This window comes from Esox lucius, chromosome 10, assembly GCF_011004845.1.
Source record: "Esox lucius isolate fEsoLuc1 chromosome 10, fEsoLuc1.pri, whole genome shotgun sequence".
Lineage (NCBI taxonomy): Eukaryota > Metazoa > Chordata > Actinopteri > Esociformes > Esocidae > Esox > Esox lucius.
In genome coordinates, this window is record NC_047578.1 from 4227912 (window position 1) to 4299664 (window position 71753).

The window sequence follows — 71753 nt, forward strand, 5'->3', positions numbered from 1 at the left end:
CGCGTTTTTTTTCTTCCTCGGAAGGTCTGTGCACGGTACAGTACACGGGTGATCTCTGGGCTCTGGATCCACTGTATCGGGCAATCAACGTCCAGGAGTGGAAAACAAAGGATGACTGTCAAGCAGAACAGTTCTAGGTCGAAGTTCTGAACTACAAGGACAGCAGTGGGGGGAGCAGTGCTTTAAAGGTTTTTAACCCCGAGCAATGCCGACACTAAAATGTTTTTTTCACAAATGGACTTGTGAAATCCAAACTGCGGAACATAACGGGCCCGCAGCCTCTCAGTAGTATACTGTGCGTTCACTACGGCCTAAGAAGACTTGGGATTTGCTGCAAGGACTTTGTCCCAAGCCAGGAGATGTTGCAGTGCTTCAATTCTTGGATGTACACAGATGGAGAGGAGACAGGGGAGATGATGGATGAGGTATGGGAGACAAGGGATGGAGAGGAGACAGGGGAGACAATGGATGAGGTATGGGAGAAGAGGGATGGAAAGGAGACAGGGGAGACGATGGATGAGGTAAAGGAGGAGAGGAATGGAAAGGAGAGGAGACAGGGGAGACCATGGATCAGGCATGGGAGGAGAGGGATGACTTTCTAAGCTTAACACAATAAACATTTTAAAAAATGATATCTTTATAATATATTAATATAATGTATTAATCTATTATTATTATTATTCTCCTCTAAGTGCTCCTGTGCTTTTATCCTTTTCCATCTCTCCTCTTATATTCTGCTCGCAGGTGATCAGAGATGAGTGGAGAGTGCCTGTTGTCAGGGAAATTTCTTGAACTGATGTATTCTTATTGATTAAAGTATTGTGTTCCCGTGTTTAGATAAGAAAATAAATGTCACTTGTTGTGTTGTGAGAAAGGAAGTATGTGGTGCTGAGGTAAACGTAAACTTTAGCAGGATGGGGGTAGATGCAGATCAATGTGATTTAGGACAGGATAGAGGAAGATACACAACAGTGGGTAGGATGGATAAGGCACATGTGTTGTTTATGTGGTATGACCATGCACATTCTTATCTCCACCCATTCCTCTATCTATTCCTCTAAGTATTGAATGTTTGTTGTGCAGTTGAGTTTTCCTCTGTCTTACCAACCATTTTCGTAAATTGTTTTAGCTTTAGAAATTGCCATCACACCTTGGGGGCTTGTCTGGGATCCTAATCCTGCTTGGTTCGAGTCTTTTTCCACAACAGGCTTACCATGCACAGAGTGAGGTCTCTGGAGCTCAAGCCTCCCCCGAAAGAGGGCTATCCTTTGAGGGGTTGAAAAGGAGTGCCTGACTGGAGCTGTGACTCGTGCCTGATCAGTACAGGTTTTCAGAGGAAATTGAATTTTGGAGATAAGAGCACAATACAGTCGGGAATAGGCCATTGGGATATGTGTCAGGGCCCGTTTTAAATGTGCAGTTATAATATCTCACTTATGGGCCGACGGGTCTATTAACAGGTGTTAGGGCACGTTAATTGAGATAAGAGTGTTAGGCACCTTAGTGTGCGTTAGGGCGTAAGTATAAGAGTGTTAGGCATCTTAGTGTGTGTTAGGGCGTAAGTATAAGAGTGTTAAGGCACCTTTTTGTATTAGGGCGCAAGTATATGTGTTAGGGCACATTATTTAGACTAAAATAGATCTTGCTTTTCACCACGTTAACATTTTTTACCAGGTTTTCTGAACATGGGTAAGTGCGGCAGTAAACCACTGATCGTCCCCTTGTATTTACGTTGGGCCAGCAGAGATAATGAAAGATAAGTATGGTGTTTGGACTTTTTGGGATTTCCAAAGAATGTCAGCTTTAGCCAAAGACAGTTGCATGTGTTGAAAGAGATGTTGGAGGAATACGAGCAGGGGAAAATTAAGAAAATACGGAAAGTCGATTGGAAAGCTTATGGTATGTGGAAAGTATATTTAGGCATAGTAGTGTAGGGACTACTGATCAATGTGTTCTGGCTTCTCCTACTAGAGTGGATGTGGACCTAGATTGCCCTGCTTCTGGCCGACCTCCCTCTTATACTGCTGGCCCACTGTGAAAATCTGCAGCAGTTCCTGAACCACGGGCAGAAATACCGCCGAAGCTGTCTCAAGATAGTCCCCCTCCTGCCCGGAATATTTATCCTTGGCTCGCGACCGACCTTGGTGCGAAGTCCCCAATTGATCAATCGTTGTGGTTCGATTGAACACGGGGTTCGCGATTGTCCTGAAAAGGACACAAGAGAAGATGGACAAAGTAATAGACACAATTTTAATTCCGGTGGATTTGCAGTGAATAATACAAGAGGAACACGTAGGAACGAGAACTACCAAGAGGAGAGGTTTTGACAGTCAGAGGGGGCAGGACAGGACACATCTACTGATGAGATCAATCCATCACATGACCCTGCATATATTGATGTCATGCAGACACTTAATGCGATTTACTACCCCTCTGTCGGTTGTAGATGACGAGGGTCAGCGTTACCCAAAACATTTATTTCTGTTTTCCAATTGTTTTCCAGTTAATTTGTTAGCTGAGGACACAGTTAGGGATCATGCTAGACTGTTCAGACAAAGGCATGCGAATTAAACGTAATGGCTTACAAGCAGTTCAAAAAAGTGTGCAGCCTGTTGATTATTGTTATTCATGGTTTTTAGAAAGAACAGGGCCTAGAGCTGTTTCACATAATTTGGTAACTAAGGCTATGAATAGAGTAGAAACGGGTTTGGCCCAGTTTATGGATATGAGCGACTTGCGTTGCTCGGCGAAGGTTTCAGAAAGTCAGGAGGTTGGTTTTGAGAAAGCGTGGTTTGAAGATGGTAGAAGTGATTTTGTGATTTTTACATCCCCCGTCTCAGTTTCCGTCTCAGTTTCCAAGGTGTTACGTTGCTATATTATTGTGCTGGGGGACATGAGGGATGTACTACTAACTTTTCTCAGTTTCCTCCAATTTTAAATTTTAGAAGGAGATGAGGTCCTGGTCCACACCTGCGGATTACCTGGTTTGGGGGGACCGTTGCTGTTCCTGTCCTTGTCCACCTGGTCATACTTCTGACCTAGTCTAAAATCGAATATACTCTGGATTTAGCCAAGAGAAATTTATTTATTATTCCAATTGGACTCTTAATATCTCACCCGGCACAGCCAGAAGAGGACTGGTCACCCCTCTGAGCCTGGGTCCTCTCTAGGTTTCTTCCTAAAATTCGACCTTCTTAGGGAGTTTTTCCTAGCCACTGAAATTCAACACTGCTGTTGTTTGCTCCTTGGGGTTTAAGGCCGGGTGTCTCTGTAAAGCACTTTGTGACAACTGCTGTTGTAAAAAGCGCTTTATAAATAAATTTTGATTGATTGAAATATATTTTGATTGTGCCTGTTGTCAGGGAAATTTCTTCTTATTGATTAAAGTATTGTGTTCCCCTGTTTAAATAAGAAAAGGAATGTCACTTTGTTGTGTTGTGAGAAAGTAAGTATGAGGGGCTGAGGTAAATGTAAATCTTTAGCAGGATGTGGGTAGATACAGAACAATGGGTAGGATGGTTAAGGAACATGTTGTTTATGTGGTAGGACTATGCAGATTCCTACCCCCACCCATTCCTCCGTACGTATTGAATGTACTTCCAAATGCTTTAGAGATTATTCACCGTTACATGGTAACCTGTGTACTCTCTCCTTTCAAGAATAAAACAGTTTTATTGTGCAACTGAGTCTTCCTCTATCTTACCTACCATTTTGGTAAATTGTTTGAACTTTAGAAATTGCCAGCACAAAGCCTTCCCTATATACTTTGTTCGATAATTTTTTGTGAAATAATTGATTTTGCTTGATGACGTTAAAATAAATGTTTTTGCTTTTCAAACTCTGAGTGGTTTCAGTTAAATATGTTGCAGGCTCTTTTATTTACCGTTACAGGCTATAATACGTAACTGTTTTATGGGACATCACAACTATATTGCATGTCGGCAAAATGTAGTAGCTCACACACAAAATTGAATGAATGCTTCAAAACCTAGTTATTGTCTCGGGAAATTGGCCAATGCCACCAAAATAAAACATTTTTTTCATTCTGTGAGCCTGGTCAAAACTAGCTAAAGATCCATGATGCACTTGTCACTTGCAAGCAGGCAAGATCCATTTATTTTTTAGCTTCATATACACTATGTTGTCGATGAGGAGGACTCCTTTCGGGAGTTGGGGGTGTCGGCTGAGAAGACCGGCCTGGTGATGGCTCCGCCTACCCCTGGGACTGCGGCGGCGTTCCAGCTCTTCTTCCTCGTCCTGCTCGGAGGAGGACGTCGCCACCCCTGTGGACAGTTCCTCCTTCACTGCCGACCCCCTGGCAGCGAAGGAGGACTTCTGCGCTGCCATCTCTGCCGCTGCACGGCGCCTGCGCATCCCCATGCCGGTGCCAGAGGAAGGGGATGACCTTTTCGAGGCTGCCAGATGGACGCGGGCCCGCCGCAAATACGCAGAGGAGGCGTGGGGCGCACCTTTTACGGCCAGGGAGGGAAGGTTGGAGTCCCTGAGTAAGGGCATTCCGCCTCTGGAAACCTCTCTGGCGTCCTCGCTGGTTCCGGGCCTGAGCACCTGGTCCGACAAGTGCCCCGCTCTGCCTTCAGTGAGGGACCGTCTCTCCGCCAGCCTGGAGGAGAAACAGTACGCCCTTTCCGTGCAGTCCCTTGTGGCCTGCAATAATGTGGGCCTTCTGGCTGCGGCTGTGGCCAGGATGACGGCGGGCCGCACCTCTCTGTCTCCGGCGGAGATCCTGAAGCTGACCCAGGCCAACTCCCTGTCGGCTGGCAGGGTTATGGCGACGTCGGTGGTTCAGGTCCGGCACCTGTGGTTGGCACTGACGTGCCTGAAGGAGCCGGAGAAGGTTCCCTTCTTGAATGCTCCGCTTCAGGAGGACGCCCTGTTTGGTGCAACGGTCACTGAGGCCCTGGTGCGCCAGAAGAGGGAAAGGGAGGAGTGTCTCTGTTTGGGGCCCCTCTTGCCTGTCCCCTCCTCCTCGACAGCGTCCTCTGCTCCTGCTGAGGCCTCACGGAAGCCAGGGGGTCGCCTACGACGCCGGGCTCAGCATTGCCGTGCTAAAGCGGCGGGGTTGACAGAACAAGACGCGGCGCGTCCTGCAGAACGGGAGGTGAGGGAACCTCGCCCCCAGAGGGTGTCCCCTCCTCCTCCTCCACGCCGACGAGGGTCATAAGGCTCCGCCTTTTAAGAAGCGGCGTGCCTGACTTTTTGAGGGGAAGTGTCCCTCGGATGCTTCCCCACACTGTGTGCGTTTGGTGGGGTGCTCCTCTGATGGTCTAAATAAAGCTGTGTGTTCACCTTATTTACCTTTGAGTGAGCCCTCATTACAGACGGCCGCTGTCGGCCTGGGTATGTTTAGTGAGCGGGCGTCCCGTCCTCAGTCTCTGCCTGAGGTCGGGGATATCCGACTCCATAAGTCTGTGACTTCCTTCCTGGTCGACCCTGAAGGGGCGGGCCGGGATGGGGGGCCGGGCAGTTTTCCACTGGACAGGGCAGGTTTCTTTGCCCGTCCCTCTGTGGGAGAGGGTCAGCTAGGCTCAGATGCACTTTCTGCCGGGGCCTCTGTCTCCTTGGTTACGGCTGTAACCAGTGGGGAGGCGGACGGCTCGACTCAGGTGTCACGTGCGTCGTCCTATCCCTTTCGGGGGTGCCCCGGCTTGGCTGTTTATGGACAGCTCTCCCGCGGCGGTCGGGGCAGAGGACGCATACAATCAATGGCTGACCACAGCCCCTCAGCTGCGTGCTCACCCACTCTCTCTGTTCTACTCAGAGTGGCGTCGGCTGTGCACTCTGCCGGGGTGGCTGGACGTGACGCTGAGAAAGGGGTACGCGCTGCAGTTTCACTACCAGCCCCCCCCCGTTCTCGGGGGTCGTGGAGACCGTCATGACGTCTCCGGTGAAGGTCGCGGCCCTACAGGGGGAAATTGCAGACCTTCTGGAAAAGGAGGCGGTGTCCCTGGTCCCCAAAAAGACGGGGGGCATGCGACAAATTCTGGACCTGCGCGTTCTGAACAAATGCGTGTCAAAGCGACCGTTTCGCATTGTCACGACAAAGCATCTCCTGGAATGTGTGCATCCCGGGGATTTTTGCGTCAGCATCGATCTGAAGGATGCTTACTTTCATGTTCCTGTTCTACCGCGCCACAGGAAGTTCCTGCGGTTTGCCTTTCAGGGCCAGGCATACGAGTACACGAGGATTCCGTTCGGGTACGCGTTGGCTCCCCGCACTTTCACCAAGTGCGTAGAGGCTGCACTGGGACCATTGAGAGGTCAGGGGGTCAGGGTTCTGGCCTAACTGGAAGACCTGTTGGTCCTGGCGCACTCGGCAGAGCAGGCCAGGGTCCACACGTTCCGGTTAGTGACTCAGCTCACTCGCCTGGGATTTGCGGTGAACTGGAAGAAGAGTGTTCCTCAGCCCAGCCGACTGGTGGTGTTTCTGGGGCTCCATTTATCCACAGTCTCTATGAGGGCTCGGGTGTCCAAGACGCAGAGAGAGGCCACTCTGCGGGCCCTGGCACAAGTCTAGCCGTCATGCATGGTGTCGGTGTACGCCATCATGTCTCTCCTGGGTTTGATGTCTTCAGCTCACGCGGTGGTACCGCTGGGTTTGCCTCACATGAGGGGCTTCAACGTTGGTTCGCCCGCCTCCGTTTGGACCCGGTGCGTCACCGGCGTCAGTTGGACCTGGCTTTTTGAAGGGACCCGCGCACTCTGCTTCGGGGGGTTCCCATGGGCAGAGTGTCAGTACGGGTGTCGGTCTTCACAAACGCTTCCCTGACGGGCTGGGGCGGGACGTGCCCGTCTGGCTCGGTCAGGGGCGTGTGGCCTTCTTCGGGGCACCACATCAACTGGCTAGAGTTAGACCCGATCCGGCGTGTGTTGCTGCACTTCACACCGGCCCTACTGGGCCAGGACGTGCTAGTGTGGTCAGACAAACGCACGGCGGTTGCCTACGTGAACAGGCAGGGCGGGGTCAGGTCTCTGCCCCTCCACCTGTTGGCGGTGCAGATTTGGGAATGGGCTCACGTGCACCTCAGGTCACTGAGGGCTCTGCACATTCCCGGAGAACTCAATGTGGGCGCAGACCTGTTGTCCCGGGGGGGTACCCGGGACGACGAGTGGCATCTTCACTACGACATTGTGGCCGAGCTCTGGAGGCGCTTCGGGAGGGCGCAGGTGGACTTGTTCGCGTCCCGGGAGGACACGCACTGCCCCCTGTGGTACTCTCTGCGTGTGCAGGACAGGCCCCCGCTTGGCGTGGACGCGTTGGCTCATCGGCCGTGGCCGAGAGTGCTGCTGTACACTTTTCCCCCTCTGCAGTGCATTCTCCCTGTCATGTCTCGGGTGCGAACGGAAGGGCTGTCGCTCATCCTGATTGGCCCTTTTCGCCTGAGTGCCCTGTGGTTTGCGGAGGTGGTCCAGATGGCGGTGGGGACGCCGTGGCTGATCCCTTACTGCCACAGGCCGTTGTCGCAGGCGAACGGCTCGATAGGGGCGTTCCCTGTGCTGGGCCAGCCACTGCGGGCTTTGCTCCTGAAAGGGCCAGGCTGTGGCGTCAGGGCCTGACTGCGGAAGTGGTCGCGACCATTCAGGGCGCAAGGGCAGCCTCAACGTTGGCTAGTTACTCTAGCCGCTGGGGTGTCTTTGCCCGCTGGTGTGAGGACAGGGGTGTTGACCCCCTCTGTTGTAACATCGGCAGTGTCCTGTTGTTCCTGCAGACTCTCTTTGAGCAGCAAAGGTCCCCTGGCACACTGAAGGTGTATGCTTGTGCTATTTCGGCATGTCATGAGGGTTTCAAAGGCGTGTCTGTGTTTAGTCACCATGGTCGACGTCCGCGATCCCGCGGACAGTGCTCATTTGCATAAATATTTCGAAAAATAGATTCGCCATAATCGTCCGATTCCAATGGTATATTATTTGTAGCCACTTTCCTGAAGTGTTCCGTGTATAATTGGGGTTTTCCGTGTATAATATGGGTTGTATAGTTGTATAGTTTGGGTTGCTATGAGAACCTTTCACCAGGCAACGACATTGCCAATGTATGTTAGAAAGGCTCATTTGTACACTACTATGAATATTACATGCGTGTACATCACTATATATGATGTTTTGAACCATAATACATCGTTTGTATTATATATAAGATATAAAAAATAATATTTAGTCAAAATAGTATGGGGATGTTCTTGACTTTTTGGGAAGAAGTTGGTAATTTTTCTGAGTTTATAAAATATATAAGTCCAAACGTAACTAGCGATCTAGTGCTAGTGGCCGTTTTGAGTCATTACACCCATTACATGGGTTTTTTACATTCACTCTTATTTATTTATTTCATAATGTTTTATTTCTAGGTAGAAGAACCAAATTTTTTGGGGGTGCCTATATTTTTTACCTTCTATTATATAATTATTTCATTATTTTCAACCCAATTACAGTGTAATTTGATAGTAAAGGCATGAAAGTATGAGGAAATACCATTGACACAAAATCTCATAATGCTTTCAAAAAAAAATCTTGACGCTGAATGGCAGAAATGTTTTCCGAAAAAATTGTTTTGCCTTTCAAACAGATGAGTTTTATAAATAGTGACCCAGAAGTCTGTTTTTATGTGTTTTTATTGTAGCCAGAGGGGTTGCTATTAAAAGGATACATCATAATAGGTTGTATCTGTTACAGAAATGAATCTAGGACCCAAAATGTCCCACTAGTGAAACCCGGCCGAAAGCCCCATAGGCTACCAAGGGTTAAACGGTTTCTGGCCGGGTCCCGCCGTCTCTGACCGGTGGCCCGGCGGACGTTGCCTCAGTGGGATTTGGCGTTGGTTCTGGAGGCACTGTGTGACGCGGCGTTTGAACCTATTGACCAGATACCGTTGAAGATGCTGTCCCTTAAGACGGCCCTTTTGTTGGCCCTGACCTCTACTAAGAGGGTCAGTGACCTATGTGCGCTGACAACGCAGCCTGGTTGTCACACCATTAATGGTGATGGCAGCAGGGCAGTGTTGCTCCCTAACCCGGCATTTCTGCCCAAGGTGATCAAGGCGTTGTTTCGTTCCATGAAGATGGTGTTGTGGGCGTTTTCTCCCCCTCCCCATGCGGGTGCGAGGGAGGAGAGGTTGCATCGTCTGTGCCCGGTCCGCGCTTTGGCACAGTATGTGCTGCGCACGGCCGTGGTGCAGTCCGCACCCCAACTCTTTGTGTATCACGGTGGCCCTAAGATGGTCTCTTTGGTTGTGTGAGGCGATTGCTTTTGCCTACACGTCACGTGGTGTCCCTACGCCTGGTGGGTTCGGGGCCTGTTTAAGGGCGTGGGGGTGGAGGACATCTGTGCTGCCGCGTCCTAGTCCGATTCTACTTGCGTAACATGGCCACAGGCACGTTGGCCCACTCTGTGCTCAGCGTGGCTGAGTCGGGGGTGTGAGTTGGGTCCGTTGAACTACTGGGACGGCTCATTGGTATGGGTCCGTTCACAGCTCCGTTATGCCTGTGCACTTGTGTGTGGGACGCTCGCCTTTGATGTGCTTGAGCGTCTACTTGGGCGCAGAGTCCGGGTCTCGGCGTGTTCTCTGGGCTGGCCTCGGACGCTCCGATTCAGTTGAGACTGATTGAGGAGGTACCGGATTGGTTGGTGTTGTGGGTACATTCGTTTGGGGGCTGTGGTCAGCGCGCAACCGGATGTGCTTGGTGTGAGCCGGATGGAAGCAGCTGGGTGGTGTGGTTATTCCACGCCCGAGCCATCCTGTGGGCACATATCTCTTTTTGTGAGGTGGGTGACAGGTAGGGAGTACGTCTTGGGCTCGCTCGCTTTGCCCTAAACCAATAGGAGCCAAGGCCCTATGGGCAAAGCTTCACGATATAGAAAGATGGTTACTTTCGTAACCCCAGTTCTATGAGTGGAGCATCGCCCATAGGGTTCATACCCTGACCTGTCACTGACTGTTTTTCTCGTGGAGAAAGGTATGTCGGGAGGCAGATTGTGGTGTGTGCACTGCTTTTATAGCCATGGGGCAGATGGCCTAGAGCAATGCTATTTGCATATTAAAATGTTCAGTGACTGCCGATTGGCAGAGAGGGTAAACCAAAAGGAGCGAAGCCCCTATGTGCGACGCTCCACTCACAGAAATGGGGTTAGTAACCATCGTTTCAGTTTGATTTAGATTTTCGTCCAGATTGATAATCGTTGTCAAAACAACCTGTCAAAATAGACGTTCGTTCGCCTCAAAACTGCACTTAAAAGTTTGAGATGTTTAACTGGATATATATTCTGCTTTTTGTCGCTCTGATAACCGGTAAGTTTTGACTTGCTAAACACGTTTACATAAGATGTACGCACATTAAGATGCGCAATAAATGTAGAATACCGTGTTGTCGATGTTCCTTGTGTATTTAAATTCAGTTTTCTCCCCTTAACGTTTGTAAACATGTTAAGGAATAGTTGTGTATTTCATCTATAGGGAGAGAGAGAATGTGTCGGATTATCTGACAACTACACTCGTTTGATGGTGTTTTGCATTTACTGCCACAACACCATGCAGATCTGCAACCTGCAACCTGTCATATCAAAATGTGTTAGCAGTAGCTTATTATTATCTTATTCTGTTATACAGTAAAGAGTGTGACGTTACATTCAATGCTTTGTAAAGTTTCAAGGTCTACAGTATTTATCAAATGCGCAGAGCAGAGTATCAGGGACAGGTTTCAGCGGGGCGAGTGAACTAAAATTAAAGTAGCCTATACCTCGCTGGACTTTTCCTCGCTGGACTGGGACTGGTGTTTAAAATATTGTGAGCTAGTATGCTAGTATTGGGAATGATACGGACATACTACCTGGTCATCAAATTGCGTATCAACATAATATCATGTGTCGTGCATTAACATCACGCCAAGTTTAAATGTTTATCCAGACACCACATTCTGTTAAACTACTGACTACGTTTCTGATTAAGTTTACTGGCTTTTGCAACTGGCCGTTTAAATGGCATATTGAGTAATTATAGTGTCTTATACTTGGAATTATCATAAGGATTGAGCAATTGGTAGCGAGACTAAAAACTATCTTTACACTGCCAAATATATTTAATTTCCTGGCACAACAACAATCGTTTTTCTTTCATACCTGAATAATATTGATGCAACTAACAATATAGGTGACGATAACTGACTTTTCGTCAAGTTAAAAGACGAGAAATCATCTTGATTTATCTTTATCATTACAATCAAAAATCAAATACTACATTATTTAGTGTAGCCTATGCGTCCACGTATCTGTTGCAAACATGTATTTACAATGCTATTTTCTAGATCAACTTTTTTGGGACCACGTCAAACTAACAGAGAGTAGGCTACTGAGCAGTCGGGGTACGCCTCCGCTAGCAGACGTTCAATTGAACCAAACAACCGCCCAGCTAACAGCTGAGGTAACCACGACCAACCGTGACGTTATGGATTGGTAATGGATTGTTCTCACAGCGTTGTGTCAATCCGAAGGTAAATGCATGACCACATAATTGGTCATCTTCCTCACCTCCCCAGCACGTCGCAGGAGCGTAATTACACGTACTGACAATGTAACTACTTACGTACCTGTTTGGTAACGATCCTACGTAACCCCAACGTTATCGGAAGGAAATTAATATGTTTTAATAATGTTTCTTGTTTGTAAATGTGTATACTTTTTTGCTACATTTACTTTTTTGCTACATATGGGGCTCTTGTATATTACAGGTTATGTCATGTACTTTGCTAGGAGAAAATGTCTTGACTCATGATCTAACAGCATGCCATAATTATATGTGGGAAGCGGTTGTTTAAATAAATGTATAATTAATACCTGACTTTAAAACTAAACATCAGTGTAGAACCCTTTTGAAATGCACATTTAGTTTTTCTCAGTCGCTTTGGCAAATCCTCTCTAAAACTCTCTACAGGGTATGTTGTGTGACCCTATAAGGGGAATATGGGTTAGGACAACATGTTCCAAAATAGCAGCAGACATGGTGATATTTCCTCCCTGTTGGCCTGGCAAATCCACATTAGCTCTGTGACCAATGATATTCCGCACCACGCCTTCTGCATTTGGTCAGGTTGAAGCCAGCCTCATCCATGTATACAAAGTTGTGAGAGGGTTCACTTGATTCCAACTCCATTATACGCTATATCCCAGAACACACAGTTGAATTTGGTTTGGTAAGGAAGAGTGACATAAAATGTACATATATTGCTTGTTCCTTCCACAGCAATGGAAATGTGTGCAGTTTATGCTTACTGTACTATGTATCACTATAACATGTTGCTGTAAAGTGGTTACATATATATACAGGTGCTGGTCATAAAATTAGAATATCATCAAAAAGTTGATTAATTTCAGTAATTCCATTCAAAAAGTGAAACTTGTATATTATATTAATTCATTACACACGGACTGATATATTTAAAATGTGTATTTCTTTTAATTGTGATGATTATAACTAACAACTAATGAAAATCCCAAATTCAGTATCTCCGAAAATTTGAATATTACTTAAGACCAATACAAAAGTGTACAGCACTCGATACTTCGTTGGGGCTCCTTGCGGCGTGGCATGAAGTCGATCAGTCTGTGGCACTGCTCAAGTGTTATGAGAGCCCAGGTTGCTCTGATAGTGGCCTTCAGCTCTTCTGCATTGTTGGGTTTGGCGAATCGCATCTTCTTCACAATACCCCATAGATTTTCTATAGGGTTAAGGTCAAGCGAGTTTGCTGGCCAATTAAGAACAGGGATACCATGGTCCTTAAACCAGGTACTGGTAGCTTTGGCACTGTGTGCAGGTGCCAAGTCCTGTTGGAAAATGAAATCTGAATCTCCATAAAGTTGGTCAGCAGCAGGAAGCATGAAGTGCTCTAAAACTTCCTGGTAGACGGCTGCGTTGACCTTGGACCTCAGACCACAGTGGACCAACACCAGTAGATGACATGGCACCCCAAACCATCACTGACTGTGGAAACTTTACACTGGACTTCAAGCAGTGCAGTCCACTCACACTTGGGAATCTCCCTCACAATTTTGAATGGGTTTTGTTTCACAATCCTCTCCAGGGTGCGGTTATCCTTGTTGCGTGTACACTTTTTTCTACCACATATTTTCCTTCCCTTCGCCTCTCTATTAATGTGCTTGGACACAGAGCTCTGTGAACAGCCAGCCTCTTTAGCTATGACCTTTTGTGTCTTGTCCTCCTTGTGCATGGTGTCAATGGTTGTCTTTTGGACAGCTGTCAAGTCAGCAGTCCTCCCTGTGATTGTGTTGCCTACAGAACTAGACTGAGAGACCATTTAAAGGCCTTTGCAGGTGTTTTGGGTTAATTAGCGGATTAGAGTGTGGCACCAGGTGTCTTTTCACAATATTCAATTTTTTTGAGATACTGAATTTGGGGTTTTCATCAGTTGTCAGTTCATTCATTCATTCATTCATCTTCTTCCGCTTCATCCGGGGCCGGGTCGCGGGGGCAGCAGTCTAAGCAGAGATGCCCAGACTTCCCTCTCCCCAGACACTTCCTCCAGCTCTTCCGGGGGGACACCGAGGCGTTCCCAGGCCAGCCGGGTGACATAGTCCCTCCAGCGTGTCCTAGGTCCAGTTGTCAGTTATAATCATCAAAATTAAAAGAAATAAACACTTGAAATATATCAGTCTGTGTGGAATGAATGTATAAATTATAGAAGTTTCCCCTTTTGAATGGAATTACTGAAATAAATAAACTTTTTGATGATATTCTAATTTTATGACCAGCACCTGTATATATGTTTTACCTGTACATACTGGTACCGTAGCTCCTTAACTCTGTCCTCGTTCCTTTGGAATGGTACACGGTGCAGCTGTTTCATACTCATCTGGTTTCTATGCAGCACCATGTCGATGGTTGAGATGCTAACCGTATGGATGTTCTCAAAGACATCGTTGTCTTCTATAATGGTCCTTTGTATTTCCATGAGTCTTATGGCACTGTTTGCTCGGACCATGGTGCAAATAGCCTCCTCCTGTCGAGGTGTGAAAAGGCGTCCTCTGCCACCAGTTTGAGATAATCTTGCAGTCCTATGTGGGGAAAAAATGCAGTGAGTATTTTTTGAGACGGTCACCCAGCCCCAGAGCCTAATGACTGGATCAGCAACATGGTGATAGTTAAAAGCCGGGGAAGCTGTGATTATGCCTTGACCCTAAGTCTCTCAGTCAGGTTTTGAAGACATCCCATTACATAATGCTTGATTGATGTCACCAGTTAGCTGCTCACCCAAAGGAAGCAGCACACACAGAGCAGGATCAATGTCTGCCAGCTCTCAAAGCTGTCATAGTAAGGGGCAAGATGGAATGGAATGCATTCCAAAAGCACTATCCCCTGAGATGTTGATGTGTGTTCACTCTAGCTACAGGCATGCCAGAGACTGACATTTATTTGGCCAAACTTTGTGAGTCTGTGTTCAGCGCTTAATAATGGAAAGAAACAATGATGTCACACCCTCACACAATATATATAGTGACACAGTGAGTCTATTGAGCGGTTGTCATAGGGTTTGAGAGCCATATATATTAACTACCGGCATAGCTGCGGTAGTTAATGTTATTGTTCTGTAGAATTTGGCCTTGAGGTGGCATTAAGAGATTGAACAGAAGCGGTCCAAGAACCGATCCCTGTAGAACTCCGCATGTCATAGCCATCCTATCAGATTCATGATTACCAATGGTGACAAAGTAACTTTGGCCATCTAGATGAGATTTTAATCAATTGTTATGTCTTGGTGGTCGTGGTGACGGTACAGTGTTCTTGTTAGACTGTGTAGTTCTGATTGTCTGTCTAATAATTAGAATTTTTTTCACTAAAGAAACACGGAAATTCAGTACATTTCACAGTGGACATGAGTTCTGCTATCTGCTTTATGGGGTTTGTAAGCTTGTTGATGATAATAGAGTGCGGGTATTGTAGACATTCTTGTTGATCATTCCTGATAACTTTTGCTGCCTGGCCCTGTTTAGTTTTCCTCCACTTACGTTCCTCTTTCCTACATTCTCTTTTCAGGGCGCTTACCATCATGGTGGTTCTCCATATAGTTTTCTGTTTACTCATAGTTTTCTTTACCTTTACTGGTGCAACATGATCCATGACACTGAGAGGAAATGAGCATGAGAAACTTAACACAACACATAACTTAACTTAATTTGGGGTGATCAGTGAATAAAAAAAGACACCGAAATGATCAGACAGGGCAAAGTTTTAACCATGACAGAGGAAATATCGAGACCTTTAGAAATAACCGGATCTAGAATGTGACCTTGAGTGTGTGTACGCTCTTTCACATGTTGAGTGAGATCAAAAGTGTTAAGTAGGTCAAAATGTTATTTGGCATTATTGTCCATATTATTATCTATGTGGATGTTAAAATCCCCTGTAATAATAAACAAGTTATAATCAACTGATATAACAGAGAGTAGTTCAGCAAAATCATCAATAACATTTGCAGAATATCATGGAGGTCTTTAAAAGTTAAAAACGTTTTGGGGATACCCTTCAATGTAAAACAGGTATTCAAAAGAAAAAAAAAATACCAAGTGTATTTTCTTTGCACTGGAATGTATCTTTGAACACTCCTCCTCCTTTCCTACCATTTCGACACATTTTCATATAACCACATTTTTCGGGTGCTGTCTTGTTAACAACAGCAGCACTACAATCTTCTGTTGGCCACGTTTCAGTGAGAAACATAAAATCTAGGTTGTAAGATATTATAATGTCATTTACCAATAATTATTTGTTGGTGAGAGATCTGATATTAAGTAAAGCCATCTTAATAGATGTAATAGGGGTTCCTGGACTAGTAGGTTGACGTGTTACAGTTGACGTGTTACAGACGTGTAGACAAGTTTACTTTATAAGTTGGATGCACTCAATTCCTTTTATTTCTAATCAACACAGGAATAGAGATACTGGGTCTTAGCTTGTACTCTATTTTTTTATCAAAACACATCACAGAGTACAAACAAATAAAAACTGTATTATTAAACCAAACCCATTTAGAATCTAAAACAAGATGTTTCTAATTTAACCTGCTTTTTTTCCTGGCTGGTTTTCTCTATTTTATAGGCCAGAACTCTATTGGATTTAAATGCAGTCCTCATATGACACAATGTTTTGTTCATAATGTTAGCTTCTGTCCACTTTTGATCCATTAAACAGAGTCATTGATTTAACCAAAGTCAGGGGAGAATCTTTATTTAGCATGAGTCCTTTGATGTTGATCATCCATAGTTCTTACATGTTCTCCAATAATTACAAAGTTTACAGTCTTTCATGCCAAACACAAAGGGAGCGTTCAGTTATCGTAGCCAACCATTACACAGTATATTATCCTCCAATAAGAAATGTTTGTCCTACATGGTACGCTTACATGCTATGTTCCTCCACTATGGTTCATGGGTCTATGACAGCCACACGAACAGTTCCTGGCATGAAGTGTGTGGGGCCTATCAGTAACTACCACCACGTCTTATCAGTTGTCCAGTGTTATTCAGCACTTTTGCATTGGGTTAAGTTTCTCATGCCCATAATTTATCAGTAACCTTGAATGTAATTTCCACGTGGACCCTCCCTTCCACCACTCATCCTTGCCAGGAAAGAGAAAAAAAACAATATTTCAACATTTGTAAGAAAACCAGTGGATTATATTTTACCAGTGTAGATAATCAGTGTACACATTTCTAATTTATCATGCAGCTATGTTCAATTGTGCCAGCTAACAACTCAACATGTGATAGCAAATTTCAATTGGGTGGAGCCCTCCCTCCTTCAACAGAGGGGCTCAACTGAGCCTGTCTTATCCATAGTTCTCCAATCTGCCCAGTAGGCTATGCATCCGTCACCGAACAAAAGCTCCCTTCTCTGGAAAACCTAACAACTCCCAGAGACACAAGTGTCCACTTGTCCACACACCACAAGAATCTTGCATAATTCTTGCCGGTCCATCCTGGGTACATGTGCAGGTGCAGGGTTAACCTGTTTAGGAGGACAGCAAGAGACAATCAGGATAAGGATCCAGGACTACAAGCCCCAAATTGTCATAGACATTTAATGTCAGAACCCTTTAAGGCAGGTAAGACAGAGATCAAAATGCTCTTCAACACCAATACAGTTTATTAATATTTGCAAATAGAGACAGAAAAACACTAACTCAAGATCAGTGACAGTCTGTCTGCCGTACAGTTCAGAAACACCTCCTTTTGTATGGGCAAGAAGGTGTGACAACATCTCACAAAATAACCTTTGAGCAACACAAAATGAGTCTATGGTCTCCGTCAGCCTAGTCTTGTTCCTTTGATTAGTTTAGCTCAGTATTAAGACATGAACTCAGTACTTTACTATCAACACAGAGGTGGCTAGTGATTTTTCACTCTCCTTTAAAATGGTATAATTAATCAATACATCAGTTCAGTAAATTTCTATAATAGACCTCTATAATAGGATTTCATATTGAAAATCTTGCCTCTAGAAAGCCTATACCCCCTTGAATTGTATTCCCCACGTACCTATAGACCATACTCCAATTATATATTTATACAAAGGGCTTTCTTTAATTATTATTGTCAAAAGAAATAGGCACAGTGCCTGGCAAAGATATTGTTACCCCTGGCCAATTCTCAGATTTTACCAACATACTGTGTGGATACAATTACATTTAAACTTTTTTTATATTTGAAACTGTGACACTTAATTGATAAATTCTAGTAATATGACCTCGGTTTCATGTTGGGAAAATGCAGAATAATAAAACTCAGCTGAAATGTTTTACTGCAACATGAGAAGTATTAAGTGTAATAAAGAACCCCAACAGTAATGACGAACCCAAACAGTGACGACAAACCCAAACAGTAACGACGAACCCCAACAGTAACGACGAACCCCAACAGTAACGACGAACCCAAACAGTAACGACGAACCCAAACAGTAACGACGAACCCCAACAGTAACGACGAACCCCAACAGTAACGACAAACCCAAACAGTAACGACGAACCCAAACAGTAACGACGAACTTTTACAACCAGTGCCCTGGGGCCTTCAGTGGCCTCATAGAGTCAGGTGTTTAACTTTCCGTCAGAAAAGACGCACGGACAAACACTGCCTTACACACACTCTCTTCTCTCTCCCTGCAGCCGCGTTCAAAGTACGGACCCCGCAGCCTGTAGTGTTAGCCATCTATGGACAGCCAGCTATCTTGAAATGTCTGTTCCCTGCCAGCTCTGACCGTGTCGACCCGAGCCTGGTGGTGACGTGGCAGAGGGTTGAGGACTCCCAGGTGGTACACAGCTTCTACTACGGAACGGACCAGCTTGACCGCCAGAGTGTGAGGTACCACAACCGCACTAAACTGTTCCACTCCCAGCTTGCGGATGGCAACGCATCCCTCAGACTGGACCGTGTCGGGCCAGAGGACCAGGGGAGATATCTCTGCTCAGCCACCAACACAAATGGTTCCGGAAAGATTGTGGTCCAGCTGAAATATGCAGGTGTGCTCAGATTGAAACGTCTCTCCTTGTAAACTCCAGAATACATATTTTTTCAATCTGCAGCTCTCAGATCTTTTCCCTTCTTTTTTCGGCCCCTTCTCTGCTCCTGTCTTCTGCTATTCCCTCTCATTTTCTCTGTCCACCACTCCCCTCTCGCGGGTCAGCCCTACTCTGTAACTCCCCTCTCCCCACCTGTAATCTGCTTTATTTTCCTTCACCTCTTCTTTTGATCTCCACATGACACAACAGAAAAATGAATGGGTGTGTTTCCCTGTCAGTCAAATCCTGTTGTCAACCAAGCAAAGCACATAATCCAGTTAAGACTAGGAAAAAGCTGCAGTCTGAACCTCGGCCTCAGTTGCTCTACTTGCTAATCCATCATTTGAATATTCTCTTAAAGGTCAAAATTACTGGTTTGGAATCAGGCTGCCTAGGCAAATGTTTTAATAAAAAAATGCAACCTGTTTTAATATTCAATCAATCTTTTAAATCACCAACACTTCTTAAGAAGAATATTTTATAATATATAGAATTGAATCAATCATTTATAGTATTTGCTATAATAATGTACATCATTTTTCTGTGTTTAGCAATATATTGTTTTGCCTCAGTTTGATTTGAGATCAGAAATGTTTTTACCTTCTCAGTTGTGCACCCTTTTCCCGATACAGAGTAATGGCGTAATTTTTGTTATGTGTCTTTTTTTATTTGTTTATATCCACTACTGATCCAACGCTACTGAATATGACAGCTCCTTTGCTGTTCACTTCCTGCAACAGAACCTCCACTTCAGAACTACTGTTTTTCTTTTTTTACATTTGGAGTCCAGTGCTCCGCAGTCTTTAGATTTTGGTTTGGGCATTCTTGACTTTTCTTTTGAATTTCTGTCTGAATCTCAAATCTCATACAATTTACTGCAAGTACATACTTGGCGGGTGATGATGAAGTACATACAGTTTAGTATATAGTAAGCTAGTAAGAAGGCATTGGGACCTTTTGCGACATACTACTTTATCATAAAATTGCGTCTCAACATTAAATAATTTTTTCGCGCATTAACATCATGCCAAGTTAGAATATTTATCTGGACACCATATAGCATTGTGTTAAACTCACTAATGTTTCTTATGAAGTTTACATAGCATCTATGAACTGTATGGCTTTTGCCCCTGGTCGTTTTAACTGCTTACAAGCCAGTAATACTTGTATGTTAGTACTTGGAATAGTCATATGAATTGAGACCATGCTTGAAAGTAGGAAGACATCATACATGAATGACAATAATGCAATAACTATCAATACACAGTATCTCACAAAAGTGAGTACACCCCTCACATTTTTGCAAATATTTGATTATATCTGATCATGTGACAACACTGAAGAAATTACTCTTTGCTACAATGTAATGAGTGTACAGCTTGTGTAACAGTGTCAATTTGCTGTCCCCTCAAAAGAACACAACACACAGCCATTCATGTCTAAACCGCTGGCAACAAAAGTGAGTACACCCCTAAGTGAAAATGTCCAAATTGGGCCCAATTAGCCATGTTGAGTTATTTTGAGGGGACAGCAAATTTACAATGTTATACAAGCTGTACACTCACTACTTTACTACTAAAATATATAATCAAATATTTGCCAAAATGTGAGGGGTGTACTCACTTCTGTGAGATACTGTATCTTAGGATCTTTCTCAATAACAAATTTAAGAAAAAACCTAGGAAGATATTGGTGAATGAGGTCAATTGGCCCTACAACAGCATTTCTTTGTCACCCTCATTGCCTCATGCTATATTTTGTTTTAACTGAACATTGTTTTCCGGATGTTCTCAATAAATCCCATGTATTCTTCTTAACAGGACTACTAAGGATTTTCTCTGTTCTTGTCACTGTCCTCCCCAAACTTATGTTTTCCTGACAGTATTGGATAGATTTTTTTACCCAAACTGTTTTTGTTGATTAGCAACAGGAATGCAACTAAGGGAATGTTCTTTCTAAAATTGATTGGTTTCCCAGAACTATTTTAAGTCCATGGCTCTTGGCTGTAGCCATGTAATTCCTGTGAAGGCATAGCCTTTCTTTCCCCAGAGAAATATAATTTCTTATTTAGTGTATTTTTGGAAATGTGAACTCTAAAAATTTTGAAATATTAAACATAGAAATATATTGATGTTCAAAAACCGTTCAAAAGTTTGGGGTCACTTTTGGAAATACAGTGTAGAAATTGTTAAAGTTATAAATTGCTATTGTAGCCAGCAATGGCTGATTTTCATAGGCCTACAGAGGCCCGTTATCAGTAACCATCAGTCCTGTCTTCCAATGTTTGCTAATCTAAGTTTATCAATTAAAAACAATAATTGATCATTAGAAAACCCAAATGCGATTTTGTTAGCACAGCTGAAAATGGTTGTACTGATAAAGAATCAATAAAACTGGCCTTCTTTTGACTAGTTGAGAATATGGTTTGTTTACAGGCTCAAAATTGCCGGAAACAAAGACGTTTCTACTGAAACTCCTCAGTATTCTTGTTCTGAGAAGTGCATCCCCACGAGAGGAATTGTTAAGAAAATTAAGATCTCATACAAAGCTGTGTAATGCTTCTTTCCCAGAACAGCACAAACTGTCTCTAACCAGAATAGAAAAGGGTGTGGAAGGCTAAGGGAGAGGACATATATATTACTACTTGGTTTGAGAAACAGATGCTTCAGCTGGCAGCTCCATTAAGCGGTGTCTGCAAAACACCAGTCTCCATGTCATCAGTGAGAGAGGCAATTGGGATGCTGGCCTTGTAGGTAGAGTTTTTCCTTTGTCCAGTGTCTGTATTCTTTTGCCCATCTTAATACTTTCTTTGTATTGGCCAGTCTGAGATATGGCTCTTTCTCTGCAACTCTGCCGTGCCAGGACGTGACAGTTCCATAATTCTATACTATGTTTAAATGAGAAATCAAATCACGATTAAGTTTGAAGTGAGGGAATTGTGCTCACTCACAGAGCTATGGCCAACTCTGCCTTAAAAGGTCGAGCTTGTGAGGTTCCATCCTGTTAGGAATATGCACTGACAGTGTGGAACATGGCTCTAACAGTGTGGAAATGTCAGAAAAGATATCAAATGAATGACTGTCAGTATTGACATAATATATGCATGTATTTTGATGCATATGTTATGTTTAATTACAAGGTGTTATTGCTTTTCACCTTGTTATGCTTCATTCCACCCTAATAGGTTTCAGCGGCGACTGGTCATTAGGGGCAGGTGGGGCACAGCCCCACTTGTTGTCAACAGAAAGAACTGCAACAAAATTGTGATATTTTTATTTCTCGAAGATTACGTTCTATAATGTATTATCTATGAATATAGCAACTTCCTAAAATGCATATAATTTGTGTAAGGATTTCATTTCATTGTCATTGGTCCCTGCCTTGCTGCTTCAGACTGCGTTCTGCCGATTCGAGTCCGCAGTAGTAGGCCATAGGCTAAGTGTGAATGAGGGGCTAGCCCCACTCTCACAATGCAATGTATATTGTACATGTGAAAATATGAATACGCTTGCAGTGCATGCAGGCTCTCCATTGAGCAGAATAACAAACAGGTGGAGGAAAACAGGTACGTTCTCAATCAGATCATAACATGTATTAAACTGTGTGGAAAATGTGAAACCGCACTGCGGGGGCACGACGAGTCGGTGTACTCCCCAGATGCATTTTCGAGAATGTGAGGTTTGTGGAAGTCGAAGATAAAACTAAACTTGGCCTCTCTAATAACATCAAGGGTGTGCTGGAACCACTGAAGCTGAGAGAAAAGGTGATCGCTCAGACTGAAAGAGACATACCCACATGCCCAGTTTGTTCACTGCTATGCTCACCAGCTGAACCTGACCTTGCAGCAACTTTGTTCAGCAAGGATGAGCAATCCTGAAGGTGTTTTTTGCAGATTTAACTGCTCTTGCCACCTTTTTCTCTGGCGCTCCAAAACGTGTTGTGGCACTTGCTGTGGCAACACAGAGACTCATTCCAAGGCCACCCGCTGTACGGTGGAACTTTAAAAGTAGAACTGTCAATACAGTTTGGGAAAACCGCACTGCGCTGCTCCTGTGTATGGAGGACATACGCACACAACCAGAATGGGATGAGGCCACTATAAGTGAGGCATACGGCCTGTCAAAAAACTCTGGGATCGAGCCTTTCTGCAGCTGCTGGAATTCTTTTTCTTCCTTATGCCAGAAGTTGATGTTTTATACAACAAAAAATGGAGCATTGACGCATCTGGGATTAGAAGTGCGCTCATCGGTTTCAAGGAGAATGTCCAGAATATATGGAAGCACCGTTCACGATGGAACAGACGAGCCAGGCCGACGAGTAACCAACACAGCGCCGGTAATGAAGGAGGCATGCGACACAGTCATCTCCCAGGTGGAGCAGAGGTTTTCACAAAGTGACCACCTGATCGCTGCCAAGTTGGTTGACAGCTCGCTCTTCCCACAATTATGGCCTCTAGGAAACGAGGAAAAGTTGAAGTCTGAGCTGACCACTCTGTCCCACCACACTGAGCTTCACACTGGTAAGACGGCCCTGTCTCTGTTAAGATCCATCCATGAGAACAACCTAGAGGAGGCTTTTGCTGAGACCGTCATTCTGCTGAAAATTATCATAACACCTATGACGACATCCGAGTCAGAGAGGAACTTTTCCACCTTGAAGAGAGTAAAAACCTTCACTCACAATACCATGGGACAGCCTCAACGCATTGGCCATGTTGTCCATCGAAAGCCAGCTGATTCAGCAGCTACATGACTTCCTTCCCAAAGTCATCGAAAAGTTTGCCCAGAGGAAGAACCGCTGTGCCACCTTCCTCTTCAAGTGAGCCCTCAGCCTTGGTGAGTGAAAGCATATTTTATCATCCTGCCTTTGTGGTGCTGGTCCGTGCATTGGTCATATTTTTGTGCTTGATCTATTGCTATAGATGGTGACGAGTGTCAGTGTGTCCATGCTTATCTATTAAGGTTGTTGTCATAGAATGGATCTGTATCCCTAAAAAGTTGTCTTTCCACTTCGTTGTGGCCTTCAGTGGTGTTGAGCTCATTGCTGTTCGCGTATGGCCCTGTAGGCACATTGGTTCTGAGCTTGGTTGCATTCCTAATTTAGTTTTGTAAATGTTACAGTGTTAATTTTACATGTGTGTGAGAGAGAAGGAGAGCAATTACCCAAGGTTTCTCCCTCTTTCGCCAGTATATGTACTACAACGTCTGGTAGAAGCAAGCCTCTCGTTAAAAATGTTTTGTGGTGCCACGCTGTTTGTTGATGTGTTAAACAGTCCTATAGACTACCATGGCCTTGTCAGATCCTTTAATTTAGTTAATGAAGAGGGTGAAGTGCTCTGAAGCAGTCCTCTGCAACTGACTTCCTCTCCCAATCCCACACCCCTGTCCCTCAAACTCACTCCCCTCCCCCCATTCAGTGTTGTAATAAAGTTCATTTTTAACCCATTTAGGCCTAAAACGCCTGCTAAAAAAGGCCTTTTTATGCCTAAGTACTTTTCTGTAAACACCCTCCCATAACCTAAGGAAATATTTGTCAAAATGTGTCAACGCCTACTAAAATCTTATTTTCTCAGGCTCTATAGCAGATAAAAACATGGAATAAAAAGCATTTGAGAGATACTTCTTTGGCTTTCAACTTCACTAACTTGCTTGGCCATAATCTTCAACTGCAATATTTTTTTTTTATCTATAAACAACAAAAACATCTAGAATATTTTGAAAATAAGTACAGATCCATTTTTATTTCATTATTTCATATTTTTGAGGTACCAAAGTGACAAGTGAACATCACTGATAGAAAGTTATAGGGAAAAAGCGTGTTTGTTTTATGTATTATCAGTCATCAGACATCACAAGCTAGCATTGTCTATTGCATCCTATTAATTTTGTATTGTTGTTATCCATAATCATCATCTTTAGACATTTATACATTTATTGTCATTACTCTCACGAAAGTGAAAGTTTTCGGTCTTCCATTCTTCTTGGAAGCCAAAGAAATCGCGCATATCCTCTTCTTTCTCACGAAACATCGCTAAGATCCACTGCTCTGTAACTACACGATCGGCTGGTACATCTAAATAATCTGGGATATCATTTGAATCTGGTCCTGTGTCATCCTCCATAACTTGAGTCAGCCATGACGGATCGCTAGCGCGGTGTTTAAAAATGTCGACCAAAACCATAGACAGTAAAAGAAAACTTACTGTATGTGTAGGCTTACTTCGACCAATCACAAAGCATTTTACCAGTCAAACATGAGTTAAAAAAAAATCCCTAAGCATTTCTGTCACTCACCCCAAGAATATTTCAGCCAATCACAGTGCATTTAATTGGCCATGTGCCTTGTAAAAGACGACACCGCTCAAATTGACACATACGCGTTTGCCGGGCTTAATGGTGTCTACCATAGACATCATATATAAAGGCTAGATACCTTGTCCGCGCTGTTGGCTAATGGAGGTCGACGTCCGCACATGGCGGCCATCTTGCCACAGGCCGCTCGCTCACTCGTAACATTGTGTTTTATGGTGCATGTACTTTTTAAATAACCATAACTTGCAAATTTTTCTACCGATTTTCAAACGGTTTGGTTTGTTATAAACGTCAGAGATAAAGTTATGACACTGCATACATATGAACCATTAAAACCATGGACTTCCATATGAAAATATCCTTGAACAGAACCAGATAGGTGTAATGAATATACAAACAAGGTATGTATGTTAAATCAATAAATAGGCTACAGAATGGCAACAAGACATATACATACCTTTGTACTATTATAATAAAATTACTATTATAAAATAATTTTAATTACTACATATTTTTTCTTTATGCCGGATAACAAGCATCTCTGAACTGACCACATTTCAGCCCTCTAGGTCACTTGATATGACTTTAGAAACAACTGAGCCCTAGCACCAGGTCTTGTGAAGCTGTGTGCAAAAGCAGATCAATATAGAATGAAATTGAGTACTTTAGACCATTATTTGCCAAGGTATGGTCATGCGTATTGTAAAATGCCCTATGGAAACTCCCCATAGGACTTTGTCAGACAAAATGCTGACAATAAAATGCTTACTGTGGGGCAACCTCTTCGTGTAGAAGCATAATGATATCAAATCAAATGAAAGGTAACACTGATGTTACTTGTAGACTATTTGGATTGTATGTCAGGGGTTCTGATATGGAATGACTACAAAAAATATGGAATAATTACACAAGTCTCTATTTTTAAACTATAAGAGTGACATTTATTTGCACACAAAAAATAGGTACATGATTCCCCTTTACAAATATCCAAAAAAAGAAATGCTGTAGAGAGCACTACACTACTGTTGAAGTAAAAGAGGACAGTACCTTGAAAACACATACCTTGGGCTAATGCCCTTTGAAAAGGACAGTTTTATAAAGTTTCTGTCGCATGTTGTTGCTCTGTAAGCTGTGGATTGTAATTCTGGCAATGTGGTGCAGCCTTAACGTAAAAAACAGGGACAGAATTATTTTTAACAGCCTATGGTGGTGGCTGTCTATTCCATACTGTCTATCCCAACACAAACACATCCTCTGAACCGATCCTTTCTCAGACAATGTAAAAAACCTCAAGCAGTTTGATGGGCTGTGATCGTCTGGTACTGCCTGATGACTGCCGAATGACCCACTCTGCTGCCCTGACGACCCTCACGGTTCCCTCTGATGGAATCACCAGACCTCAATTGTTTTTTAAATTCAGCAGGTGGTAGCTCTGGTCCTTGATGGCAGATGCAGCATGTCACCAGGCTGGCACGGCAGACATCACACGACAGCTTCTTCAGAGCCTGTCGCACAACAAATCCTGAAATTTGAGTTAGTAATATCATAACTTATAACAATAATCATTAATAAGCATGGGGAAATTAAGCCTTCCCTTTTTGGACAATCGTTAGATTGTTTTTCCCCAGATTGTGACTAATGGCACTTTTGGTTATAGGGAAAATCGACTTTCAGTTAGCCTTCACCTGAAATGTACATGAGAGCATTGTCCACAAGACCATCGAAGTGGACGGGAAGGTAGCTGTGATCATGTACTAGGGCAGGAATGTCAGCAAACGGGGATGGAAGATCTTCTCCTCCTGCTGCAGAGGACACATCTACAGCTGACAGGCTTGTAGAGGTGTCGATGACAGCTGGTAGGGACTCTGTGTCATCCTGTGCCGTCACATTGCCTCTGCATGGTTTAGCAACCCCACACTGGGCCATCAGCTTTACATCCTAAAGATGTACTTGAACTGGCTGGCATTAGGGTTGTTATTCGTTTAAGGAAAAAAAAAAGATATACAAGTATAGTACACAGATATTCAATACATGCTTTAAAATGTTTTATGCTTAAAATTTTTTTACAAAAAAAGAGTAATTAGAACTAGCCACCCCTGAATGATCTTTCCACATAAAATAGGTTGAATGACATTATCATACAATTCAGACTGTATCAGTGATGATAAGTTCTGCAAACAGTCAAACACAGGCATTTTTCTAAATACTCAAAATGGTTTGCAACACTTCCAGGTATTGTGTATGTCTTAGGGTTAGGGTGTATGTCTGCAGAAAACATGTTACCAAAAGTAAAAAAACATATGGACCGACAAACTGAAAACAATACAAGTCACTTAGAGTTGCGGCTGGTAAATATAAATTATGAACCCTACCAGATGCTCTGATGGAGTTGAAGAGAAGCTCCAAGTGGTCCTGGCTGAACCTGTAGGTCAGGACATATTGCTGTCCTTCAAGCAACACAGGAACCAACGGATTGAAAAGCATGTGCAACTTTGCTGGTTAGCTGCTAAACTGTAACGTTAGCTGCCATAGGTCTCACTCAAAGCTTATTGTTATTAGCCAGCAAATAACTACAACCACATCCACAAATATTGTAATTTAGACAAAAGATTAGTTGTCATAAAATCGTTATTGGTGTCAGTAAAACCTTTATAATCGAACAGCTTGTTTGTGATATCTGCCTTGATAACTTGCGCAAGTAGCCGTGATCCAACTATGCTGCACGATTTAGACGTTTTTAGTGTGTGGACCAATCATGCTTACTGTCGTGCATAGTCACTTCCCAAAGGCCCATTCTGTGCCAGTAAAAACCCTGCATGATGATTTATTATTAAAAAAGAATAATAAAAAGTATGTTTCAAGTCTGTATAAACAAAAGGGCTGCACAATTAATCAAAATGTAATTGCGATATTGACATGTGCAATATCCAAATCGCCAACTTAGGTGATTTTCAGCTCCAAAGAATTTGAATGATATGCCCTTCACCCGAGGTTGCAGCCATGCACCGTAAATCCGTCATTGTTTTTATGCTTAGGGTTGCGGTTTGGGTTAGGGTGCTGTGGGTATTTGCGGGTGCTGTGGGTATTTGCAGGTGCTGTAGGTATTTGTAGGTGTTGTAGGTATTTTTGTAGATTACTTAAATTCCTGGACTAATTTTTCAATGTCAGTTTGAGTTAACACTGCAACTGCTAGCGAAGATGTCTGCTTCAAGTTAGAAAGTGGCACCAAGATATTGGCCCACATATACAAAAGCATGGTTATTAAATGTTTGGGCTTCAATGTTGGTGCCTACCAACAAACTTAATATGGGAGAAAATATATGTTAAGTGTTGAGAAATGTTGCCTCACCAACTATGACAACGGCACAAACACTGCAAACACCACTGAATTAAATGTGCAGTTAAACGAATAGTTTCACTCAGGCTGCACAGGTTGGTAATAAGTGTAAAATAGAAAACAATGAACGTATTCATTCAATTTATATTTATTCACTTTAATAGCACATAATGTAGGCTGGCATCTGTATTTTTAAGTTAGATTATCTATGCAGTTTATGCCCATCCATCCATCTTCCATCCATCTTCTTCCGCTTATCCGGGGCCGGGTCGCGGGGGCAGCAGTCTAAGCAGGGATGCCCAGACTTCCCTCTCCCCAGACACTTCCTCTAGCTCTTCCGAGGGGACACCGAGGCGTTCCCAGGCCAGCCGGGAGACATAGTCCCTCCAGCGTGTCCTAGGTCTTCCCCGGGGTCTCTTCCCGGTGGGACGGGACCGGAACACCTTCCCAGGAAGGCGTTCCGGAGGCATCTGAAAAAGATGCCCAAGCCACCTCAGCTGACCCCTCTCGATGTGGAGGAGCAGCGGCTCTACTCTGAGCTCCTCCCGGGTGACCGAGCTTCTCACCCTATCTCTAAGGGATCGCCCGGCCACCCTGCGGAGAAAGCTCATTTCGGCCGCCTGTATCCGGGATCTTGTCCTTTCGGTCATGACCCAAAGCTCATGACCATAGGTGAGAGTAGGAACGTAGATTGACTGGTAAATCGAGAGCTTCGCCTTGCGGCTCAGCTCTTTCTTCACCACGACAGACCGATACATCGACTGCATTACTGCAGAAGCTGCACCGATCCGTCTGTCAATCTCCCGTTCCATCCTTCCCTCGCTCGTGAACAAGACCCCTAGATACTTAAACTCCTCCACTTGAGGCAGGCACTCTCCACCAACCTGAAGTGGGCAAGCCACCCTTTTCCGACTGAGTTTATGCCCATGTTTATGCCCATGTTTGAAAATTGCAAATCATAACTGTAATTGCAATATTTGTCAATATTTATCCAAATCGTGCAGCCCTAATAAACCACGTCATGAGACCACTTTGCTTTGAGTTTTTGCAGTGTTCCTCTTTAAATAAATAATGTGTGTAAGTTGTGGGTGGGTGGGGGGAAGCATTCATTAGTATTTATTTTTTGGTTCTAGGGGAATGGTTAGGAGATTCACATGTAAGGTATTTACATTCTTACTAGGAGAAGGAAAATCAGCAAAACAATTGTTTTGCTGTGGCCCTTGCTTGTAGCTTGTTATGATCATCAGAGAAACGTGTGCCAGTTCTAGAATCTCAGGAAGGACAATCCTTCCAGGCTTTTCACAAGTACAGGAAACATTCCATCACCTTCCTGTTGGCCCTGAACAGACTGCGATGGGAAGTGTTCTAGAATAAATGGAATGAACGAAGCTTTCCAGCAATGGGGCCACAAACAAGGTGGATTGAAACAGGGATGTGAAAAACTGTGTTCTTGGCCCTTGTCATGGACTGCAATTTTGAATAGGTTCAGAGGCATGTCAGTGGTGAGATTCAGAGTGCTGTTTGGAGAACATTGGGAAAATGTTGTAAACAGAGGAGCACACCAAGATCAGACCACCTAGATGATTGACCTGTCAGAGTAAGGTATTGAGGGCATCGATGAACAACCAAAAGTCCACTCAATTATTGTTATTATTCTCAATGTATAAAAGCAGGATTAGAGGCTAGATTTGACAGTTATTTTTTCCACAAACCCTTTTTAGTTCATTTGCAGAGGTCTACAGAAATGCTGCAAATCAATCCCCCTCCCCATTTTGTTTTTTTCATTCTAATTCATTTAGTCCAAATAGCTAGAAACAATCCTTTCTTTTCCGACCCTTTTCAAATGTCGGAAACCCTCCATTGGGGTGAAGTTCCTATGAAAGGCCTGTGGATATCCACTTCCACTCCAACCATCCTGGTTCTATACAAACCTTTTAATTATTTGAGCGTGAAACCCAGAAATGTTTCGGCCCTCCGAGGATAGAGTTGAATAACCTTGAGGTGTCACATATTCAGCTTCCTGGCATGTAGAATAATATCCTAACAACGATGCCTGCAGTGTTTAACACGGGGAGACAACATGTCGCTTGTCCCGTACGAGCCACAATAATTTTTCATGATTCACTTGAAGTTGATTTGAACTAGTGCAACAATCGATAGTGTTGTCTTGGTCTGCACTTAGAGCCTGCGAACATGGTCTGCACTGACCGAAGAATGGCTCTTTGTCCCATTGTTTTCCTGTCCCGTCTCTTCTGCCTACAGTCCTCACTGGCATTTGTTTTTGTCTACCACAGTGTTTCCCAGTCCTGGTCCTGGGTACACATACATACCTAGTTGCACATTTTTGTTTTTGCCCTAGCACTCACACATGGAACACACCAGGAACAGGATTGGGAAAACAGTGGTCTACCATGACCTATGCTCGCGCAGTCACAAAGACGCACGCGCACGCTCACACACACGCACTACTCGCAGTTTCAAACCCTGACCAAACAGTTGTCTTTCTCCGTCTCTCCTCGCAGCGTTCTACACGGAGCCACGCCTTACGGTCTGTGGCCGCACCTCCAACGTCACCTTCCTCTACGAGACCGAGGGTTATCCAGAACCAGAGGTTCACTGGTTGGACCCGCAGGGCTTCAAACTCGACTACAATCTGTCGGTGACCCAGTCGGCCAGGGCGCCGGGCCTCCTGCTCTCCCTGCGCGCTCAGCTTGTGGTGCAGGCAGGCCTGCCCATCAACTACACCTTCTCCCTGAAGAATCAGGTCCTGGAGCAGGTGATAGAGAGGCCACTGAGCTACGGTGAGCAGACGTCCACGATGGATGGATGGTGTGATGGTAATTCCAATCGATCAACACTCTTAAATAAGGAAGTACAGAGACGAAATTCTCTAGGCACAATTAAACAGTTTATTAATTATTATTTGCAAATAAGAGAGATGTGTCAACCACTTACAAACATAATCGTCCGAGGAGTCTCTAACTCAATATAGCTCATTCAACAGTATATATCACATACAAAAAGGGGTGTGGTATGTTGTTGCCCATCTGTCTTGTGTAACATTTACCCAAAGGGCGGGCTGTCCCCCCACCTTATCCTTCTCAACTCCTGAGGAGACAAAATGTCTGGATAATCAACAGAGATACTAAAGGGTTATACAGATTTACGAGTAACCATCTAATCCACTGGTGCCGGTCAAGGATGCCTCCCCAGGCAAACACCAGACCCCTCCCAGCATCTTTAACTAGTAACTCATTCATACATGTATAGGACGACCAAGAATACATCAGTTCAAGAATTTCCACAACAATGGATGGACTGTGTGCTCTGGCAATAAGTGCTGATCGTAGAAGTTTCTACAACTTGGTGGGAGCCGACCTGTGGTAAACTCTGTGTCCAAACTGAGCAATCTGGGGAGGAGGGCCTTGGGGAGGAGGGCCTTGGGGAGGAGGGCCTTGGGGAGGAGGGCCTTGGGGAGGAGGGCCTTGGTCAGGGAGGTGACCAAGAACCCAATGGCCTCTGACAGAGTTCCAGAGTTTCTGTATGGAGATGGAAGAACCTTCCAGAAGGAACACCATCTCTGCATCACCAACCAGGTCTTGATGGTAGGGTGGCCAGTTGGAAGCCACTTTCCAGTAAAAGGCACCTGATCACTCCTGGAGAGTCCTTTATCTGCCTTTTTGCCAACTCCAAGCTGAGGTTTTCCCTGGTAAAGGCACATAATAGCTCTGATTAAAGGCATTCTCACCTTTTCAGAACAGTATCTGATTTATATCGGGTGTATAGGCAGGAAACAATCATGGAGATTGTATCTTTGTATATTCAACACGGTTGGTAACATAGAGGGAATGTTGCTGAATGAACATTCTTGTTCTAAAAATGACAAGCTCAAAGAATAGCGTCTTTGTTATAGTACAGACTGGGTAAGGTGTAAACAACAAATTATGAGTTAGTGGCTAAATGCCAGCACTGAGCAACCCAGAAAACAGAATAAAAACATTGCTAGTAAAAGTTGATGGAGGCAAGAAGAAGAGGGTATTTCTTGCACGGCCGCAAAACTGATCGTTTACACAGCATTACACACCAAGCACCTATATGGTTCACCCTTAAGATATCTGTGCAGTAGAAGTGAGTCAGACTCATGAACCCATGCGACCTCTGCCAAATTGGGAAATTCCGGTCAAATTGATGGTTGAGATGTTTTGAGATTAGTTTATATTCCATGACAGCAAATGGCAGAACTTCACCTCTGCAATTAATGAACTTTTGATGAACGAACTTCAAAAGCAGTGTTTACAATATTAAATATACAATTCAGCAGTTTTTTTTTTAAGCCTCATCACTGCATTCCCTTGGAAACCCATATTCAAGGGAACCTTATTTGTCTCGCCTGCAAGGCACCCCTTTTCCCAACCAATAAAGATGCATTTAGTAAAAGTTGTGGGATGGGTATACGTTTAATGAATGTTTATTTTGGTTGTTGGTAAACAGTTTAGAGTACAACAGCATACATCCTGTTTCTGTGTATAATATCTGTTCTTAAAAAGGCTGGTTGAAGGCTTCACTAGGTTACCCCTTGTGTAGGCTGCTACATGTACATTCTTTAGAGAGCTTTCAGACCTCCACTTACTGCCTTCTTTTTCTCCTCACCGCTACTGAAGCAGAACTTGCCAATTCAAGCATCTCTTGAGACTTCAAGCCGTGTTGTGGAGCCAACATTTCGGACCATTATGTCCACTGCTTATCACAGGCTGAAATACGTATCATGAATCTTAACTAATAAATCTGTATAGAATTTAAATAGTCTATAGGTGTGCCTAATGATATTATGTATTTCTTTACACCTGATTCTGAGATGTGATAAACATAATATGTCCTTAATTGAATGTTCAGTTGTCGATGTTGTTCATTTCTTCTTCAGCAATGGACGGGACATGTAAACACTGTTTATCAAGTAACAGTGGACCACTAATTGCATCAGTCAAGAGTGTGTCCCAAAGTGCTTATTTATCCCCTAGTGGAAGTCACCCTCAGAGTTTTGTCAGCAGCGTGACCACGGCTAACATTCCAAGCTAGGGCGTAGAGTATAGGATATTAAACACAATCTTTACATAGGTGGTCCCCATTAATATCTTTAAATGTTTTTCTGTTTTGTTTACAGTGTCAACGCAACACGACCACAACGACTGCCCCAGATATATCCCCACGCTACTGTCCTTCCTCATCCCTGTAGGAATATGCATTGTTGTTTTTCTTGGATACCGGTGCCTACAACATAAATTCTAAATGTCAGGTGAACTGTTGGCCAGAACAAAATGGACGGTAACAACTGGTTGGCCAGAACAAAATCAGTGGCAACAGCCATGCAAAAATGCTGCTTCTATAATGGTAACACCGCAAAAATTAGATCTCAATCACCTCGTCAAAATGTGAGAATCATCTTACCGATCACAACACTGATATGTTTAAATGCTGTGTGTATCTGTTCAGATATTCTGTTCATTTCGCTAGCTAGCTGGCTTACTAGTGCAACGCATGAGATAAATGACATGGGAGAGACAAGTAGATCTAAAGAAATATGTATGAATAAGTAGCTAGAGATAGCTGCGTACCAGTGTTTATTGCTGTTTGCTTCTGTGCGGGGAAGGAGTGTCTTTCATAGTTATTTTTTTTAAATTATTCAATTCATTTCAATTTATCAGTCTTACCATTTTAGTGCATTAAAGGCACCTACACATTTCAACAACTTGCCTTATAGACCAGGGGTGTCAAACCGGTTCCACGGAGGGCCGAGTGTCTGCAGGTTTTTGGTTTTTCCTATAAATTGGTTGTTAACAACCAGGTGAGGGTAGAAACTAACCAATTAGTGACCTAATTAATCAATCAAGTACAAGGTGAGAGCGAAACCCTCCACAGAACTGGTTTGAGACCTGTGTTGTAGACTAGAACACTGGTATTTTCGCTACAATGTGCTGACTAAGATTATGAAAATATACCTAGGTGACACAGTCTAATGAATCCCATTTGACTGGTTTAAAAAGCAGTGCTATTGATTGTGGATCAGGCAGTGCCAATGACAAATCTCTACACAAACCTATACATTCTGCTATAGAGTGGTAAAGACTTAAACAGATACATCTAAGCCAAATTAAAGGTCATACCACTCACCATGTGGCGTTGAATAAACATTGGTCAATCTGCAAATTTCAAGCCAATTCCGGTCAAATACAGATTTCTGGTGGTCTCCCCTCTCTTCCATCTCCGCTGTCTTTATTTTCTGTCCCTAATCATTATCACACTATCAAGACTCCGCCTTTACCTAAACAAGACAGAATATTTGTCGCCATCTTTTACAGCAGTGTAAATAGGCCCTAGTCTTTCCTCAATGATTCACAGGTCTCAGTTGTGACCCCATTACAGAGCTGGCGGCTGAGGTATTGCAGTGAGTGTTACAGGAGTTGAAGTGTAGTCAGGGCGTTAGTGGGAGACAAGATATTTGAGCACTACTGAGACAAGTCAATGGACATATAACACCTGGGAGCCAAGGGCATTATGGTATAAACTATGGCATATTACATTTCTGTCCTGGAGGGCCGAAACCTTTCTGGCTTTATTTACTACTAACAATATGGGACTGATTCAGACCTGAGATGCCAGGTGAAGGCAATCAACTAGCCGCTAGAACCAAAAACCAGAAGTGTTTCAGCCCTCCAGGACTGGAAATGAATAGCCCTGGTATAAACAAAACTGCTCGCTCCTTTGTGTTTCTACTGTAAGTTCACTGGTTTGGATGGAGACTTACTCTAAATAACAATATATATTTTTTTTTTTTCTTGTTTTTTGTATGGTATACAAATGGTCTTCCAATTTACTTCGATGTTCTTGTAGATTAGCAATACCACGACCAGAGTCCCTGTGGGAGTTCCCGCCTCTGTCCTTGGATAGTGTTTCTGAGCAAGAGCATAATGATGCTGCATTGTACAGTTGCTTGAATCAAGTTGTCCATAATGCAAGACTGCCACTCTTATTTGTTCCTAGACCATTGTACTTAGTGCTGCTAGTTTTGGGATGTGATCAGAGGTGGAAAGTGTACAAAGCACTCGGCTGTGCTCACCACTTTTGGGAAGTTCCTAAGTTAGAGCAAAATGACCAGAGAAACAGAGTTCATAACCACTAACCAGTGAAATTAATTGGACATTTACACGCTTCCCTTTTTATTTAATTGATCACTGGTTAGTTTGGAACTCCCTTTACCTGGTTACTTAGATCATAATTAGATACTTCCCTAAAGTGGTGAACACAGCCGAACTCAGTTGAGTACTTGTACTTTTCCACCTCTGGATGTGATGATAATGATTATTTGTTAAAGGCTTCACACAGTATTCAGAATAGCGTGAAGAGCAGATTTGTGAAGGAAGACTTTGGGGAAAAACACAAAATGAACCCCTTCAAACTTATGGCTGGACTATGCACATAATAATTTTTTATCATTTGTCATCCCCAAAGTCAGCCTTTAAGCACTTATATATTTGTTACACGATGTATTTATTGAGATATTTGCAGAAATGTATTTTTCCCTACGTATTTCAGAAAATGTTTAACTTCATTCAAAACTTTAGGAGATGAATTGTTCTACTGCTTGATCATATAGAATGGTATCTCAAATGATGGTTGTATAATTTACGCTTCAATGCTTGATATATAGGTACAGCTCTGGAAAAAATTAAATGACCACTGCACCTTTTTCTTTCCTTTCCAAAAAGGTTGAAAATGAACATTGTCAGTGAGGAGCAGAAGGGTTAAAATTAAGAGACCACTCCAAATTGAACGCTTCTGTTCCTCACTCAAAACGTTCATTTTTAACCTTTTTGGAAAGGAAAGAAAAAGGTGCAGTGGTCTCTGGTCATCTATTTTTTGCCGGACCGTGTAAGAAGAGCGAAAGTCACTGACTGACAGACTGACAGTGGCAAAACGCAATACATAGCAGCTATTTGTGATGGAGGTAAACTTAGTAAGAAACATTAGTCAGTTTAACTGTATCAATGGCATTCATTAATGACCAATTAACCATTAAAGAGGATTTATTCAGGATAGAGACAAGAGGCTATACTGGCACCCTGCAAATGAGTAGCTCAGTGGTGTAGTGGTTAACGACACAGTCTTTCATGGGGGCGAACCAGGTTTGAATCTTGAGGTAGCAATATTTTCTATTGCAGGCTGGCTGAACTAGGCTTGCCTGGTTTCTTGTTTCCTGCGCTGTATATTAGAGAAATTTGACATTAAACCGTGTTTTTAATCAATGGTAGAACATTTTCAATATTTATACGTGCCTTAGGAACCTTCATTGCTACAGTATGTTTTTGTGTTGTAAATCTGCTGCAGTCGTTACTCTTTTTGTAAATTTGTAAAAAAAAAAAAATAATATCCACCTGTTGTTGCTTGGTCATTATGGTCTATTGTGTGTAGATTGATGAGAAAGAGTAATCCCTTTTAGGAACAGTAATGGGTTCTGAATACATCACCAAACCAAAACCCACAACCCTCCATTATCCAACATGTCCGTGTCCAAACAAAGGGTTTCTTGTTTCTGTAGACCTGTTAAACATTGAGTCACTTTGGCCTGCATACAACTCCTTGTGGGAAAACACTCAAACGAAAACTATTCTGTCACCAGGAGAAAGGTATTTGTCATCTATCCCTGGTGTCTATTTATCCCTGTATTACTTTAACAATGAGGATACATTTTCAATCCACAACAAATGCTTAACGTTTTCAATTTCTAAAACAGTACTTTTTTTTTACTAAACAATGTAAGAGCCTGTCTAGGTAGCTAGCCGGCAAACCAATTTGCATTTCAATTGTGTGTGTCTGTTCATGAAGAATGTCTGAAGTTACCGTTTCATTGCTGTGAGCAATAGATTTTGCCAATACCTTTGTATAGCAATGCTGAAAGTTCAAGGGACTACAGTTAACCATTGACTTATCCACACTGTATCCAAAGAACCTTTTGTGATGTATATAGACATTTATACTCTTTATACTCTATGTCAATTGTTATACCCGGTGCCAATTGTTGGTAGCATGGCATTACAGAAATCTGAATCAAGTCACATCCTCTTTTATCTACATTTCAGGTTATCTAACCTGGTGATCCAATTGCTAAAGGTAACTTGTGGGTTTCCTCTTGCAGTGTAGTTCTGTTGATTAATCTTGTAGATGGTATTGGCTGGCACATCCAGGCCCACTTCCTGGTGGTGAACTTTCTTCTGTCGTCCACAGTAGAACAAGAATCACATGTATTTGAAGTCCAGCTGGCCTTCAATATGCAGATGAATCAGAATGGAGTCACAGTATATCGGTCACCAGATAAGAAAAACCAACACTGAACTGCACAACATGATTAACATAGGGAAGTGGTTTCACGGGAATCAACAAAAGATGGCTCAGGATAAAACCACAGTGTAAGAAGAGAGAGGAACTGAGATGCAGGGACAGTTCTACAGGTCAGTTTTCCCCAAACATGTATTTCTGGCAAAAGATGATACACTGCAGTTTCCATGGAGCTGCCAGATTAAAGAACACAAAGCTCTGGCCCTTATTGCGGCAACAGGAAAGAAATGATGTAATGAGTAGGCTGTTAAAGTTAATCATTTAATCCCTTAATAATACTAACCTGTATTGTAATTTCAATGAGTCACTGGCTTGTTGTCTCTCTATTGCGCACTTGTGCAATTGGGCTGTACGGGTCGCGGGGGCAGCAGTCTAAGCAGGGATGCCCAGACGTCCCTCTCCCTAGACACTTCCTCTAGCTCTTCCGGGGGACACCGAGGCGTTCCCAGGCCAGCCAGGAGACATAGTCCCTCTAGCGTGTCCTAGGTCTTCCCCGGGGTCTCCTCCCAGTGGGACGGGACCGGAACACCTTCCCAGGAAGGCGTTCCGGAGGCATCCGGAACATATGCCCAAGCCACCTCAGCTGACCCCTCTCGATGTGGAGGAGCAGCGGCTCTACTCTGAGCTCCTCCCGGGTGATCTCTAAGGGATCGCCCAGCCACCCTGCGGAGAAAGCTCATTTCGGCCGCCTGTATCCGGAATATAGGTGACAGTAGGAACGTAGATTGACCGGTAAATCGAGAGCTTCACCTTGCGGCTCAGCTCCTTCTTCACCACGACAGACCGATACATCGACCGCATTACTGCAGAAACTGCACCGATCCGTCTGTCAATCTCCCGTTCCATCCTTCCCTCAGTCGTGAACAAGACCCCTAGATACTTAAACTCCTCCACTTGAGGCAAGATTCCTCATTCTAATGTTCCAAAAAACATTATCCTGTTTTAGGCGTTGTCTGTAGGATGGGAGGAGGATAGTAGTTGCCCAGATAGTAATCAGCAGGGCTAGACAATAGATGGGAAGTTTACAGCTTTTATTTAAACTTTCTCTCAATTAACTACTGGGTGAGTACCAGGGAGATCTGGGTTTTGGGTCCGATATGTGATTTAGTGGGGATGGTTTCTGTAGGTTGTGTGTTAATAATTTATATTTTTATGTGGACCTCAGGCAGAAAAGCTTCTACTTCCGTAACGGGGATGCCCTGTGGCCACCATTACTTTTTTGTTCATACTTCGCAACTGAGAACCACAAGAACAGACTACATGCGATAAGCAAACTAGCAACTTATCGATAGATAGCTGACTTTAGTGCAAACCTGAATCAAACCTCTATTTTGGAAGAAAGAAAAAGTGCATTGATGAGCAACTGGAATTTTTTTAATAACGAGGTAGCCAATCGCCAACTGGCATACTAACCTAATATAAACTAAAAGGTACGCACTTCACCAAGCATGCAGTAAGCTATTTGTGGTTCTGCCCTCTTCGCTCGCTCTCCAAAAATTTGGAATGACGCATCTGAGATGTTTAATGTCTGAGATTGAAAACCAAAAATGACCTGTTCCGCGCACAAATAAGTCACTATATTTGTTTATTCAGGTCATACTCATTTAGCAGGTGATTGTGATGTTAAAAGATACTTTGCTGTTTACTTTTGTTTTGGGTAATTGAGGTAATGTTAGCCTTCTGGCTAGCTAGCATAACGCTACTTAACTGTCGATAGGTGTAATTTCAAGGATTAAAACACCATCTTTTTAATGTGGAAAAAACATCAGTTTATAAGTTATTTAAATTATGACATAAAAAAAGTTAATGTATGTTTTTATGTAATGTATGTTTTTTTTTTATTTTCTTATCAGCAATTCAAATTGTTTGTTTGTAGGGTTTCACCCTGGATGAACAGCTTAACTGGTCTAGTAATAATAAGGTGTTAGCTAAAATGGGAAGGGCAGTGTTATATCTGGCGTGCTTATTTCCTGACTGATCACTCAATTTCACAATTTATACAAACACTGGTCGTGTCTCGACTAGTGTTTGGTGGTTTGGTCAAGTGTGAAAGAGATTTGCATAACCTTCAATTTGAGCACAACAAAGAGGCATGCATAGCTCTTCACTGTTCATCCAGATTAAGTGTGGAGGGCATGCATAGTTCTCTCCTGGCTAAAAGGTGAGGATAGATTTCAAACAATCTGCTAGGTTTCTTTCAAAACCTTTGTTTTGAAAGAAAGGCCTAAAAAGCTTATACTCTTAAGATTTCATATTTTAGTGACAGTCATTCTACCAGACAAGGTCATGTAGAACTTACTTCACCAACACCTTGTGAAACAGAACTGTTTTCCACGGAGTCACCACTGAGTGGAATATGTTACCATGTTCCTTAACAAAAGCAACTAGTAAAGCTTATTTTAAAAAGCAGCTAAAAAAGTTTGATTCTCTTGAAAAGGTAACATGATCTTGCTTGTTTGATGAAGACCAGTACATCACTGTCTGACGTAACTAGATATCACTGAATCTTGGCATTATCAAAATACCTTTTGTTGCCAGCGATTTAGAGATGAATGGCTGTGTGTTAAGTTATTTGGAGGGGACAGCAAATTTACACAGTTATAAAAGCTGTACACTCACTACTTTAGATTGTAGGAAAGTGTCATTTCTTCAGTGTTATCACATGAAAAGATATAATCAAATATTTGCAAGGGGTGTACTCACTTTTGTGAGATAATGTATACACACTCCACTTCAAGTGGAGTTGAAATGATTATACCAAACAACATTTTCTTTACACATTTTATTAATGTTTTTTGTTGTTGTCAGTTAAAAGCACACAGCGAAGAGCTTAAGGGCGTGGCCAGACTTCCATTTGTATGCGTGAATTCCCGTGCTTTTCTCAATGGGAGTAACACATATCTGTGTCCTTTTAACAGTTTCCACATATCAGTTAAGCCACGCCCTTAGTCTGTGACAGCGTACAGAGTTATGGGTCCTGTCTCTCCGCATTGAGAGCAGTACAAGTAGAAGTTGACCCTGGCCACAGATCTGGGATCAGATTTCTCAATGTAATGGCTCTAACCATTACAGGCAGTCACAAAACTGACTTCAGATCAGTATAACCTATTCAGATCTGGTACTAGATTTACCATAAACCTATCCTCTACGCTTAATGAGAGTGAGGGGCATTATGGTTCATTTTAACCCCTTGTCCACTGAAAGAGGACTAGGACAAACATACCCTACATGAACACTTCCAGATTATATTAGGGAAAAGCTAAAGGGACAACTTCAACCCCACTGCAAAGCTCAATTGGACCTGTGAACAGTTACTGTAACAGAGCGCATCTGCTACAGTTGCAAAATTACTGAAACTTTCTCCCAAATTCCTGGTTTTCCCTGGTTACAGGATTTAAGATTGTCTGCACCTCCTGAATTCAGTAAAATTCCAACCTTACCAATCCTTTCCAGAAAAGCTGGGAATTTGAGAAAGTTGACCGGAATTTAGCAAACATAACACAAACCCTGGCTCATCATAACTACATCACGCTGCAATAATCAAACGCCAATGTCCAATGTAACGTCCAATGTCCTTTATATACGATCGCTGACCTCATAGTGTTCCATCATGACACGAACTCAGATTTGAGGTAAGCTACTTGGCTAATGAAATACTGTACATATTGCAGCAAGTTTACCCCAAAAGCACCTAGCGACATCCTCAAGTGGTTCTCTTCGCGTAACGGCTTTGTTGAGTTGCTAGACCCGGGATTTCTCCGGTTTGGGTTTGCTACAGTATACACCAAGCTAGTTCGCTGATCGAAAGAGTTGTACGTGTCATGACAGGGAAAAGTCAGACGACAAGCTGTGTGTCTACTGAATCCTATGTGAGCCTGTCTACCTTGGCATAGCTTTGGCATTTAGAGGTAAAATGGCGGTTGCCCTGACTTACGGGCCAGGAGAGGGGAAGCGTCTCGGTGCATTTTATCACGTCCTAGGGTCTGAAGCCCAGATTTTCCAAATTAATGTATATCCTGTTTAACCAGACGTCATATTTCCAAGTAAGCGCCAGCCTTGAGGTCTTGACGTTAAATATTCCTGATCCAGGCACTGAAATCATGAATTAGGCATGTAATGTTTGGCTTGAGTCCTGTGAGTAAAATAACACACCCATCTTAGGGCATATTGTGTTTCTTCCACATCCACCAAGGCCTTGGGCCACTGGGCTTCAGTATTTCAAACGGGTGTTTCCCAAACACTGTCTATACAATTCATTGAAGGGTAGAGAACTATGTATAGCATATGCTTTCATGTTCATTCATTACGAAGAAGTGCAGCACTGAGGTTTCCAGAACATATAGCTACATACAAGTATTAGCTTATTATAGAACAAGGACCGGTGCTCACAGCACTTACATACATTACAAGTTATGATTAACACCATCAATAATGTTGTTTTAATGTTCCCCTGGAAAAATGTTGGAACCCAAACTCTTGAGTCTAAACTCAAGTCTGTTTATGGGACATAACAGCTGTATCGATATTACATTTCATACTTTATGTCAAAGTAGTTCACTCTAGTCACGCTTATCAGGGTTTCTGGGGGATTTTACACTTGACTGGTTCATATTTGTTGATAACAGAAGGGCAAATAATTCTCAGTTACTACCGCATTAAAAAAAGTGCAAATTTGATCAATGAAACATTAATGGACGAAGAAAGACATAAAGGTAATGTCAAGCCTAATTGATGGAGCCCTGGGCTAGCTTTGCTTGCCGACATTAAAAATAGATATACACACACAGTACATTGATATACAGATACAGTTGGGATTTTGGCAGAAAACAGTCACCATTATTACATGATACAGGAAACATTCCTTTTGAACAAGCGCATTAAAGCGGGTAACACTATGACCATTCTTTGTCATCTTTATCCACCATTTTTGGGTTTACCTGAGATTCCATTTTTCCCTCAGGGTTGGACTCTTAACACTGACTGACCGGACTAGTTGATTGATTACTTAACCAATCAATCGATTGATTGAGGCCAAAGTCTAATGAGGTTACTAAGATAAGGTCAAACACATTCAAGCCAGCAGAAGGCATCCTCACATTGATATTACGGAGACATGATAATTATCAAACCAAAGATTAACCCCACAAAGCCACCTCACCCTTATTTCTTCAGCCAAACACACCTGTCTTACCTTCTCAAAAACACCTGACCTGCAGGTTTTGAAATATTCTCAGAACAAACCACATGACTCCAGTTCATTTAAACAACCACTCGCAAAATCTTTCAAAAGTAGCAAAGAAAAATGTAAAATAAAGGCATTTAGCTTATAGAGTGGGAGATGTACTCCTATGTCCTGTAAGAAGTTCTCTTTCTTTTAAGACTGTCTTAGAATGCACTATATAGAGACAGAGATAAATATTGCCATTACTATAAAGCATGATTACTGTAGATACATACAGTGGCCTCCCTACCATTAGAGGCACCAGAGAGACCTGTAGCACCCTTTTCAACTATTAGGTCTGACTGTGATAGCCCCTGAAGGCCTCTAGGGGAACACAGACATTCAGTGGCCATTTTTCTTTTTTATACATCCTGTTATATATTCAAATCTGATCTTTTATGAACAACTTCGCCCATCTGTCACTCCTCATCCACAGTCTCCCTTTTCGATTCGTCAGTTTTCTGTTCCATAACCTGAGGGGTGGGGCTAGGTGTGGGAAGGACCTCGACGACAGCCAATGAGGAGTCTTGTTGATCAAGGTCCTTCCTGGAGATCTCATCCTGTGAAGTATAGAAGCATTTTCTTTTACACATCATTAGCAGTCTTCCTCGGATCCCAATAAATATATAAGGCCCAAAAGGCATCGGTTAAATCCCCAACCCCCCCAACAATAAACGATACGACCGGGATCCAAGATTTACCAGAAGGGGGGGGGGGGGGGCCACACACCGAGAAAGCTGGCTGTTTTTAATACCCACTGTGATAGCAGATAGCAATGGTTCAAGTTGCTAAGATCTGTGCTCTTCACACATTATTCAGATTAGTTTCTCCTGAGGTGAGACAAGATTACCCACCTGGTCCAGGAATCGTTGATTTACTTGCTCTGCGAAGTCGTGAACCTCCAACTCCTCCCCATTTGAGTGGCAACTCGGGCTCGGAACCTCAATACCGTGACTCTCCAAAATGGCTGCCTCTGAAGAGTTGAGAAAAAATTAAACAAGCCAAAAAGGAGAGCAAAAATGTGAGACACCGTAAGATGCGTTTCTCATGCAAATGTGGCTCCGGAAAGGGAAGTTTGGGGTCCCCTGCTGGTGCTGCTGCCCCCACGCCCCGATAACGGATAAGCGGATGAAGATGAGATACAATTGCACAATATCACACATCATAACAGGAACTTCCTGATATGCTTTGAAAATATTTTGTTGATATCATTACAGCATTTTGGTATGCAGACTGATTTAGTACTATTACTTTTTAGTATTAAACATAACTAACAATGATCACCAATAAAAACATACAGATCAAGGAAAGGAATTAGTGAGCACTTTGTGTTGTAGTAGCCCCATTAATGAATATACATTGTATGAACCATTTTAAACAGCTTAAACAATGCTAAACATTATCAGAAGTCACAGCATGTTCTTATTAAAAATATTATCAATATTGTCTTTATTACAACATTCCACAAATCTTTCAGCTGTTGAATACATCGTTTACTCTCTGCTTTTTGCCCTCATAAGGCAAGGTTCCCTCTCTCTGCACACTTTGCTTTCTGCAAACTATGGAAAAGTCTAGCCTGTTAAACTGGCTCAACGTATCTTGAATCATAACCTGATAAAGCCTTTGTCCAGTTTCACTCTGAACTAGCAAGCCTGAAATGGAATGTATGACTCCTCGAGTGGGCTGCTTGAGGGTCTGGCTAATATCAAGCCAAAGGGAGAGTGCTGTCTCTGTTCAACGCTGCACCTTTAACATCAGCTTTCATCCACGCAGTTATTACCTGTACTCATGCTATATATAATACTCATATATTACCTACTCATTTGAACGGTTTAGCTGTAAGCTCTAATGAACAGCAACTTTTCAACAACAGCTTGTTCATCCCACAGATGGTTACGAATACAATGGCATCTTTGTGAGCCTTATGCAAGGAACAGGTTCACTCCAGACTCTTATCGTCTCACATGTACGCGTATCGACACCAGAGGTATTGGTGAAATAAACCCTTCAGACAGGTAGTCATTTCCATGGTAACACCCGCAAGTGTTTGTTAAACTGAATATTTGGCTAGCAATGTAATCGTTGTTGTATGTCAGTCTACACAACGCCCGACTCCCACAGCTGCCTAAGCCTGGCATGATGCTTGTCAGGTTTCAGATAGATGAATCAATGGCAGACGTTTAAAGCGGTGTAGTGAGAAGATCAATTACCAGAAACGGTGGCATGCCCTCTTTTCAAATACATACACAGAATATGATAGCTACCTGTGTGGGTTTCACCAAAGAAAAACATCTTTGAAGGATTAGTCATAGATGCCAGGGAACGGGAGAGGAATGCATAACTACCGTCTCCAACTTGCTTGTGGGGCACACAAGGCTCCATTCACAGCAAGTGCTTAGCTTTTTTTTGGCAAAAAACTCAATGCCATAAGATCAATCAGCACCCAACTCATTACGTACACAAACGACCAAAAAGTGGTAAGTCAAGCACATTTTTTACTGGTGCTGGTAACCAAGGTAATCTCCTGCCCTGGTAACCAAGGTAATCCCCTGCCCTGGTAACCAAGGTAATCCCCTGCCCTGAAAAGGGCCAGCTGACATTGTCTATTCATGATATTTTGTTCAACCAGTCGAGTTGGGTCATAAAAAGAAAATAGAGAAATATAACATGTTGCTTAATAGGACATGTCCTTTTGGGATATTCTGTGCTTGACCCATGTGTTCTGGCTCTAGGCCTTTGGTGTTGCCAGGCAAACAGAATTAAGTTACAAGTTGACTCTCACCGATGTTAGCCCTTCTCTTCATTTCCTTCCGCCGGTTGGCGAACCAATTGTACACCTTCAACGCTGTGACACGCTCAAACTCAGACAGTTTGCATCCTGGGCAATCATCAGAGACAAAAGAAGAGGGACAAAAATCTAACGTAATGGGCTAATTGTTTGCATTAAGCAGACATTTGAGGTTAGTGCTACGTGTGTAAATAATGCCGGGCCTTACAGACCTGGTTTCTGGATAACGGAGTTGCAGGCGTTGGCAATCTCCTCTCTTTTTGCCTCATCTGGGTACTGGTTCTCCATGAAGAAACTTGCAGACAACACAGTCAATAGGAAACGGTAAGATGAGGCCATGCCCAATACCGCAACCAGAATAAGATGCCTGTCATTGTGTGGTAACATCAAGCCAATGAGAAGGCAGATACATCAGCATCCAATAACCAATTGGGGACACGTGTTGAAGGGGTGCAATATATTAATGGACCCTTTTTCTTATTACAATTTCCCCACAGTCCTGTAAAACACTACAGTTTATACATATAACAGTCCTTCTGTTCTCCTAATCTTCTGGCAAAATAAAACCACCGTGGCAGTAGTACAGCACTTCCAGGAATAGTCCCTCCCCCATATTTTCGAGTCACAGAGCAGCAAAAGGAAGGAGCAGGTCCATACAAACAAGCTGTGGCATGACAGGAATTAAGATTTCCCGCAATATATGAATATGAAGGGCCATGATTTATGACTACTATGGAAACGTGTAACACAAGTAACTTATTTTTTGAGTTATAGTGGTTACAAATAATCAGATGCATTGGTATTGCTGAGAACATAATCCAGTCACCTGCTGCCATAAAAGCCCCACCCTTTTGACTGGACACATCCGGCCTTCAGTGACACAACAGCTTCCACCTGACAAACTGGATGTTCAGATGCCCCTCTGTATTTATTTTCCGCTGGCTAAGTCACGTTATAGAGACCCTATCACTAACGAATGAACACAACCACTAACAGAGTCACACAGACCCAGGACGGGAGGTGCCAGGCCTTAACAGAACTGCGATGAAACACTTTTGGATATGTGAATAATACAAATTCAAACACTACACGTCTGTTGTCATGGAGACGGAACCCCGGGTGTGTGTGATTGGCTCACTTCTCCATGATTGACTGGCATTCCTTCCTCCAGGTGAACCTGCTTCCCCTCCGCAGCCTTAAGGGGCCGCCCACGACCCCTGCCCTCTCCCCGGGGCTGACCCCGGTCCTCCAGTCAGGCTCCTCCTTCACCAGAGAGCGCATGGACAAGGTTGCACCTACGGAGGGGTGGGGGGTTCAAGGAGGAGATCGAAAAGAGAGGGGGGGAGGACGCAGTGTAAGAGACGATGGGGGTCAAGTCTAATTTGTGGGGTCTTTTTTCCACACTACAATAATTTGTACTCAGCAACGCAGTTTTGGAGACTCAGACGATGCAGTACAATCCCAGACAGAAAGTGAATTCCCAGACAGAGAGGAAATGGCATGTACACGCATGACTGTGCGATGACAGTCAGGGGTTTTCCCCTCCCCAAGCTCCAGCATCACCTTGGTAGGAGCGTGAACCAGGATTATTTAAAAAAAAAAAGACTCCCAGCGGCCGCAGACGCAGGTGGCATTCTGGTCGGGGGGGGGGGCTTGCCGTTACCTGGCTGGACCTGCTGTGCCGCCGCCGCTGTGTACCATGGGAGCAGGTGCATCAGCAGCTCTCTCTGTCTGCCCCAGGTGGTGGCGGCGGTGGCCGCGGCAGTGGCACCCGTGGCTGCGTTCCCCGCCGTCCCTACGGCAAGGTCTCTGTCCCCTCCCCTGACAGTCCTGGGTCCCGAGCCCGGGTTCTGCCCTGGCCCCTGGCCAAGACCAGGGCCCAGAGCCGCCGGGCCGTGCTGGCTTTCACTCCACCTCAGCCCTTCGGTTAGGACAAAACCAAACCAGCAGTCAGGCAGGCCACTGCCGTGTATAGGGAGAAATACAGTTTTTGCCATACTTGGTTTTAGCTAGCATGGTTAGCCAGCGTTTGGCTAGCATGGTTAGCCAGCGTTTGGCTAGCATGGTTAGCCAGCGTTTGGCTAGCATGGTTAGCCAGCGTTTGGCTAGCATGGTTAGTCCTCATTTAGCCTCTCAACTAAGTTGTTTTATTACCAAATCAATTTACGTTCACAGTTTGTTAGTCAGACTTTCAAGTCAAAGGTTGAGGTGGCCTATAAAATTCCAAGAGGTAGGCCCACCCAATCAAATATGCACAGAGAGGGGCTAGGCAACATAATAGCATTAGCATCCAGAATTAGCACACTGGTTAGTGTTAGCTAGGGTTATTAATGATAGCTTGTTAGCCGTTTAGGAATGAAAACCAGCACTGCAGTAATACTGCCAGGGTCCAAACTGTGAACCACACAAGCAGCAGCAGTAGCAAAGCTTGGGGAGGAGGGAGAGGAAGCGGAGGGGAAGATGTACCCGGAGGGTTGGGTTTAGTAAGTCCAGGATATGGTTAAGGGACTATTTGTGTGTCTAACAAACTAAAACAAACCTGTTACAGAGCAACTCAAACACTGACTAATATTTCTGCTTAGTCTAGAAATTGGCTGTGTATGTCTGCATTTGCCTGGTATGTTGTAACTCATGTTGTAACTCATGTTGTTACTAGCTTTTGGTAAAAGGATGAGTTGTTCTACCTAAACTGATGAACTCATGAACAGCTTGAACATATATTTGCAGTCAAATGTTTTAGGACAATTGTTGATTAGCAGTGAGTCTTTACACTAATTTTCCTTTCTTGTGTCAAAATGTGGAACTGTCCTTTTAAAACATTCCTCTGCTAGTCTCACATCAAACCAGACCACTTTAAGAGTATTGAGTCCTTTCTACAGTTACTGTTCTGTTTTCATCCTTTTCTCTGACCCGGATACGTCTCCTGACCAGTCCTCTCCCTGATCTTTATCGGCCCAGGCCTCCGAGATCATAGGCGTGTAAAATAAATGGATAGGGGGAATGGAAGCAAGCGCAAGCAAGCAGCCCAAGCTCACAAGTTTAGACATATACTCTACGAATTCTTCAAACTGAAACTGTGGGGGAACGCAGTAAGTTAAGAAACTTTCCTCAACAGAAAACGTGTAGAATTAACATGGGCCCTTCCTCCCCTGGCCTATCCCAATGTAGCCGCTTTGTTCCCTCGCTCCCTACCTGGGTTGTTCCTCTCTAACAGGTACCAGCGGTAGAATGCTCTGCGTTTGGTGTCGCTCATCTCCAGGCCCTGCTGCAACAACCACTGGGAAATATAACTCTGACTTATGCCTGGTGGAAAGACGAGAGGTAGGAGATGCGAGGACATAGGGAGGAGATGAGGGGAGGTAGGGAGGAGATGCGAGGAGATGAGGGGAGGTAGGGAGGAGATGCGCGGAGGTAGGGAGGAGATGCGAGGAGATGAGGGGAGGTAGGGAGGAGATGCGCGGAGGTAGGGAGGAGGTGCAGGGAGGTAGGGAGGAGGTGCGGGGAGGTAGGGAGGAGGTGCGGGGAGGTAGGGAGGAGGTGCAGGGAGGTAGGGAGGAGGTGCGGGGACGTAGGGAGGAGGTGCGGGGACGTAGGGAGGAGGTGCGAGGACGTAGGGAGGAGGTGCGAGGACGTAGGGAGGAGGTGCGAGGAAGTAGGGAGGAGATGCGAGGACGTAGGGAGGAGATGCGAGGACGTAGGGAGGAGATGCGAGGACGTAGGGAGGAGATGCGAGGACGTAGGGAGGAGATGCGAGGACGTAGGGAGGAGATGCGAGGACGTAGGGAGGAGATGCGAGGACGTAGGGAGGAGATGCGAGGACGTAGGGATGAGGTAAAACATTTGAAAATATACTTTTTATAACATCCTCAAGAGGAACAAGGTAAGTCAAGGTAAGTTAAACTATTTGGTCAGAATAAAAAAAAATTGTCACAAACAATTATCTTCATTTCAACTGCAGTTCTATTTCACATATGATTGAGGGGTTATTTCCCTTTTATCACTAATGTTTTACTTCTCTAAAAACAAATCTGCTGACTGGATTAATATCACACTGTGTGACCCATCTTCTTCTGTTACGATGTGAACATGGCCTCTTCTGTGTTCACCTTACGAGTTTCCTCGTACGTAACGCAATTCAGTAAGACCCGGCATAGTTCGCAGGGGGACAGCGGTCTCTGCAGTGTATTTACAAACACTGATGTAAACACGAGGGCTTTTAAACGGCCTGACCCGATTAGGGTAACTATATGTTTCTTATATGCTGGAGTACCCAAGCGCAAAATAACTTGAAATGTCCAATCCTAGTGTAAATTGTGAAATGTATCAATATTCAATGATATGAACAAAAAGTACTTTTTTGCCAAATCGCCAATCTGTGTTACCTGTGACCTGTCCGACAATGGCTTGTGATATCCTGCGGTTGTTGAGGAACGTCTTGATCTCCTCCTTCACCAGATTACTGTCCCTCCTGCGGAAAAAGAGAAAAACCCCACGTGACAAACGGACTGCACACTTCTCTCTCCGTTTCACCACTTCATGCCCAACTAAGCACATAAAATGCCTGAAAAAGCATACAGTACAAACCTATATGAAATCTTTAAAAACCACAAGGAATGGTAGTTGGTTGATTCCATTCTGACAAGGTTTCCCCTTAACTAAAGGTGGTTGAATGGTTAAACTTCTTAAAAAGGTAATGACCGTTATCACGTTATCTAAAAAAAAAAATATATATATATATATATATTACAGGAAATAGATTTTTTTACTTTAACACTGGTACAGAAATTGTTGGTCAAAACTGTCAAACAAACTAAAAAAAAAAAGAGTTTTCTATTCAGGACAAAACAACTAGAAACAATTTTCTAATTGAGTACAGATCACACAGGACACAATGTCCCAACCCAGTTAGCCTATTTTCCAGAAACACTAAGGCGACGAACTAGACTAGCCAAATCTGGTAGAAAAAATAACTGTACTTTATAGTTATCCAACAGGAAATATAATTTCCAGACAAGCGTGTGATCAAGAGTCAAAAACAACTAGGTGTCAGGCCTAGATTAAACAGTTTTATTTCATGTTTATGAAACCAGACAGGCTGTGGTTTCCAGAACACCTACTAATCTTTTACAAGACGCCATTTTGATAGATCCTAAAACGCTAAAGAGAAGTGTATCTGTATCCGACCATCCCTGCACACCTGACCCAAATTAGCTCGGCTGACTCTTCGAGGAGGACAAGACAGCATCACCAGGGAGCTTACCGTTATTATCTGAAAATGATTTAAAAGCATTACCCTATCACAGCTCCTCAACTCAAATAACCCTGTTCAACCTTCTCTCATGTACTCCTTCAACATCCGTGGAAGCGGTAGGTCCCTCCTACAGGCCTATTTATCTTTAATCCCCTCCCGTTTCCGCAACTGAAGTAGTCTGAGGCTCGATCCCGAATTGGTTTCTTGCTCCACAGTAAAGCATCCTTCCCCCACGCTGCAAAGTATACCCTTGTAAAAATGACTGTCCTGTCAATTGCCAAATCTCCTCAGTGAAATCAATGAAATTCACCACGCTGTCATCCGTCTTGTCACCAGCACTTCAACACTCTCATCCCTGACCTTCACATTTGTTGACTGGCCCTTGAAAAACACACAACCCAGACTAACTGGTCTTGAAGGAACTGAAAATGTCACTATTGTAGTTTTATTTAAATTTACTGCCCATTCAATAAGCCTTCATTTTCTAATGCATCCATTCAGATGTACAGGTGCTGGTCATAAAATTAGAATATCAAAAAGTTGATTGATTTCAGTAATTCCATTCAAAAAGTGAAAATGTAAACCTATAGTGTATACATTCATTCCACACAGACTGATAGATTTCAAGTGTTGATTTCTCTTTTATTTTGATGATTATAACTGACAACTAATGAAAACCCCAAATTAAGTATCTCAGAAAATTAGAATATTGTGAAAAGGTTCAATATTGAAGACACCTGGTGCCACACTATTCAACTAGTCAACTCAAAACACCTGCAAAGGCCTTTAAATGGTCTCTCAGTCTAGTTCTGTAGGCAACACAATAATGGGGAAGACTGCTGACTTGACAGCTGTCCAAAAGACAACCATTGACACCTTGCACAAGAAGGGCAAGACACAAAAGGTCATAGCTAAAGAGGCTGGCTGTTCACAGAGCTTTGTGTCCAAGCACATTAATAGAGAGGTGAAGGGAAGGAAAAGATGTGGTAGAAAAAAGTGTACAAGCAATAGGGATAACCGCACCCTGGAGAGGATTGTGAAACAAAGACATGGGTTTCAGGTGTCGCATTCCTTGTGTCAAGCCACTCTTGAACAAAACACAGCGTCAGAAGCATCTCGCCTGGGCTAAAGACAAAAAGGATTGGACTGCTACTGAGTTATTTTCTCTGATGAAAGTAAATTTTGCATTTCCTTTGGAAATCAAGGTCCCAGAGTCTGGAGGAAAAGAGGAGAGGCACAGAATCCACGTTGCTTGAAGTCCAGTGTAAAGTTTCCACAGTCAGTGATGGTTTGGGGTGCCATATCATCTGCTGGTATTGGTCCACTGTGTTTTCTGAGGTCCAAGGTCAACGCAGCCGTCTACCAGGAAGTTTTAGAGCACTTCATGCTTCCTGCTGTTGACCAACTTTATGGAGATTGAGATTTCATTTTCCAACAGGACTTGGCACCTGCACACAGTGCAAAGGCTACCAGTACCTGGTTTAAAGACCATGGTATCCCTGTTCTTAATTGGCTAGCAAACTCGCCTGACCTTAACCCTATAGAAAATATATGGGGTATTGTGAAGAGGAAGATGCGATACGTCAGACCCAACAATGCAGAAGAGCTGAAGGCCACTATCAGAGAAACCTGGGCTCTCATAACACCTGAGCAGTGCCACAGACTGATCGACTCCATGCAACGCCGCATTGCTGCAGTAATTCAGCCAAAAAGAGCCGCAACTAAGTATTGAGTGCTGTACATGCTCATATTTTCATGTTCATACTTTTCCGTTGGCCAACATTTCTAAGAATCCTTTTTCTGTATTGGTCTTAAGTGATATTCTAATTTTCAGAGATACTGAATTTGGGATTTTAATTAGTTGTCAGTTATAATCAATCACAATTAAAAGAAATAAACATTTGAAATATACACTCACGTAAAGGATAATTAGGAACACCATACTAATACTGTGTTTGACCCCCTTTCGCCTTCAGAACTGCCTTAATTCTACGTGGCATTGATTCAACAAGGTGCTGAAAGCATTCTTTAGAAATGTTGGCCCATATTGATTGGATAGCATCTTGCAGTTGATGGAGATTTGTGGGATGCACATCCAGGGCACGAAGCTCCCGTTCCACCACATCCCAAAGATGCTCTATTGGGTTGAGATCTGGTGACTGTGGGGGCCATTTCAGTACAGTGAACTCATTGTCATGTTCAAGAAACCAATTTGAAATGATTCGAGCTTTGTGACATGGTGCATTATCCTGCTGGAAGTAGCCATCAGAGGATGGGTACATGGTGGTCATAAAGGGATGGACATGGTCAGAAACAATGCTCAGGTAGGCCGTGGCATTTAAACGATGCCCAATTGGCACTAAAGGGCCTAAAGTGTGCCAAGAAAACATCTCCCACACCATTACACCACCACCATCACCAGCCTGCACAGTGGTAACAAGGCATGATGGATCCAAATTCTGACTCTACCATCTGAATGTCTCAACAGAAATCAAGACTCATCAAACCAGGCTACATTCCTCCAGTCTTCAACTGTCCAATTTTGGTGAGCTTGTGCAAATTGTAGCCTGACTTGACAGCTGTTGTGGCTTCACAAATGCTTTGCTGCATACCTCGGTTGTAATGAGTGGTTATTTCAATCTTGAATTAGTCGGCCCATTCTCCTCTGACCTCTAGCATCAACAAGGCATTTTCACCCACAGGACTGCCGCATACTGGATGTTTTTCTCTTTTCACACCATTCTTTGTAAACCCTAGAAATGGTTGTGTGTGAAAATCCCAGTAACTGAGCAGATTGTGAAATACTCAGACTGGCCCGTCTGGTACCAACAACCATGCCACGCTCAAAATTGCTTAAATCACCTAATTTTATGACCAGCACCTGTATATGCTACATATCTCATAAATTCTATGACATGAACTCTCTGCCTTATATGTCATCTGAATCGTATTTGTAACTGCTGTTCTATTTACACGTCTCTCTGACTGACTGTGTCCTAGTCCAAATGTAATGCACTTGTTTAGATTTGGTAAATGTTTGATGACACTACCCAGGAACGCATAAATGTGTATGTGTCCCCTGGCAATGTAATGGGCTAAGTGGTCGTAAAACATCCCCCAAATCAACATGTTGGATTGTAACAGAGATAGTTTTAGAAATGCTCTGTTCAGGCTTTTTCCTCAGCCTCTCTGCATACACCTCAAATCTCTGGAGAACTGCTCTCTTTAATTTGTAATGCAGTTATACACTCTGTTAATTCATCAGCTGCGTTCATTTGTTGCCTTTAGAATTTTCCACAGAATGGGTCAAAATCCAGTTCCACCCGGTCTTAACCTTTTCACGCGTGAGTTTCAAATATTCCTTACCGACCCCCCAGCGTGAGTTTTTTTGCACGTGACTTCGGTACTCTGCAGCATTTGAACTCATGCCAGCCTTTGAACAGTCACCTTGCTAGGTAAGGAACACTACATGCATTGCATTGCAAGCTTCTCTCGTTGACTCGAATTCTAAGAGCTACAAAAGTTGGTTGATTCATTACTGTAGCTAGCTAGAAAACGTCAGCTAACCGCTAGCAAACATCAGCTGCCCGCTAGCTAACAAATCGTGACCAGTTATTCAATGCAGTGAAAATGAATAAACTATATAAAATGCATACAACGGGGAACGTAACTTCTAGAAAGTTTTTGCAATGGTTTTGATCGGTAGTAGTCGCTAATATAATTCGTTTTTGTGCATTAGTGTTGGCTGTCTGTTGGTACGTAACTAACACTTCTTGTCCCGATTTGAATGCTTTCTACCTGGTTAATATCATAGTATGGTCTTGAAACAATTACAATCAGGAAATAAAGTTATAAACATTGTTTGAGCTAAATGTGAGTAAATAATAGCGCTGTTTTACCAGCCATTGTTACGTTACTTGTAGCTAGGTATGCTAATGGTGCGTTCTAAACATGACGTTCTAATCACACCGGTGTGATCGTACGCTCCAGGGACCACTCAAGATTGATCACACTGGTGTGATCGTACGCGCCAAAGGGTTAAACCCCAAGGAGCAAACCACAGTAGTGTTGAATTTTAGTGGCTAGGAAAAACTCCCTAAGAAGGCCGAATTTTAGGAAGAACTTTGTGGGGAAGGAGAACTGACCCAATCCCCCAGCACAATAGTGTAGCAGCGGAAGACCTTGGAACTGAGATGGGGACAATCAACTGAGACGATCAACAGACCTGCGAAATGATCAAATCTTACTGAGTGTCTTAAATAGGATCACGGTTCTAGTTTTTTAGCCGCTCGTCTATCTGCGGTCCCCTTGTAGGCTAGTAAAACTGACTTGGCAGAACCGAGTACAGGAGCTGGGCAAAGCCAAGGAGGAGCTAATAAAAATCCTGTTAGGCAATATTGCCTTGTGCTAGCACTCTGAATTGTGCAGTGCAATAACTCACTTTCCCCTGCTAAACCACACAGTTTTCCAAAACACTGGCAATGGGTAAAAGCCCAAACAACTTAATCCAGTTAGTCTGTAACATATTTTAGTTTTTGGAACATAAAACTGATGAACCACCAAAATCTTGGAAAAAAAAAAAGAAAATGTCAGCCCACTTCCACCCGTCTCTCGCCCCGCCACAGGGCTTCATCCACCTGTAGAGAGTGAAAGTGACAACCTGATGCTTCAGATTAAATCCAGTGGTTGTTCTGGCCTCCAGTTTATCCCTGACAATGCTATTTAGCAACTGGGCATCTCTCAAGTGTGTTCCCTCCCTCTCTCCTCAACTCATGTACTTCTGTGATTTCTCCTTAACTCCAATTCAACGTCCCCTCCTTACCTCATGTATTCCTCCACCTTCTCCTCCAAGTCCCAGTCCTCCTCAGCCATGATGTCATAGCTAAATGACCGCTGAACTCCGACCCCTGGAGGGTACAGTGGCGGGGGTGAGGCCTCGTAGCTGTTGCTAGGTGACAGGGATGCACCGTCGAGCCCAGGGGTTTGCGTGGTTGCAGAGGCCAGGGAGAGGGAGGAAGAGGAGGAGGAAGAGGAGGAGGAGGAAGGGGCTGGGGCAGAAGCTGCGGTAAGGGTGGTGTTGTTGGCAGGGATGGCGGGGTGAGGGTCATTGCAGTAGGCGGGGCGGTGGTCGGGTTCTAACCGCTCCAGGGACTCCAAGGCCTGGATGATCTGAGGCTTGGTCATCCCTGACAGGCGAAGGCGCTGGAGGAGGTCAATCTGCTCAATGGTGTAGCGCGGCTCCACCTCGCAACCCTCCATCCTGGCATCTAACAGGTTACCAACAGACATTTTTACTTCACCCATACAGTGTTCCTACGTTCACATAATCTTGTACAGCAGTGACCTGGGAATAGTTATAGGGAACAGGGGATGAATGAGCTTCTAACTGAAAGCTCGGGATCATTTCATGGCCACGTTGGTATGAGGGCTGAAATGGAATTAGAGGTGAAATTATTGTCCACACATTTTCCAAAGGTTTCTAACGTTTTGACTATACTACATAAAATATAGTGGACCAGCAACACTTTATTACTTCTACAAGGAATAATGAAAGTTAGAAGAAGGCATCTGCAATGCAAACGCTACTGGATTAGTGGTGAAAGTGAGACGTTCTCCCCCGTGAGGTACCTTTTGGGTTATTTGAAAGCATGACTAACTTTGGCACGGTTTATATTTGGCACCGTCACACCACCTACTCAACCACAATGTTCCAGGAAAATATCCATTGATGATTCAGTGTCAGACAACTGAGTGAAAAGACATTACTCACTAGCTTCTCCAAGACTAAGTTACTAAGGTAACTTTGGCCAGCACGTCGGTCTGTATTTGTATTCCCGTAACACTGACTGTTGTGTTGTGTATATTAAGTTAGTTCAATGTATTGTAGTTAAATAAGATGTGTGGTTTATACCCCGAGGCATTTACAGTTCCACCAGCAGCCTACCTGATAACGTAGGTGAAAGGCGCCCAGAGGGCAGAGGTTCCGTTCGCGGGGCCGCAGCCGGGAGACACCACTGTCGCATGGCTTGATGGAGCTGGGCAGAAAGAGGCAGCGCCGACTGTTCATTGCTTTGTTTATGGCGCGGTGTACGGATAGCATGCCATAATAAATGCACTAATTCCTAATCTAAATAGCAACTATACACGTAATGGCATATTGGTAGATTACGTTATGTTGGACAGTGTATTAGCTAACTAACGGTAACTCAAGACAGTTGGGCAGCTAACCAGGTATCTTGTAAGAAAATACTGACTGTATGTTATTAGCCATTTTCCATATCAGATTAGCCCTTGACTATCACAACTGCATGCGGTCAATTGCAGTTAGCTAATTAGATTATCATACCATGCATGTATTAGCTTGCTAACTTGCCTGCATTTATGGGACACTCTTGCCACTTGGCAATACTAAGCATAGATGCAATAGTAGTAATGTAGCTACAGGTCGCTAACTTTCGCTAAGTTGATTGGCTAACCTCAGTTAGGAAATTAAATTAATTAGCCTGACAATGCAACATAAACTAGCACAGTACTCCCTAAATACTGTAGCTAGGTCCTAAACATAACATTGCAGCAAAGATGTGTAGATAGAGCCGAGTATGAATGGCATGCTAATCAACTAGCTAGTTAGCTAATGCAGATAGTTGACGCAACCCGCAGCGTCTTGCTTACCTCCCGCTGCTGTGGAACGCTGCAGCCGGGTAGACCGTAGCTAACAGATACCGGTGCTGTCTATCTGTCCCGGTGCAGTTCCCTTGAATTCTAGTTCAGTCAATCTTGCACGTTGACTGGCCCACTTTGCAACGGTTTACGATAGCTAATGAAGGTGATCTGAGCAGGGTCACATTGTCCCGGGATGCAGCATACGCGACGAGAAACCAAATCGCTTAACGTATTCTGTCTGGTAGCTGACCTCTCACCCAAACAGCAGCCCGGGATGATATCGGAAGTTATTAGTTCAGATTAAACATTCACTATTGAAAATAAGTTGATTCAATTTCACAAATAGACCTATATTAGCCTATCATTATAGTTTAGTTATGTATAACTGTCGAAAATGTTGGATTGTCTTGAACTTTAACTTTTAATTATGGCAGATGAAAAATACATGTTGATAGGCTGTGGTTCTATGAATCCAGATTGTTGACTTTTTAAAAAACATTATATCGGAGCAATCGAGTAAATTTGTCTCAATCCTCTGCACATGCTTAAGAGACTGAAATAACCATCTGAATAGCGACATCAAAAATGAAAGACAAATATTATTTGACAAAACGTAACCATACCAATCACCCCCCCAAAACCTATCCGTATCCATGAAACTAAACCTAACCATTGCTTAAATGTAATTCCTAATTCTAACCCAAACCTATAATTTTCACTGTCAGATGCCACTATGGCTGAAGGAAAGGACAATGCTCGAGTGCCTGTGCTTGTTACCGTCCTGACCTGAAAAGTAAATATCGACAGTAGCATGTGAAATTGTGCCAAGGGGGAGCAGGCTTTCTATAAGCGTGTAACGTCGCATGTACGTTCATACTGTTGAAGTCTAACACTTCCCCGAGTTGGTTTGTTGGAAAGGAGAATAAAACACCAGGAGTCAGGTCAATTACCGTATCATATGTCCATTTATTACAGAAGCTTCTGGAGACACGTGTCGCCGCACAATGTCTAAGGATCAACAGGCAAAACATCATTTTTATACTTCTACTACGCTCAAAAAGATAGAGGCGTTAACTTACAAAGCAAGTGTGCCATTGGCCCAATCCCAGTTCTATTCCTTATAGGATAACTGCAAGTATCCCCTTGCCCCCCTTCTGGTTTGTCTTCTCTGTCCGACTATGTGTGTGTGTGTCTGACCTGTGACCTGTTTCTCACAAAACAGACATACTAAATCTTTCTCTCCCCGGCAACCGCTTGAACAGGGTTTCCTATTCTCCTACTTGCTCCTTCAGTTTCGGTTCATATTACAGACATTTAATATTTTGTTTCATTGGTTACAACAGCTTATAACAATTCACTAACTTATATAATCAATACATCTACATTGGTTACAACAGCTTACAACAGTTCACTAACTCATACAATCAATACATCTACAATTCACAAACGAGGGGGGGGGGGGGGGGGTGTATAGCCGGAGAAATGTTATATAATAAACGCGCTATTTTGTAATCTAACAAACTGTACACGTTAGTAAATATGGCCTGTTATGTTAAGTTACGTTGGACAGTGTATTATAACTGCAACCTACAATCAGGAAATCTAAAATAAGCTTCAAAAGAGTATTGAACAATAAAGTCATGAATGGAAAAAAAAAACATGGCCTTGGGCGCCTCCAGGCCAGTGCACACATGCTGAGCACCAAACGCCCGGCCTTCCTGACGTCAGACTTCAGCTACGGTAGGATCCGCAGCTTCACACGCCTAGACTATATGCCACATCTTAAATGTTGGGGGTCACTTGTAAACAGGGGCAATTAGTCATTAGCAATCAATCAAAATGTATTTATAAAGCCCTTTTTACAACAGCCGTTGTCACAAAGTGCTTTTACAGAAAGACCCGGACTTAAACCCCAAGGAGCAAACGACAGTGGTGTTGAATTTCAGTGGCTAGGAAAACCTCCAAAAAAAGGCCGAATTTTAGGAAGAAACCTACAGAGGACCCAGGCTCAGAGGGGTGACCAGTCCAATTCTGGCTGTGCCGGGTGAGATATTAAGAGTCCAATTGGAATAATTAATAAATGCATGTGTGCTAAATCCAGAGTCTATTTAAATTTAGACTAGGTCAGAAGTATGACCAGATGGACAACGACAGGGACAGCAACGGCCCCCCCAAACCAGGTACTCCGCAGGTGTGGACCAGGACCTCATGTCCTCCTAAAGTTTAAAACGGGAGGAGACTGGGAAAATTCTGAAAATGCATTCCTCATATCAACAACGATTTATAGTGGAGAAGGAGAACTTAGTGGGGAAGGAGAACTGACCCGTTCCCCCAGGGTCGGAACTGCAACAAAATGATGTTATTTTTATTTCTCGAAAATTACTTTCTATAATTTATTATCTATGAATATAGCATCTTCCTAAATTACATATAATTTATGTTAGGAGTATATTTCATGCTCATTTGTCCCTGTCTTGCTGCTTCAGACTGCGTTCTGCCGATTCGAGTTCACAGTAGTTGGCCATAGGCTAAGTGTGAATGTGGGGCTAGCCCCTCTCTCACAATGCAATGTACATTGTACATGTGAAAATATTAATACACATGCTCAGAATGTTAGTGTGATCAATGTATTTCACACGAATTTGATGCCAAGTGGGGCTGACAGCCGGTGGATTTGAAACATCTTTCTGAGAGGATTGCAAAACATGAGAGCAGCGGGAGTCACCTGGACAATGCTGTGAAATTGGGCTTACTTGGAAGGGTAAATGTCGCAGCCCAAGTTGACAGTGCATACAGGCGCTCCATTGAGCAGCATAACAAACAGGTGGAGGAAAACAGATATGTTCTCAGTTGGATCATAACATGTATTAAACTGTGTGGAAAATGTGAAACCGCACTGCAGGGGCACAACGAGTCGGTGGACTCCCTGAATCCTGAAATATTCAGATGTACACTCACCTAAAGGATTATTAGGAACACCATACTAATACTGTGTTTGACCCCCTTTCGCCTTCAGAACTGCCTTAATTCTACGTGGCATTGATTCAACAAGGTGCTGAAAGCATTCTTTAGAAATGTTGGCCCATATTGATAGGATGGCATCTTGCTGTTGATGGAGATTTGTGGGATGCACATCCAGGGCACGAAGCTCCCGTTCCACCACATCCCAAAGATGCTCTATTGGGTTGAGATCTGGTGACTGTGGGGGCCATTTCAGTACAGTGAACTCATTGTCATGTCTGGTGCATTATCCTGCTGGAAGTAGCCATCAGAGGATGGGTACATGGTGGTCATAAAGGGATAGACATGGTCAGGAACAATGCTCAGGTAGGCCGTGGCATTTAAACAATGCCCAATTGGCACTAAGGGGCCTAAAGTGTGCCAAGAAAACATCCCCCACATCATTACACCACCACCAGCCTGCACAGTGGTAACAAGGCATGATGGATCCATGTTCTCATTCTGTTTACGCCAAATTCAAAAAGTTGCTCTTCTATGAGCTTGAATCAGTCGGCCCATTCTCCTCTGACCTCTAGCATCAACAAGGCATTTTCGCCCACAGGACTGCCGCATACTGGATGTTTTTCCCTTTTCACACCATTCTTTGTAAACCCTAGAAATGGTTGTGCGTGAAAATCCCAGTAACTGAGCAGATTGTGAAATACTCAGACCGGCCCGTCTGGCACCAACAACCATGCCACGCTCAAAATTGCTTAAATCCCCTTTCTTTCCCATTCTGACATTCAGTTTGGAGTTCAGGAGATTGTCTTGACCAGGACCACACCCCTAAATGCATTGAAGCAACTGCCATGTTATTGGTTAATTAGATAATTGCATTCATGAGAAATTGAACAGGTGTTCCTAATAATCCTTTAGGTGAGTGTATATTGTGCCCCAACAAAATGTAGGCCAGTTTTCAGGCATTTTGGGCTGGTTTTGAGCAGTTGTTTTTCAGGAAATATTGCTTATAACTGGCAACACTGGTGGGTGGAGGGATAGAAGTGGTTAGTTGCCCATCCGACGGTAACCGAGGATTAGTTGTTTTCCCATGTCAATTCGTATGTTGTGTGTCTGTAGTTTTTTTTTCGGTCACTCTGGTGGGGAAGTTGTAGGCCTACATATCAGCACGCCTGTTTTTTTTTAATTGTATCTCAACTGTCGGAATGGGAGCTGTCCGCTAATCAAGTTTCCATTGTGTCTGTCTGTTGTGATAGTGCTGGAGGCTACCAGGAAAATGAACGAGCAAATGGATGGCTGTGCTGGTAATTCGCGAAGACATTGGCACAGTGTGCATCTCAGAGCTTTTAGCTCCACTGAGTAAGGAATGTAATACTTCCGGTGTGCTGACCTGACAGGCCCTGTTCGCTAGGTGTCCACTAAGCATTTCTAAGACGAAATTCGCCTACCAAGTTTTTCAATGGAGTCACGTGACTGTGTGTGCTAGCCAGCAGCTGGCGTGACTTTACATTCACACGGTTCGCAATCGGGGGGGTGGCTCAATTCATTTCAATTCATTCGCTGGAGACTGACCAATCACAGGATTTTGTGTAGGTGGTGGTGGTGAATGCTCTGGCGCAGTTTAAATAACAGATAACTTGGATCAGTTTTTCCCCAATCCCGGTCCTCTCAGATCAATTGGTTCCACTATTGAAGTTCCAATGTATGCTTTTGCAGTCTTTTTGACAAGATGGATGAAAGAAAGTTGAAACTGGAATTGTATGATTGCACTGGAGTGCACACTATTTTCATGAATAGACGTGAAAAACAATTCAGTGTGGAGGCAGGTGGCTGAGATAGTTGGCGCTGGTGGGTTAGGTTAGGGTTAGGGTTATGGTTTGTCAAGTTCAAACACCGTATTATAAAGAAACTGAGCATTGCGTTATATTTTATTTTACTACAAGAAAGATACTGCCTTTTATTTTTCATAACCAGATAACCAAATCACATTGATAGTTTACTCCTCCCTCCCCACATGAGCCCCTCCTTAAATCCTTGGTACCAAACGTTTAGTCGAAAGAGGAACGTTTACAACATTAGAATTAATTAGCATAAATCACCAGTGTAGACCCGGTAAGGCACCAGTGGAAATGTGGCATAGCTGCCTTATTCTACCTAGCTGGTTTTCTGGCAAACTAGCTAGTTATAATGAAACCTTCATACAACTGCTGTTAAGATGCTAGCGCTGCCTATCTGAAATGTCGCGAACGGTATGAACGTACCGTGATAGGCGCAGGGAAATAGAGCTCCCCTCATTAATATGCACACATTTCGTTAGGCAGACAGGCTGACAGCCAATCAGAAAAGGTGTGTCTGTTCATCCTGTCGGTGTGAAAAGTTCTTACCATACAATCTTTCCTTCAAAGGTTAGCCAAACAATTGTGGTGTCAGGATTTCCAGAGCTGCGTAATGTTAAAATGTTAAAGAAAGCAGTATGGGCAAAAGTGGCCAAGGGTATTGGTGTAGGCTACCTGGTGGGGTTTATGAAGATGAACAATGCACATGAATCTAAAACTGTACTTCGTCATCAAATACTTGACTTACACACTAGCTACTGCATTACCCGTGATGGCAATTTCATCGATCAGAACTTTTGAAGGAGTAAGGACAGAGACAAAATTAACAGTTTATTTGCAAATAGAGAGACACGTCAAATGCTTACAAAATAATCATCCGAGGAGTCTCTAACTTAATACATGAACAGTCATCAGTACTTATAGTAGAAAAAGGAGTGTGGTAAGATGCTGCCCATCTGTCTTGTGTCACATACAGTGGGGAGAAGTATTTAATACACTGCCGACTTTGCATGTTTTCCTACTTACAAAACATGTAGAGGTCTGTAATTTTTATCATAGGTACACTTCAACTGTGAGAGATGGAATCTTAGGGTTAGGGTATGAAATCACATTGTATGATTTTTAAATAAGTATTTGATCACCTACCAACCAGTAAGAATTCCGGCTCTCACAGACCTGTTCTCCACTCATTACCTGTATTAACTGCACCTGTTTGAACTTGTTACCTGTATTAAAGACAACTGTCCGCTCACTTAATCAAACAGACTCCAACTTCTCCACAATGGCCAAGACCAGAGAGCTGTGTAAGGACATCAGGGATAAAACTGTAGACCTGCACAAGGCTGGGATGGGCTACAGGACAATAGGCAAGCAGCTTGGTGAGAAGGCAACAACTGTTGGCGCAATTATTAGAAAATGGAAGAAGTTCAGGATGACAGTCAATCTCCCTCAGTCTGGGGCTCCATGCAAGATCTCACCTCGTGGGGCATCAATGATCATGAGGAATCAGCCCAGAACTACAGGGCAGGACCTGGTCAATGACCTGAAGAGAGCTGGGACCACAGTCTCAAAGAAAACTATTAGTAACACACTACGCCGTCCTGGATTAAAATCCTGCAGCGCACGCAAGGTCCCCCTGCTCAAGCCAGCGCATGTCCAGGCCCGTCTGAAGTTTGCCAGTGACCATCTGGATGATCCAGAGGAGGAATGGGAGAAGTTCATGTGGTCTGATGAGACACAACTAGAGCTTTTTGGTCTAAACTCCACTCGCCGTGTTTGGAGAAAGAAGAAGGATGAGTACAACCCCAAGAACACCATCCCAACCGTGAAGCATGGAGGTGGAAACATCATTCTTTGGGGATGCTTTTCTGCAAAGGGGACAGGACGACTGCACCATATTGAGGGGAGGATGGATGGGGCCATGTTTCGCAAGATCCTGGCCAACAACCTCCTTCCCTCAGTAAGAGCATTGAAGATGGGTCGTGGCTGGTTCTTCCAGCATGACAACGACCCGAAACACACAGCCAGGGCAACTAAGGAGTGGCTCCGTAAGAAGCATCTCAAGGTCCTGGAGTGGCCTAGCCAGTCTCCAGACCTGATCCCAATTGAAAATCTTTGGAGGGAGCTGAAAGTCTGTATTGCTCAGTGACAGCCCCGAAACCTGAAGGATCTGGAGTAGGTCTGTATGGAGGAGTGGGCCAAAATCCCTGCTGCAGTGTGTGCAAACCTGGTAAAGAACTACAGGAAACTTATGATCTCTGTACTTGCAAACAAAGGTTTCTGTACCAAATATTAAGTTCTGCTTTTCTGATGTATCAAATACTTATGTCATGCAATAAAATGCTAATTAATTACTTAAAAATCATACAATGTGGTTTTCTGGATTTTTGTTTTACAGACTTCTACATGCTTTGTAAGTGGGAAAACCTGCAAAATTGGCAGTGTATCAAATACACTGTAGGTTTTACACAAAGGGAGGGCTGTCTCCCAACCTTGTCCTTCCAGCCATAATATTTGCTGTTGTGTTTACCTAATCAAGCCAGCTGACCTTACTTCCCCCCAAGGACCACATTGCTAAGAAAAAAAGGACTGACACCCTTCTTGGTCTAGGCAGAAGAAGAGATGGTCAAAGTACCTAGTAATCCTTTATTATACAGACATGTTTGTCACAATCAAAGTAAAGATTTACATACCAGGCAATAGAAAGACAGACATTTCTCAAATGTACCTTAGTTCAAAATGTCCATAACATACCACACTGTAACATCTTGTGATGGCAATTTCTAAAGTTCAAACAATGTTACGAAAATGGCAGGTAAAACATGAAAACTCAATTGCACAATAAACAGTTTAATTCTTGCAAGGAGAGAATACGCAGATTACAGAGTAACATTGAATAATCTCTAAAGCATTGGGAAGTACATTCAATGAAATGGATGGGGGTAGGAATCTGCATGGTTGTGCCATAAAACCACATATGTTATTTATCCATCCTACAGGTTAGGTATCCACATGTCTGACATTGAGGTTTTCACCGATGAATGGGTCTGCTGCATGCTCGCGTGTGTGCGTGCTTACGTGCGTCCACCCAAGCAGAATTGTGCCTTTTCAGATCCCGGGCCAGCGTCTTATGACAAACATGTGGAAGAAAGGCCGGGGAGATTGCAGGAATCAGTGTCATCACTACATCTGTGTGGTAGTGTGACTGGATGACAACCTGGCTAGAGAGGAGACCGCAGACAAAACCTGCAGATAACAGTCAAGTGATAACACTCTCAACGGTGCTTTTTTCATGGGAACCTGCTGCTCCACAAATGCTGTCAGTAGAAATGAGGGCTGTTGTGTCTGTAACTGTGTAACTGGACATTCACACAGAACAGCCTGGTTCCCATATCAGTGGTGGACTTCATCTGGGAAGGTCCAAGCAATTACACAACGCGTGGCAAAACAGCCACAGGCTCACTCTTATATCTTCTTTACATTGCATTGATTTGTGTCACAGCTGAAAAAGACACCTCTCAGCTTGATGTCCCTATATAAATAGAGGTTAAATCAGGGCTGCCTGACCCTGTTTCTGGAGATCTACTGTCCTGAAGGTTTTCTCTTCAACCCCATTTCTGACTAGCCCGATTAAGGTATTCATCCAGCTAATTATTAGAATCAGGTGTGTTAAATCAGATTTGGAGAGAACCTACAGGACAGTAGATCTTGGGGAGCTAAAATTACTAGAATTACTCAAGGCAGCAACGCCCTCTTAGGGACAGGATGTGAACTTGTTTTTCAACTCAATACATAACACTCCTTACCACTTGTGTGGGCTTTTAGTGTGGGCACAAACATAAACAAATGGACTGTAATGAAACATCCATGTGCGCTCATGATTTATAATTATAACCAGTTGAAGATTGAACAGAGCAGAGTGCGGTGGGATAAATACAGACCTGTCTAGCAGTCTCCTGCATCCAGACGTTCCTTCCACAACTGTGACGCATCTTGGGACAATTTTCCCAAACAAAGGGATTTCCAAGGTTACATGTGAGTACCAAACACATGACCACACAGAGGACAAAGGATTGATACTTCATGCAAAGAGCAAAGCTAAACTGGGTATGCTGGACGTAATGCACCCAGAAGTCACTGATGTCCATGAGGCTTGTCCAGGTGATTCCCAGGACCTGGAGGACAATGTCCTCCCTGAGATCAGATCAGCCAGAAGATGGCCCAGCCTGTGCCACTTCAAAGATAACATGTACATTTGGGCATGTTATGAGTTGTTCCAGCTGGAACAATTCACGGCAGATGATGAAAGTGTTGGCGCCATTGATGGAAAACTGAAGCTTTTATTGGGCCAGCTGTATCCGGTATCAAAGCGTGAGTGGAAAGGAAGCAAAACAACTCTAAAGTCAACCCTCATACATCCGGGTGTCAATGAGCACCTTTCTGTGGGGCATCATTTGGTGTGGTCTCTTGTGATAATAATGATTTGAGGCTGAGTTACTGGACAATCATCAAGACCTCATCCAGCCAGCACGACTAGTGGGTTGGCCTACACATCATATTACAGAGGACATGGTAGGCGCTGACGTGTATTTTTTGCCACCAACATAGGATTTCATGTAAACATGGTTCCACCAAACAAATGTCCCCTTGGGGATAATGATGTTATCACCTTAACTTCATTCTATCTATTTCCATCTACTGAAATACACATCGCTCTCCTTTTTTGTGGTTTTTTTTTTTTTACCCACAGTCAGACCCAGTTTCTAGCGAGGAAAGTTGAATAATACAGTGTTATCAGGCAGACACTCCCTAATCTACTGAACATCTGAAGGAGCTGGTAGCTATGTTTACCCAATTCACTCAGTGAGAACAAAAAGCACTCCCCTTTTTACCTGTCCCAACCAAGGTAGGTGGAACAGCTGACATATGTATTAAAAAGACCCTCCCAGAGTTGTGCAGTGAATGTGTTGACCGAGGGCAGAGACACGTCCCCGCTTCGAGATGCCGTTTTGAATCGAGCAACAACACTTAGCTCTGCACTTTCGGTAGCAGGCTGCGCAGAGATTCTCATTACTAAAAGAGTACCTCTTCATTCACCACTTCGGCTTAAACATGAACTGGGCGTTTCTTCAGAGCCTCCTGAGCGGAGTGAACAAGTACTCCACGGCATTTGGCCGGATATGGCTTTCTGTGGTCTTCATCTTCCGACTGATGGTGTTCGTGGTGGCGGCCGAGAAGGTGTGGGGCGACGAGCAGAAAGACTTTGACTGCAACACGCGCCAGCCGGGCTGCCACAACGTCTGCTATGACCACTTCTTCCCCGTCTCCCACTGCCGCCTCTGGGCCCTGCAGCTCATCTTCGTCACCTGCCCATCGCTCCTGGTCGTACTGCACGTGGCGTACCGGAACGACCGGGAGCGGAAGCACTGCCTGAAGCACGGCGAGGGGTGCACCCGTCTCTATAGCGACACGGGGAAGAAGCGCGGCGGCCTGTGGTGGACGTACTTCTTCAGTCTGGCGTTCAAGATGTCGGTGGATGCAGTGTTCATCTTCCTCATCTTCTACATCTACGAGGCCGCGTTCTTCCCGCTGGTGGTGAAGTGCTCAGAGGACCCCTGCCCCAATGAGGTGGACTGCTTCATCGCCAGGTAGAGATGCTGTTACAACTCCAGGCACGACTCCCTTTGTTCGGCTGTTGAATTTATCAACCTGGAAGACAAAGGTGTTCTTGCTCTAGATAATAAATCCATCCCCTCCATCTTTATTCCACAGGCCTACAGAGAAGCGGATGTTCACGTACTTCATGCTAGTCACCAGCTTTGTGTGTATCCTCCTGACCCTGTGTGAGATGGTGTACCTGCTGGGAAAGAGGTGCGGGGAGTGTGTTGGAAAACGCCACGCAATCAAGCACCGGACGCCGTTCGTCATGCCAGCCACCATCCCGATGACCAAGCTGGATAAGTCTGTGTGTAAGCAGCCGGGAATGGAGAAGATTGATAGTGGTGGAAGTGAGACCGAGACAGCGGTCTCTGCTCCAGCATATAGTTTGGCTGTTTCCTAAGACTGTTATTGTAATCTCTACTGCAGTATATAATTTGGTTGTTTCAAATGTAATTGTACAAATGAACGCAATCATAAATACAATTTACGTTTGAAGTCTGGAACGCATTGACACCAAATGTTGGGTCTGCTCTTTTTTGATGCTTTGCCAGGCCTACTTGGGCTCTTTAATTAGATTGTTATCTTCATCTCTGCTCAAGCTATTCATTTCGCTGTTTACTAAGATTATCTTGTATCGTTCCAGTAAGGAGACTTGAATGTTGTGCAGTTTTTTATGTTCCTTCTTTGGATTAAAGCATGTGAGTATTTAACTGAGGGCTTGTTGATTAGAGGTTTCAGATGTGTGTTACAGGAATAAAAAAAAAGTATGCTTACAGAGCAGGCAATGTTCTGTTGTTTCTGTTTTATGACCAGTGTCAGTCTACAGTGTGTTTCCAAAATGAAGTACATGTATGATTTTTATGAAATGATTTCTGATGCCATGTGTTTAAATTATATAGTAATTTGAAAATAAATAGTAATTTGAAAAAAATGAGCCCTTTGTTATGACCTGTAAACTATGTGTTTCTATTTTCTCAACATAAGTGCTAAATTAATTTGAAATAGAATTCAGTTATATCCTCATGGGAATATATATACAGTATCTCACAAAAGTGAGTAACACTGAAGAAATGACACTTTGCTACAATGTAACAGTGTAAATTTGCTGTCCCCTCAAAATAACTCGATACACAGCCATGAATGTCAAACCGCTGGCAACAAAAGTGAGTACACCCCTAAGTGAAAATATCCAGATTTGGCCCAAATAGTCAATTTTCTGTTGCCACCATGTTAGAGACCTTACGCTCCTCCACCTTCTGTTTGAAGATGCCCCACAGATGCTCAATAGGGTTTAGGTCTGGGGACATGCTTGGCCAGTCCATCACCTTTACCCTCAGCTACTTTAGCAAGGCAGTGGTCGTCTTGGAGGTGTGTTTGGGGTCGTTATCATGTTCGAATACCGCCCTGCGGCCCAGTCTCCGAAGGGAGATGATCATGCTCTGCTTCAGTATGTCACAGTACATGTTGGCATTCATGGTTCCCTCAATGAACTGTGGCACCCCAGTGCCGGCAGCACTCATGCAGCCCCAGACCATGACACACCCACCACCATGCTTGACTGTAGGCAAGACACACTTGTCTTTGTACTCCTCACCTGGTTGTCGCCACACACGCTTGACACCATCTGAACCAAAAAGGTTTATCTTGGTCTCATCAGACCACAGGACATTGTTCCAATAATCCATGTCCTTAGTCAGCTTGTCTTCAGCAAACTGTTTGCAGGCTTTCTTGTGCATCATCTTTAGAAGAGGCTTCCTTCTGCAGATCAATTTGATGCAGTGCGTATGGCCTGAGCACTGACAGGCTGACCCCCCACCCCATCAACCTCTGCAGCAATGCTGGCAGCACTCATAAGTCTATTTCCCAACCTCTGGATATGACACTGAGTATGGGCACTCAATTTCTTTGGTCGACCATGGCAAGGCCTGTTCTGGGTGGAACCTGTCCTGTTAAACTGCTGTATGGTCTTGGCCACCGTGCTGCAGCTCAGTTTTAGGGTCTTGGCAATATTCTTATAGCCTAGGCCATCTTTATGTAGAGCAACAATTCTTTTTTTCAGATCCTCAGAGAGTTCTTTACCATGAGGTGCCATGTTGAACTTCCAGTGACCAGTATGAGGGAGTGTGAGAGCGATGACACCAAATTTAACACACCTGCTCCCCATTCACACCTGAGACCTTGTAACACTAACGAGTCACATGACACCGGGGAGGGAAAATGGCTAATTGGGCCAATTTGGACATTTTCACTTTGGGGTGTACTCACTTTTGTTGCCAGCGGTTTAGACATTAATGGCTCTGTGTTGACTTATTTTGAAGGGAAAGCAAAGTGTCATTTCTTCAGTGTTGTCACATGAACAGATATATTTAAATATTTACAAAACTGTGAAGGGTGTACTCATCAACATTTGTATATATATAAAGATTTGATATATACAGATGTTGATATATATATATATATATATATACATACAGCTCTGGAAAAAATTAAGAGACCACTGCACCTTTTTCTTTCCTTTCCAAAAAAGTCGAAAAGGAAGGTTTTGAGTGAGGAACAGAAGGGTTAAAACTAAGAGACCACTGCAAATTTAACGCATCTGTTTTTCACTCAAAACTTTCCGTTTCAACCTTTTGAAAAGGAAAGTTTTACTGACCTGGAAGATCAGATACACCTGTCAAATATAGCTTTTTCAGTCAATTACTTTTGGTACCTTGAAAGAGGGGGCTACATATTAATGGCCTGTAATTCCTAAAACCCATCCTCCAATTTGGATGTGAATACCCTCATATTAAAGCTGAGAGACTGCACTTTTAGCCCATATTCGGTATTCAACTGTAACTTGAATATAATTTGGTAAACAGACAAAATAACAAAACGTGTGTCCGTACCTAACTGGACCTAACCCACACTACTGTTCAAAAGTTTGGGTTAGCTTAGAAATGTCCTTGGTTTTGAAAGAAAAGCTATTTTTTTATCCATTAAAGTAACTAATTGTATCAAATTAGACATTGTAAAAGTTTTGTAGAGAGAAATGGCAGATTATCAATGGAATATCTACATAGGTGTGCAGAGGCCCATTAGCAGGAACCATCACTCCTGTGTTCCAGTGAAACATTGTCTTTGCTAATCTATGTTTAGCATTTTAAAAGGCTAATTGATCACTAGAAAACCTTTTTGTGGTTGTTAGCACAAAGAAGCAATAAAGCTGTCCTTCTTTAGACTAGTTCTGTATCTTCAGCATTATAGTTTGTGGGTTCGATTAAAGGCTCAAAATGGCCAGAAACAAAGAACTTTCTTCTGTCAGTCTATACTTCCAAGTTCCAAGAAATGAAGGCTATTCCATGTGAGAAATTGCCAAGATACAATAATGTGTAATACTCCTGTCACAGAACAGCACAAACTGGAGCTAAGCAGAATAACTGAGCAAAAGGATGAATACATTACAGTGTCCAGTTTTGAGGAACAGTCAACTGGCAGCTGCGTTAAACACCAGTCTCAACACCAACAGTGAAGTGGCGACTCCAGGATGTTGGCCTTCCAGGCAGAGTTCTTTTTCTGTCCAGTATTTGTAGCCATTCTGAGATAGAGCTTTTCCTTTGCAACTCTGCCTAATAAAAAAATAATAATAATACATATATATATATATATATATATATATACAGTGGGGAGAACAAGTATTTGATACACTGCAGATTTTGCAGGTTTTCCCACTTACAAAGCATGTAGAAGTATGTACTTTTTATCATAGGTACTCTTCTACTGTGAG

The 71753-nt window shown here is 43.4% G+C and overlaps 3 protein-coding genes and 1 pseudogene across 6 annotated transcripts; 3 read left to right on the forward strand and 1 right to left on the reverse strand.

The window, feature by feature from the left end:
• Positions 1-5893: 5893 nt before the first annotated feature.
• On the forward strand, positions 5894-7575 carry LOC105005724 (annotated as a pseudogene).
• A 2491-nt stretch (positions 7576-10066) lies between these two features.
• Positions 10067-35998, forward strand: LOC105005716 (CD276 antigen-like). Of its 3 annotated transcripts, none has more exons than XM_010863848.4 (4): positions 10067-10297; positions 18180-18533; positions 30743-31057; positions 33382-35998. In XM_010863848.4, exons 1-4 carry the CDS (start codon positions 10252-10254, stop codon positions 33504-33506), a joined length of 840 nt encoding a protein of 279 aa, XP_010862150.1. In that variant the 5' UTR covers positions 10067-10251; the 3' UTR covers positions 33507-35998. The 3 variants fall into 3 exon arrangements, with proteins under 3 accessions (XP_010862150.1, XP_019905529.2, XP_034150736.1); XM_020049970.3 differs by lacking the exon at positions 10067-10297 and adding an exon at positions 16845-17120; XM_034294845.1 differs by lacking the exon at positions 10067-10297 and adding an exon at positions 16881-17120 and having other exon boundaries at positions 30743-31021.
• A 5888-nt stretch (positions 35999-41886) lies between these two features.
• Positions 41887-57803, reverse strand: zgc:91944 (HNF-1_N and homeodomain domain-containing protein). 2 transcript variants are annotated; one of them, XM_010863851.2, is made up of 11 exons: positions 57543-57803; positions 56815-56905; positions 55693-56137; positions 50002-50087; positions 48812-48922; positions 47283-47540; positions 46758-46914; positions 45832-45914; positions 45614-45709; positions 43686-43804; positions 41887-43391 (listed from the first exon to the last, which is right to left on the reverse strand). In XM_010863851.2, exons 2-11 carry the CDS (start codon positions 56891-56893, stop codon positions 43251-43253), a joined length of 1575 nt encoding a protein of 524 aa, XP_010862153.1. In that variant the 5' UTR covers positions 56894-56905; positions 57543-57803; the 3' UTR covers positions 41887-43250. The 2 variants fall into 2 exon arrangements, with proteins under 2 accessions (XP_010862153.1, XP_010862154.1); XM_010863852.2 differs by lacking the exon at positions 48812-48922.
• Positions 57804-66776: 8973 nt separating this feature from the next.
• LOC105005719 (gap junction beta-4 protein-like) lies at positions 66777-68895 on the forward strand. The gene is made up of 2 exons (XM_010863853.4): positions 66777-67974; positions 68099-68895. The coding sequence occupies exons 1-2, from the start codon at positions 67439-67441 to the stop codon at positions 68385-68387; spliced, it is 825 nt and encodes a 274-aa protein (XP_010862155.2). The 5' UTR covers positions 66777-67438; the 3' UTR covers positions 68388-68895.
• The last annotated feature ends 2858 nt before the right edge of the window (positions 68896-71753 follow it).

Excerpts from the sequence above, each read along its gene's own strand:
- LOC105005719 (XM_010863853.4), top strand. The coding sequence starts at position 67,439 with ATGAACTGGGCGTTTCTTCAGAGCCTCCTGAGCGGAGTGAACAAGTAC. Across the intron at positions 67,975-68,098 it reads GTGGACTGCTTCATCGCCAG|GCCTACAGAGAAGCGGATGT; the intron begins GTAGAGATGCTG and ends TTTATTCCACAG.
- LOC105005716 (XM_020049970.3), top strand. The coding sequence starts at position 17,003 with ATGTGCAGGTGCAGGGTTAACCTGTTTAGGAGGACAGCAAGAGACAAT. Across the intron at positions 17,121-18,179 it reads GTCAGAACCCTTTAAGGCAG|CCGCGTTCAAAGTACGGACC; the intron begins GTAAGACAGAGA and ends CTCTCCCTGCAG. Across the intron at positions 18,534-30,742 it reads GGTCCAGCTGAAATATGCAG|CGTTCTACACGGAGCCACGC; the intron begins GTGTGCTCAGAT and ends CTCTCCTCGCAG.
- zgc:91944 (XM_010863851.2), bottom strand. The coding sequence starts at position 56,893 with ATGCGACAGTGGTGTCTCCCGGCTGCGGCCCCGCGAACGGAACCTCTG. Across the intron at positions 56,138-56,814 it reads CCTTTCACCTACGTTATCAG|ATGCCAGGATGGAGGGTTGC; the intron begins GTAGGCTGCTGG and ends GTAACCTGTTAG. Across the intron at positions 45,710-45,831 it reads CTCCGTTATCCAGAAACCAG|GATGCAAACTGTCTGAGTTT; the intron begins GTCTGTAAGGCC and ends ATGATTGCCCAG.